This window comes from Elaeis guineensis, chromosome 15, assembly GCF_000442705.2.
Source record: "Elaeis guineensis isolate ETL-2024a chromosome 15, EG11, whole genome shotgun sequence".
Taxonomy (NCBI): domain Eukaryota; kingdom Viridiplantae; phylum Streptophyta; class Magnoliopsida; order Arecales; family Arecaceae; genus Elaeis; species Elaeis guineensis.
In genome coordinates this window covers 73464859-73536947 of record NC_026007.2, presented here as the reverse complement: position 1 = coordinate 73536947, position 72089 = coordinate 73464859, and the positions used below count along the sequence as shown (strand labels likewise).

At 35.7% G+C, this 72089-nt stretch overlaps 3 protein-coding genes and 1 non-coding gene across 4 annotated transcripts in view; 1 reads left to right on the top strand and 3 right to left on the bottom strand.

The window, feature by feature from the left end:
* The window catches only part of LOC105058732 (serine/threonine-protein kinase BLUS1), a 29044-nt gene extending 13523 nt beyond the window's left edge, over positions 1 to 15521 (bottom strand). The window contains 10 exon segments of the mRNA XM_073249143.1: positions 1881 to 1946; positions 2027 to 2197; positions 2318 to 2337; positions 2340 to 2385; positions 2478 to 2559; positions 2678 to 2722; positions 2897 to 3021; positions 11492 to 11746; positions 12747 to 12954; positions 13193 to 15521. Of these exon segments, the coding sequence (XP_073105244.1) occupies positions 1881 to 1946; positions 2027 to 2197; positions 2318 to 2337; positions 2340 to 2385; positions 2478 to 2559; positions 2678 to 2722; positions 2897 to 3021; positions 11492 to 11746; positions 12747 to 12914 (978 nt within the window). The 5' untranslated portion in view covers positions 12915 to 12954; positions 13193 to 15521.
* Positions 15522 to 20345: 4824 nt separating this feature from the next.
* On the bottom strand, positions 20346 to 44083 carry LOC105058730 (protein SLOW WALKER 2). Its single transcript, XM_010941750.4, is given in 17 exon segments — positions 20346 to 20911; positions 20914 to 21232; positions 22929 to 23166; positions 24198 to 24515; positions 24611 to 24693; positions 26193 to 26282; positions 27558 to 27701; positions 28429 to 28512; positions 29829 to 30023; positions 31874 to 31966; positions 33313 to 33384; positions 34236 to 34316; positions 34529 to 34597; positions 36416 to 36491; positions 37118 to 37237; positions 39975 to 40050; positions 43388 to 44083. Coding segments are annotated over 17 exon segments (3069 nt in total). The 5' UTR covers positions 44055 to 44083; the 3' UTR covers positions 20346 to 20567.
* Positions 44084 to 56514: 12431 nt separating this feature from the next.
* Positions 56515 to 57556, top strand: LOC105058729 (uncharacterized). The gene has a single exon (XR_012137243.1). It is a non-coding gene; the product is annotated as an uncharacterized protein (transcript).
* A 5061-nt stretch (positions 57557 to 62617) lies between these two features.
* On the bottom strand, positions 62618 to 68489 carry LOC105058728 (1-deoxy-D-xylulose 5-phosphate reductoisomerase, chloroplastic). The gene is made up of 12 exons (XM_073249605.1): positions 68243 to 68489; positions 67223 to 67401; positions 66733 to 66819; positions 66511 to 66636; positions 66369 to 66431; positions 65707 to 65856; positions 65454 to 65521; positions 64872 to 64983; positions 64673 to 64777; positions 64352 to 64473; positions 63616 to 63762; positions 62618 to 63020 (listed from the first exon to the last, which is right to left on the bottom strand). The coding sequence occupies exons 1-12, from the start codon at positions 68325 to 68327 to the stop codon at positions 62852 to 62854; spliced, it is 1413 nt and encodes a 470-aa protein (XP_073105706.1). The 5' UTR covers positions 68328 to 68489; the 3' UTR covers positions 62618 to 62851.
* Between the last annotated feature and the right edge of the window lie 3600 nt (positions 68490 to 72089).

The following is a 72089-nucleotide window of genomic DNA, read 5'->3' as shown; positions in this document are numbered from 1 at the left end:
GTTCAAGCCCAGCATGGAATGGCATGGAGGCAAACCGAACCATGCCACCGGCCAACCAGTCTGAGCCCCGGAGACGGCACAATGAACCTTGGATGTTAGTAAGTCTATTTAATGTGTGCTTGAGAGTAAATTATCGAATCTCATCTATGTAATGTTTATATCATCGCCGATGTGGCAATTTAACTTAAAAGACCCACATCATATAGAAGTTTAAGTCACAAGTCCTTAGCAAAGCAGGATTGAATTAAAAGAAAAAAAGGAAAATGGAGAGGAATGCATGGACAGACAACCCACCCTGTAGGGCATCTTTATAAGTCCGTGCAGCTCCTTTTTTCCATCTCTTGTTGGCATGTGCGTTGCTTCTCCATTCAAAAAGATGGTAGTGGATCGCAATGAGATAAAATAGGGTGGGCAGGATTCTAACCGATTTGAAAATCACCAAGCACCCACTTTAGGGATTTGTTCCTACAGCTCATGATCCAAACTGTTTGGCTTTTCAAGGCATGTACCTCTAGAGATTGCTATAATGAGTTCAATCAACTTGCCTTGAAATATAACTAAAAGTTTGACGACACCCTTTATGTTAACTCCTTGGAAAAGGAGTTAAAGATCCAAAATCAATGTTGGAGTATCCAAATTCAAGACCCAAGCAGTTGGACATGATTTGAACTGCCAAAAATGCTTAAAAATCCAAAAATTTATGTGTTTTGGTAGTCTCTTACCTAGTCATCAAGTAGGTGTCAGATTGGATATCCATGTTTTACTATTATCTAATAATCAAAACCTAGTAAATTTAAATCCATCCATGTTTAAGATGTGCAGATCATGATCCATAAATTGGATTTTCAATTTATGCACCCTATCATGTATTTCACCATACTCATGCAATTGATACCATTCATTTTTGCATTGACTTGATGCATAGCTTAGAAACCTATATGAATCTGGTTCCTAATTATATTCCGTAATGTGGACCATGCTCACTGGTTTGGATCGTCAATTTGCATGGCCTAAAATTGAATTTAAAATTGTTAACTCCTTTTACAACAAGTCAATGTAAAGTGTGGAGCCAATCCTGTAACTAGTTACTTAAATTATTTTGTTGTTTCCCAACTTAAATCTATACCTGAGGAACATTAACCAAAGCAATACAATATCAGCTATTACATTTACATTACAGGGAAGTACAGTGATGTATTCACATAGATGAGTTACTTTTGTAGGCCAGTCTGTGCAAATAATTAGTCTGCATCCTATGTACTTTTGAAATTGCTTTAGTTGCCCGCTCCCCCTTATCCAAGATATAGACTAGAGACTACACTTATGGTCAGCACTGTCACCTAGTCTATCCAAATACCTAGTACTCTATCTTGGTGCAATTAATCATATTCTGTAGCACCTAAGTGCTCTAGGATGAGAATTCTTTAGGGGAAGAAAGAAAAATGAACAATTTCGGAAGTTACAGGATTTTTTGACAGTAAAGAACAACCTAGCAATAATATGCTTCATTCAAAGTAATTTTTTGATTTAGAGAAACAACCAATTTTTTGCCACTTGATTTAGTTCAGAAGCTGAACATCAGACTCCCTAAAAAAGTTCCAAGATAGAAGAATTGAACCTGCTTCATAAGATAGAGAAACAAGTTCAAAGTCGCACATAATAACATGATACATTTAGACACATTTGACAGATAATATCTTTCACATGATCTTTAAAAGATATAAAGCAGCCAAAAGAATGTGCTATGCATATATTTGCAACCTATTAGCTGTATTTATCTCAACAATATCAAGGGACCCTAAGTAAGATGTTCTATGATTCTCATGTCTGGATGACTTAATTTCATAAAAAAATAAATGCAAGTGCATTTGGTTGTCTACCTGTGACAATTGTTCCTTATCAGCAGATACAGGCTTATTCTGTAGGAAAAAATTGGCCTCTTTTCCCTAGGGACCGGACAAGTTAGGCTTCCAAAAAAAAAAAAAGTATAGAAGCAGTTTCACCTTAAAAGAAATCAAATTTAAACCTTCAATGCCCTAAAACGATCACCAAGTGGAGACCGGTCATCAAGAATAGTCCGTGCAAGATATTCATTTGAATGAGCATGCTTGAAGAAAGGATGCTTCAAAAGCTTTTGTGAAGTGGGACGCTTCTTTGGATCCTTCACTAAGCAGGTAGCTACCATCTCTTTGAAGGACTACAAAGACAAAACACCTTCAAAACATTGTTCAAAAGATATTCTTTATCATAAAATTTTAACTTCCAAAACATTATTCAAGACTTGTTTTTTATCATAATTTTAATGAAGACAACAAACCTTTGAGAATCTTTTGTCCTTTCATAGTCAAGACCTGGAGGCACATTTTGTAAGGTCATAAGCAACACCTGCAATCATCAAATCGGATGCTTGTTGCATAAGATCAACGCATGACCCTAAAAGGATATGCCTTCTAAAGATTAATTTACAAAAAATGCACCTTCATTGGAGGATACTTGGAAAATGGAGCATGACCATGGGCAAGTTCTAGTGCAGTTATGCCAAACGACCAAATATCTGCTCTGTTTAGAATATGCAGAATGAACCAAAAAAAACAGAAAGAAATTGATTAAGGAACAATTCTTCAACATATTGCAGTTTCATAGCTTCTCATATCACTACCAGATAGTCACCACTCACTTAAAATCATATCCATGTAGCTGCTGCATTACTTCAGGAGCCATCCTGAGAAACATAAAAATAGGCAAGTTTCAACAAGTCAAACCGGTATTCATAACTCATCTGATTATACAAAAAATAGAAGCCAATGAAAGAATTATCAAGCCATTATTCCAAGTTCAAAATAGACAATCTGAAATGCAAAATCAGATTGCAAAATGTGTAAAAATGGAGAAGCACCAGCAAGGAGTCCCAACAAAGGTATTTCTTGACCGTTGCCTATCTCCAGTATCAAACATGCAAGCTGAGACCCCAAAGTCTGCTAGCTTAACAGCTCCATTAACATCAATTAAGATATTCCCAGCCTGAAAAAAACAGAACCAATATGGATATCTAAAACACTACCAGAAAAAGCAGGCCAAAATTAAATTTGGTGAAATAAAAATATTTCAAAGAGCATGAATATTCAGTTTAAAAATCCTACGACTATGATCATATAGATAGACGAGCATGCCAAGATAATTCATAGTGCTTGATCAAGTCTGTTTTCACCTTTTCATCCAACCTTTTGACCCGGTCAACATCTGGCAGTTAGACATACCACTAACCAGGTAGCTAGAGGGACCTGGGTAGATAATCCTTGTTAAATCAATGTTCAATAAAGAACCCAATTTCTAGGATAAACTCATTAGTATCACTTTAACATATATATAATCCTACTCTGGCACTAACAGAATTAGAGATGCTTATATGGGTTCAGGGAAAATTTGGCAGTCTCCACCATAAATAGCCTGAATGAAGATACAATATTAATATCTTACTGAAGAGCAATCTACAAGCCTAATCCCATCCTTTTGGATTCTGCTTTGTGAACCCTTTTTCACAATCTATCAAAAGAATTTACTGATGCCATCATGGTTGCTCAATTGCACAGTTTACCAAAGCTTACACTAAAATTGAGAGAATCTGAGAGCAACTCTTTGGTTATAGTTCCTAATGCCCATCTGCTTGAAAGCCAACAGATCACACAACCTTCATTAACAAACAAAGCTACAGTGGATTGATACAAATGCTTTGACAGTAAATTTCATAAATGAAGAACTGTTTCACATAGATGACAAAAGTTGATAACTAGTGACAAGAACAACTGCATTACAGCCAGCCATATATGTTAACTAGATGTGTGAAATGTCATCAGAAACCAAACCTGACACAAAGGATATTGTAAGCATATAAAAACAGATTAATATGCTTGTTGCAGGGGTATTCAAATACCACATTAAACATCTGGTCAAGTTAATTTGAAGTTTGACACTTCGAAGGTTGTCTCTCCTTGATCTATGTCAAAAGCATATCAAATTATCATGTAAAAAGAATGGAAAAGAACTCACAAGTCAAATATTACAGTCTTTGAACTAGCAGCAAATTAATATTTTCCAGAGATAAAGTTTCTTCAGCCTAACATGCTAATCTTAGTGAAGAATTTTAAGAACTCTTAACCCAACTGCAATTACAATCCTCTTGTAAACCTTACTCAGTTAATGGTTAACTTTCATACAACTTTCTTTGCCATCAGTGTTGTCAAAAGCACTAGGGGCTCCTAAGGCAACAAGATCTCTTATTGCTCGAGGTACTCGCCTGAGTAAAGAGGAGCGCCACTAATTTAAAAGAAAGTAGCTACTTTACGCCCAAAAAATAATAATAACAATAATAAAATCACAAAAAACATTATCTTACATCAAGAGGTTCATTCTAAAAATTAGTTCTACACATCACAATTAGTAACAAAGTCTCATGATATACGCCTATGCATTGCAATCAATGTAAAACTAAGAAAAATTGTTCCTGAAACAAAAGAACATCAGTCAAAGTAGAAGAGCTCCAATCTTCCTCAAGATACACTATATCACCATCTATGTTCTCATCTCCTCCACTAGATTTGTAGCCCTCAATCTCCTCTTCTGTTTCCTCTGAATCAGCTTCTTCCTCTTAACATTTACTATTCTAAAACTTGAAGCCTTTCCGCTTGCTTTTGATCTTGCTTGCTACCTAGTGTAAGTCCTCATATTTTCTCAAGCCCCAGATCCCTCTCCCACATCACCCCATGTCAAATTATCATCATCGAACACCAAATCATCTTCTACATCAGAAGTGTTGGCACCCATCTCTCCAATTAACAATTCATTACTATCATCAACGTCATTTAGAGAAACGGGATCAATGATATTTCGCATATCATGACGAGCCTTAAAAGCTTGATTGTGTTTGACATACACTAGATCATGCAATCTTTGATGCTCAAGCCTGTTTCTCTTCTTAGTGTGGATATGATACATGAGGTTAAGAATGAAATTAATATTTGAATATTTCTACTTGCTATACTAGTTACTAGATATTGAAATTTTTCTAGTTTGATAAATACAAGTCTTAAAATGTACTTACATGCTCAAACACGCACTAATTACATTCACAACCAGCTGCACTGCAAGTTGAACTCAAAATTATCACAGCTAATTGTTACAGATTTGGGGCTAAATTTCTAAATAAACTTCACCACTCAGCTGCAAACTTATAAGCAATTATCAATCACTTGCTTGTCTAATAGAAAGAATATTCAGATTTTAAAACAAAGCAAGTATATTATTACCTGGAGCTTTTGTGTTTCTTGATCTAACTGCCATAAGGATACCAAAGAGACCCTCACGTTTCTTATATAGTGATAATTCAGCTATAATTTTATCTTGCACATCCATACTTGAGATTAATCTTTATATACACTGGTACAACCTATTAGTAATTTCTTCATCATATTCAATAGCTGGATTACTATAAAAGAACTCTAGGTTTAAGAAGTGACCTACTGCATGCAATGGACGATGCAATTGACATTCCAATCTTTTGTCAATGATTGAAAATGTATCTTTATACTTCTCTTCATCGCCTTTGAAGGCTTTTTGGATGGCTTCCTTAGCTCTATCCATAGCTTCATATATGTATCCCATGGCTGGACTCTTCTCGTTGTCAACAAGTCGAAGAACTCTAACAAGAGGACCCATAACCATAAGGATGTAAACCACAAGATTCCAAAATGAAGGCATCAAAACAATCCCAGCTGCCATTTTTCCCTTTGCATCTCTAGTCCATTTACTTTTCACCCAATGCTTTGATGTGAACATGTTTCTAAAATTGTGCTTTTGCTTATGGACCCGTTGTAATGTGAGAAAAGTTGTTGCAAATGAAGAGACTCTGTACCTAACCAATTCTTTCTTGCTTGTAAATTGCCTTATTATATTCAAAGTACCAATGTGGTTGTAAATAAAGCCAAAAAGAAATATTGCTCTCTCTAGTGTCGTCTTGATTTGTGGAATCTTCCCAAGATCTTCCAACAAGAGATCTATGTAATAAACTACACATGGAGTCCATTACAAATGTGGTCTCTTTGCTTCTAGTAACTTGCCTAATGCCAAAAAAAAAAAAACTATAGCCACCATATGTTGCTGTAAATTAACATGAATAATCAAAATATAAAAGTAAAAAAAGAGTAATCATAAATTTTTAACCATTGGTACTCATCAGTTGCCACAAAGTTACTTCTATTGTCAGTTACTGCTTGAACAACATTTTTTTCTCCAATCCATTCCACAAAACTATCAAACTTAAATGTTTTGTCTCCAGTTTTCATAAAAGATGATGCATCAAGAGATTCCATGGACATTGTTTCTAATAGACAATTCACTAAGAAATTAATCAAGGATCTTGTCTTCTAATAGTCCATGAGTCAGACATAGTAGAACAACCATACTTTGCCCATCCATCCTTGTGACCCTTCAACAAATCATTTTAGTCTAACTCCATTTTAAGTAGTAGAACTCTCAATTCATGATAGAATGGGGGTTTCAAACTCGGACCATACCTCCCAATAGCTTTGACCATCCGCTTGAAGCTATCTAAACGGCATCATTGAACGCTATACCTGCTTGGTCAAAAAAAGGGCTATGTATTGAATTGTTCAAGCTCTTGCCTTCTTATCACATGCATCATTTATATTTGTTTACTTAAGTTTGCCTTCTTTTCTTGCTTGAACAACTTTCTCTGACTTTTGAATCATACATATATCCATGGAGGCCTTTTTTTTGCAAAGCCTTGATCTTCTTATTACTTCCTATTTCCGTTCCAATTTTGGGCCCGCTCTTTTACCACTGAAATTCAGTTCATGCACTTCATCTTCTTCATCAACATCATCTCCAATTCAAAAGTCATCATAATCAAGCAATGATCCAAAATATTCAATCTTTTGTGCTTTTCTCTCATCATATAACTCTCCAATTCTTTCTTAACTTCAGGAGGACATTTTTTGTATGCTACTACATTTTTGAACTTTCCTATTTGATGTTGTTTTGCTCGAGATATTCCACCTTTAACTGTTTTTTCACAAAATACATAAGTCACAGAATTGGGATCCTTTAGATCTTTCACATAGTTATATTTCCAACAAGATTCTTTGTTGTTATTGCTTGAAGGCATCTCTATTGCCATTCTTTTTCTGTCCTAAAAAAATGAATTCTAGAATATGTAATCTAAATCCTAAATTTAAAAAAAAAACACAACATAGAGCAACAAAATATGGACCAAAGATAGAGAATCACAAGCAAAAAAAAAAAAAAACAGCATCGACAGCCCAACAGCATAGTGAGAGTAGGAGACCAAAAAAAATAAAAAAATAGAAGGAAAAAGAGAAAGCATAGGTTCGCTGGCTGCTGCCTAGAGAAACAAAAGAAAAAATAGCCAACAACATGTACAAAAATATCCCTTAATCTATTTGTCACCCCTCTCTCTACATGCTATCGAGCTGTTTTTTTCTGTTTCTCTAGGCAGCAGCCAGCAAGCCTATACTTCCTCTCTCTCCTTTTATTTTTTTATTTTTATTTTTTGGTTTCCTACTCTCACTATGCTATTGGGCTGCCAATGCTGTACTTTTTTTTCTTGTGATTCTCTATTTTTGGTTCATATTTTGTTGCTCTATGCTGTATTTTTTTTTTTTAATTTAGAATTCAGATTACATATCTAGAATTCTTTTTTTTTTAGGACAAAGAAAAAGAATGGCAACAAAAAGGCCTTCAAGCAATAACAAAAAAGAACCTTGTTGGAAATATAACTATTTGAAAGATCCAAAGGATCCGAATTTTGTGACTTATGTATTTTGTGATAAAATAGTTAAAGGTAGAATATCTCGGACAAAATACAACATCAAGTGGGGAAGTTCAAAAATGCAGTAGCATGCAAAAAATGTCCTCCTAAAGTTAAGAAAGAATTAGAAAGTTATATGAATGAGTAAGCACAGAAGATTGAATCATTTGATCATTGCCTGATTATGATGACTTTGGAATAGGAGATGATGTTGATGAAGAAGATGAAGTGCATGAACTGAATTTCAGTGGTAAAAGAGTGGGTGGAAAAATTGAAATAGAAATGGAAAGTAATAAAAAGACCAAGGCTTCGCAAAAAAAAAAAAAAAAAAAGGCCCCATGGATATGTTTATGATTCAAAAGCCGGAAAAAGTTGTTCAAGCAAGAAAAGAAGGCAAACTTAAGTAAACAAATATAAATGATGCATGTGATAAAAAGGTGAAAGATCGAACAATTCAATATATAGCCCTTTTTCTTATCAAGCAGGTATAGCATTCAATGATGCCCGTTTAGATAGCTTCAAGTGGATGGTCGAAGCTATTGGGAGGTATGGTCTGAGTTTGAAACCCTCATACTATCATGAATTGAGAATTCCACTACTTAAAAAAGAATAAGACTAAAACGATTTGTTGAAGGGCCACAAGGATGTATGGGCAAAGCATGGTTGTTCTATTATATCTGACTCATGGACAAATGGACTGATAGAAGATAAAAGATTCTTGATTAATTTCTTAGTGAATTATCCATTAGAAACAATGTTTATGGAATCTCTCGATGCATCATTTTTTATGAAAACTGGAGACAAAACATTTGAGTTACTCGATAGCTTTGTGGAACAAATTGAAGAGAAAAATGTTGTTCAAACGGTAACTGACAATGGAAGTAATTTTGTGGCAATTGATGAGTATCTATAGTTAAAAATTTATCATTACTTTTTTTTTACTTTTATATTTTGATTATTCATATTAATTTATAGCAACATATGGTGACAATAGTATTTTTTTCCCTTTGGCATTAGGCAAGTTACCAGAAGCAAAGAGACCACATTTGTATTGGACTCCATGTGCAACTCATTACATAGATTTCTTGATGGAAGATATTGGGACGATTTCACAAATCAAGAGGACACTAAAGAGAGCAATATTTCTTATTGGCTTTATATACAACCACATTGGTACTTTGAATATGATAAGATAATTTACAAGCAAAAAAAAATTGGTTAGATATAGAGTCACTCCATTTGCAACAACTTTTTTCACATTACAACGGGTCCATAAGCAAAAGCACAATCTTAGAAACATGTTCACATCAAAATAATGGGTGAAAAGTAAATGGACTACAGATGCAAAGAGAAAAATGGCAGTTGGGATTGTTTTGATGCCTTCATTTTGGAACCTTATGCTTTACATCCTTAAGGTTATGGGCCCTATTGTTAGAGTTCTTCAACTTGTTGACAATGAGAAGAGGCTAGCCATGAGATACATATATGAACCTATGGATAGAGCTAAGGAAGCCATCCAATAGGCCTTCAATGGCAACGAAGAGAAGTATAAAGATACATTTTCAATCATTGACAAAAGATGGGAATGTCAATTACATCGTTCATTACATGCAGCAGGTCACTTCTTAAACTCAAAGTTCTTTTATGGCAATCCAACTATTGAATATGATGAAGAAATTACTAACAGGTTGTACCAGTGTATACAAAGATTAATCCCAAGTATCGATGTGCAAGATAAAATTATAGCTGAATTGTTGCTATATAAGAAACGTGAGGGTCTCTTTGGCATCCCTATGGCAGTTAGATCAAGAAACACAGAAGCTCCAGGTAATCATGTTCTTGTTTTGTTTTAAAATCTGAATATGCTTTCTATCAGACAAGTGATTGCTAATTGCTTATAAGTTTGCAGCTGAGTGATGAAGTTTATTTAGAAATTCAGCCCCAAATCAGCAACAATTAGCTGTGATAATTTTGAGTTCAACTTGCAGTGCAGCTAGTTGTGAACATAATTAGCGCGTGTTTGAGCATGTAAGTACATTTTAAGACTTGTATTTCTCAAACTAAAAAAATTTCAATATCTAGTAACTAGTATAGTAAGTAGAAATATTCAAATATTAATTTCATTCTTAACCTCATATATCATATCCACACTAAGAAGAGAAACAAGCTTGAGCATCAAAGATTGCATGATCTAGTATATGTCAAGCACAATCAAGCTTTTAAGGCTCATCATGATATGCGAAATATCATTGACCTCATTTCTCTAAATGACGTTGATGAGAGTAATGAATTGTTAATTGGAGAGATGGGTGCCAACACTTCAGATATAGAAGATGATTTGGTGTTCGATGATTATAATTTGACATGGGGTGATATGGGAGAGGCATCTGGGGTAGGAGAAAATATGAGGACTTGCACCAGGCAACAAGCAAGATCAAAAGCAAGCGGAAAGGCTTCAAGTTCTAGAATAGTAAATGTTGAAGAGGAAGAAGCTGATTCAGAGAAAACAGAAGAGGAGATTAAGAGCTACAAATCTAGTGATGGAGGAGATGAGAACGTAGATGATAATATAGTGGATCTTAATGAAGATTAGAGCTCTTCTACTTTGACTGATGTTCTTTTATTTCAAGAACAAATTTTCTTAGTTTTACATTGATTGCAATGCATAGGCGTATATCATAACACTTTGTTGCTAATTGTGATGCGTAGAACTAATTTTTAGAATGAACCTCTTGATTTAAGATAATATTTTTTGCGATTTCATTATTGTTTTTATTATTATTAGGGTGTAAAATAGCTACTTTCTTTTAAACTAGTAGTACTTTGCTTTCCTCGAACGAGCACCGAGCGCCTAGCACCTTGGGTGATTAGAGGTTCGGTCACCTTAAGAACGCCTAACGCTTTTGACGACACCGGTCCCAAATGTCGGGATGGGTGGGATGGTGGCGCATCCCATTTCATGAAAAAATCGAGATAATCCTATCTCACAGAAATTAAAACCTTAATTTGAACATCATAATACACTGAATGAACCAAAATCTTCTTTAGGGATTAGTTATTCTTTTGTTGTTCTAAATGATAAGGATCTAACCAAATATTCAAGTCCCAGCGGGGCGTCCCATGGGACATCGAGACGGGAAACCATCGCATGTATCAAGATAGGCTATCCCACTAACGTCCCAACATCCCAATCGAGATATCCTGGGACATCTCCCATCCCAAATATTGAAACAGGATAAGACATCGGCAAGTCTTGTTCCATTTGAAAGTCGGGACAGCCCCATCCCATGAGATTTAAAATTTTGGATCTAACTTCTCAGGCAAGAAATGATATCATACTAGGTCATGCTTGAAATTTTTAAGCACATGAACCGTACAAAAGAACTTACACTTCCAACAACCAAAGAATTGCATAACAAACAAAAGATAGACTCAAACTCCTCGATGGGAAAGGATTCACCCAGTATAATAAGGTGGACCAATTAAAATGCTGTTATTATTTTCCCCCCATCATTCCATGTGAATTATGTAAATAAATTAAGATGTAGAATCTGGAACAAAAAATGATGATCAATCTAACACTTTGGTCATTAAAGGATTAGCTAGAAAATCCGAAAGGCACCATTGATAAAAATTACAATCTGATACCTTCACATCTCTGTGGATATGCCCATGAGAATGGAGATAAATAAGAGCTTTAAGAACTTCACGTAAAAGGGTTGCAATAACTGGCTCCTCAAAACCTTCTGGATAAGCAGATTTCATTATATGAAGGGCAGATCCACCAGCCATGTATGGCATCACAACCCATAGGTTGTGATTTGCTGTGAAAGAGCAATGAGCACGTAGGACATTTGGATGATTGATCAAGCTCATGGTTTGTACTTCATGCCTTATTCCATCCTGTAAGAAGGAAACTAAAAACAAATAAACAAGCTCTAAGAGGAAAGCTGTAAAACACAGTCATCACAGACTCAAAAGAAAGATCTTCATTAAATACTATTATAAAAAGGAAGAACTTCATATTCAAAGCAATTAGAGCTGAGTTTATGGACAGCATGCCCTTTTACAAGATCCAAATGAACTTCTATGGCATGCCAAGTGCATATCAGCATATGTAATTAAAAAAATTCACCAAAGTACTCTTTTGTTTAAGCATGCAAAATAGGGGAGAAAACATTATAACCAAGAAGTTTGTCTCCATTGAAATGGAACATATAGATTATAGTTATATGAACCGGAGGGCTCCACAAATAATAATAGAAAGGTCAACCCATGAAAATGAAAATAACCCCAACTAGGTAAGGATTCTTAGTTATGGTTTTATTTTTAAGCTTAGTTGCCAGAATTTGCAAGCAAGTGTAAAAGTTCGTGAGGTACACAGAAGCAGATACTTTAGAAACACTTTCATAATGGAGCGCTTAGTATGCATGTGTGGGTTTGAGATTTGTGGAACATGCCCAATTGAGTGTGATGCCTTAGGTAGAACATTCTGGCTGCTAGAGACTTCTAAATAACTAGAAAATCTAAAACTACATGGAAAAACAATTGCAGTGAAAACATTGTCGCAACTTTAAGAGAGGATCCAAATTTATTGAAGAAATACAATGTGATGCAATTGAGAGTTACAGATATGGTTGCACTCATTATAGGACATTAGAAAAGCATAAAATTAAAAATTCATTATAATCATTGCATAAACAAGTGTGAAACACCACTAGTTAATTCAAAAACCAACTGCTAGGTCATTCTTAAGAAAGAAAGAGATAATGAAGAATGCAACAGTAAAAAGAAAAGCTTGGGCTAAGAAACATCATTACATAAATAAGTTTTGCACTCAAATTTTGTCAGGTAATAACAAAAAGCTGACATACCAAGTCTTAATAACAAAAAGCTAACATACCAGGTCATTATTGCACTTCTCAAGGTCAAGAACCTTGATAGCAACTGTTTCATTAAGCGGAATACAGAGAGCCCTGTATACAGTGGCACTGACACCTTCTCCAATTTCCTCGCACAACTTGTAATCTTTAGGATTAGCTGGAAATCTCTTCTCAAGTTCAAGTTCCATTTTTCATTCTTATAGAGCATTATTAACAACCTTCACACTCCTAAAATTTCCAGGAAGCACAAAGTGAGTTAACAAGTTTGAGGAAATTTAATATCAAGATGAAAACAACTCTAATTTGGTAATATCTCCCTTCCCACCAAGATGACATTCCAAAACAATTTGCCAAAGCACAAGGTGAATTTTATGACCAAATATTCACTTTAAAAGTACTACTACATATAATATCACTTCACATATAATATCACTTCTAAAATATTACTATAATGACTGAGAAGTACCAGTTTGGGCATGGCTGAGAATAACCATCACACGCCAAAAAGCTTAACTCAAGGAAGAAAAAGAACCATCTTGTAGTGGAAGCCATGTACCTCAACTACTCCTGCAATGAAATATGGAGAGCCACTACAACAAAACTAACCAAATTTATTTGCACCAAGCACTACAATGCTGAGGCAACTGACAAAATTATAACGAGTAACTGATGGCTTTCTCAGACAATAATCAAGTGAAGAACATCTAATTCTTTTGGAATTCAGAACTAAAATAAGATAGTTTTGGAAACAAATAATAGTCATGTCCCAACTGACTTTGCATCAAGAGCAAAGCACAGAAAGCATAACATCAAAAAGACTCAGAAAGCCTAAACAAACCAATTTTGTTGCTACTTTGTTAACATATTTTACTCTATGCCCAAAAAAAAATTCGAGATATGTATCAGAATGAGAACAAAGAAATTAAAAGCCATAAGTATGATTACAAACTCATAATATGGGCAACTAACCAAAAAGGATATATTGCATGTGATGTGACAACTATCACTATTGATTGGGCTTTAGATTCAAATCGTTCCAAGACCATCCAAGGTCTAAAAACCACACACCAAGCAATTACACAAATCCTTCTACACTAATATAGACACCAAATCAATTCCATTCATGATAAGGCCATTCATTCATACATATATATGATATGATATATAACATTATGCAATATGATATAATACAATATAACATAATATATAACTCCACAATTCCCTCTCCCATTATTCCCTCTATCACCAGAGACCGGTGCAAAGCAATCTCACATTGTTAGGAAGACTTAGATCTAGAGCCTGGATCTTAGAGTCTCTCTCTCTCTCTCTCTCTCTCTCTCACACACACACCACACACAAAAGCATCAAAGCCATCATGGGCATGAATAAACCTAGACCTAGGAATTGATAAGGAATTGATATTGAGTCAGGTCAGGTTTGTCCCAAGCTTGACATTTGCCAGGCTATGTCAGCATGCACAAATTAGTTCAGAGGCCAGGTCGGGCCAAGCAAAAGCCAAGCATGTCTAGCATTGATGCTAGGTCAGGACCCTGACTAAAACCGAAAATATGAATCATAAAGCTTGTGATCCAATCCTGAGCAAAAGACCCATTTTCATGCATGAGCAGATAACAACATAGCATGTTCTCTTGTTCAAGTTTCTTATTAGTTGGCAGGAAAAATATATTTATAGATAGCTCTAATAAACCTAAATAATCAATTTAAGCTTTTGGGCTTCCCATATAAGTAAAATTGGGAAAAGGAGATTTTTGACATGGAAACTTTAGGTCACAAGACCTTCATCTCTTCCAAGTTTTTGCAAAATAACAAGAAATAGATTGAGGAAGCAATATAAAAATTTAATGTGATTTACAGAAAATCAATTTAAATACATACAACTAGAGCTTCATTACCCATTCCAACTCTACGATAATGAATTGGGTTTTGTGATATCCCGTTGCTATCACAACAATCTATCTCAACCAGTTTCATCAAACATATCATGATTCAATGACTGAACCTATCGGGTTGAGTTAAATCATCGAAATGGCATCGACTCTTCAAATAGACCTATCAATGTATTTGCTTAGCTTCCTGCATACAAGCAATAGAAACAGGAATCCTCTTATCTGGACACCCTATATCACAAACAATGCTAAGGTTTGAGATCGGTATGACCTTCTTTGAATATCCAAATGCACCACAATCATAACATTTGCCATGGATGAGCTTATCATTTCCAACAACCAATCAACTATTTATATCTGCTTAGCCACATTTTGATCAAGTCAACTGGAGTAATTGTCATGCCCCTTTGTCTTGAAACCAATTCTTTCAAACCTATCCACTGATGTCACAACAACTTCCATTTTAGATATTCTCTTGACTAATTAAATTCATTCATAAGGCCTCCTTAATGTTTTTATCCACTAAGTTACATTTGACTTCTTTCTCATTTTTCTAATTTGCTTCCTTGAATTAAACATTCTCTAAAATTGCTTGCCAGTTCATATATCCAGTCAAGATCATCAGTTTTGGCATGCAGTTAACTTCATTGCAGCTAGAGGTGATTCAAAATTCTGAAGGCTTAATTCTCTTGAGCATTTTCAGTAACTACACTAGCTTGCTTATGTCAGCATCTCATTTTTTAGCATATCTGTACAATATGCCAGGGAAGAAGAAGAGAAATTGTAAGATCAATTTCATTGCAGGCCTCACGGAGGCTTGAAATTGGTTTTTATTTGTGCCAAATACAAGAGCAATTCATCTAGAGGAACCCAGTTGGATATTTTTCCCTGCAACAAGTGAACAAATATCATTCTATCACATTAACAATTTTCTTAGTCAATGCATAATAATAAATGCAAATTGACAAACTCGACGAATGGAAGCCAACTACAAGTTCTGATTGTTCTATGATGTTCCAATCAGCTGGACATCAAAAGCTTATACCAGAAATAGCATTCTCAAGTACCCAAGATGGCACATCATACTAAGAAAATTAATAGTAGAATGACATCAATGTTTTATCAAAGAACACAGTGCTCTATAGTCAGCAGTAAGCCTCATTAATGAATTAAGACTTTAGCCAACATTAGGGTTCAACAGCAAATTCATGGGATCACTAGAAACGGTAGTTTGTGGTTATTTAAAGATGGGAGGCTAAGTTGGTAAAAAATAATGCATGTCCACAGAATTAGCTCCAATAGGTAGTCTGAATGCAGAATGAGATGTCTAATATATTAGCTCAAGGTGAGTTTGGCAAATTAATCATTGGCAAGTCCATGTTACTACCAAGTGAAATTTTAAGGGCATTGTAATATTAAGCTGTCCCTTTATCTCTTTCCATAAAGTGGTGAGCATTTAACTCATAATGACGGCATTTTGTAAGCAAAGTCCCAGGTGCTGGTAATCCAAGATCTCCTAAAACAAAGAGAAGGGGTACCTATGGTTAATAGGAACAAGAGGAGAAAAGGATCACCTTTCTCTACTTTTGTCCACTACAAATGGTGACGCTCAGGATAGTGCACTGATGGGGTTCCCTCATGAGTGTGGGTAAACGGGATGCCTTCCCCCAAGTTGAGCAAGAGGATTTTGCATCATGCACCCAATAAGATCATATCCATGTGAACCCCTTATTTTAATATGAATTTCCTCTACATATGACCACCCATGAACATAGACCATGAACTTTTTTACTTTTTTTGATATGGTGGTTATTCACTGTACTCGGGTTTAAACCTGGGACTTGCCACTTCGAGAGATGAGTGTCAACTAACTGAGTTACCAGCTCTTGGCTCTTCTTTTCTATTACTTGATTTGCTTGTTTCATTTGGCTCTATGGGCTTTGCATACGTTACCACAACTAAAATACTCAGCCTTTGAGTTGTTTGGTCTGTGTTGGATGAAAATTATGCCAGTGAACTTGGCAGAAAAAGATGGTTTCACTCCACCTCATCCGATTTATAGCGCTAATCTTATTAGTTTGACAAAAATAACATTCAAGAAACAGCCAAAAGTTCCCTTTGTTTGGCTCTCTATAATATCTTCAATCCAATTACCAATAAACGAAACTGGATGATCAATTAGCAAGACCAAAGACAACCAAGACGACCAAGTCTAAAAGAATCTCCTCAAAAGTTCTAAGTTTCCAAAAATCTAGGTTACAGTCCGATGATAATTCTAACTATCATCTCATTTTCACGAATAACGACTCCACTGAAACAAGAAATCAAGAAAATCCTGCCTTAAACAGCACAAAAAATGTAAAGTTTTCCAGGTAAAGCTTTTCTAAAAAAATCAAAGTACCGTATTAAATCAACAAAGAACACTAAACAAAAACCTATCCACGAACGAAAAAGAAAAGAAAAAAAAGGGTACCCCAACCCGATGAGCACCTGAGAAGACGATGCGGCAAGATTAGGGTTTCTTCCGAGACCAAACCAAGGGCGCCTCCGGTCGCAACCCGAAACGGAAGCGAACGACGACGACAACCGAGAGGACAACAGAAAAGAAGTGAATCCAGCGACAGGTTGGCACAAATAAGGAAGGTCCGCCGGGCAGTCGTCTCAGAGGGAAGCCATCGCCGCCTTCGCCATGGATCTCGGCTCCCCCTTCTTCGCCTACGTCGCCATGGGCAAGCAAAGACGGTCGCAAGCTCTCTTGCTCTTCCCTCCCTCTCTCTCCGCGATCGCCCCGTGGCCCCTCTCCCCTCGCCTGTCGTCCTTTTTCGGCCCCCTTTTCGCCTAATTTTCCATCGTCGAGAAATGGATTTTTTTAAAGAGAGAGGGGGTGGGCCACGAGACGATTTGCATATGAAATAAGTGGATGGGGAGAATTTTTTTTGTTATATGAAAATGGAAATTTTGTTAATCAATTATGAATGTAATATATATATATATAGAAGGAGAGTAATGCATAGTAATAAATAAAATGAATGAATCAAAACTTTCAATCCACCTAGATATATTGAATTTTCTCCTTGATCGAAAAGGTATCAATACTATATTGTTACCCTCCATTATTGTCTAGAGTAACAATTCCATTGTAATTATTGCTATTATATTCTAAAATTTCTAATTAAAAGCTTCTATTCCAAATTCAAGAACTAGATTGAGCAATAATTGATGTTATTTTGCTTGTTAAATGGAACATGCAAGGCTGGGGCTGTTGGCTGGGTCAAAGTAAAGGTATAAACCCATTCTTTAAATGAAGCAAGGGGTGTTTGCTTGGTTTTTATTATTGCAGATGAGAGGAGTATGTGCCCATTTGCTTAGGCATTGAGCACCTGATGTGAAGCAATATATTTCTCAAAAAATAAAAATCAAGAACATAACTTGCAACTCTTAATTTCTAGCTAGGCTGCATAACCAATATCATTTAGCTTTTGAAAAAGACTGGTCGGATGGTACATCACATATAAATTTATCCATAATCAGTATCACATCATCACCATAGAAAATAGACTTGATTATGGATGGCAAAATGAAGTGAAATGTATGTGAGCTAGTTTTACATCAGAATATTTTTGATGAGTTGAAATATTTTTTAATAAAAATTTTAGCGCAATCTTCCTTTGAAAAGAAGAGATAGTACATTTGTGGCATGTCCTATAATAAGAAAAAGAAAAAAGATTTTTAACATGATAGCAAGACTTATGTTTTAGGGAGCCATTTTTGTTGAGAATGTTGGAGGGATTCAATTGGGCATAAAGATTTGCTTTCGCTCCCCTTCCTTTCGCATGAATATGGATCAAGTTTAGCCACAAAAGACTGAACAAGGAACAATAGTCATAGAGAGCAAACAAAACATTGACATGTACCCAATGTAAGAAGGTAAAAGATAAGTGGTTGGTAAAAAATAGAAAAATGTTTGATGTTCTAAATCAGCCAGTTAATTTATAGCATTCTAGTACACCCCAACAAGACAAAACTGATGAAAAAATTTGGAGCCATGCCAACCAACACCGATAGCTCCTAGTCCTCCTCCACCTCCTCTCTCCCCTCAACACTGGTTATCAAAGCTTTATTATAATTCTTTATCCCAAAAAAAAGCTTTATTATAACACATGTTAATAATATTTTTATCATGATTAATTAGCTTCCGGTGAAAAATGAAGTCTGACATAATGGTCAAAGTCTTAATTTTAGGATGCCAATCTTCCCTATTTACACCATACAAATGTTAAATAGCTAATCAGTTATTTTGTTTTAAAATGTTTCTTTTTCAACTTTCTTTAGACATTCATCCTCTAAATAAGCTTAACTCCAATACTAACCATGAATTTTAGATGAGAACTTTAACCACAAGTTGAAAAATATAAGTGTGAGCATGAAGTGTCGTTTTGAGCTTGATAGTAAGTTTCCAAACAAAAGTTGGTATCAAGTATGTATCATACATTTCTAAGATACGTATAGGTGCGAGCTACAATGTTTTTATTTTTCAATATATGAGATTTACTAAACATGAAAAAAAATAAAATATGTATCTGTGAACATGGAGTGTGTATCAGGCTTGTTAACATGACTCATAGGTGAGGTAGTTTACACTGTGTGCCATCTAGTTATAATATGTGTATGGTATAGAACTATATCATATTTTTTTTTTTTAATTAATAAATTTTAAAGTATCATGCAGGATGTCAAAGCATTTATTATGAAAATTCAATATTTTCTTTTCCCTTAATTAAAACACCAAGTTTTGAGGGGGAAAAACTGTTTATTAGTGAGATAGGGTGTATTAGTCATATGTGATTTTAATATGAAAATACTATTTTATGATACTTGCCCTTAGAAAAAAATGAGGTTTAGCATCATTATATGAAATTAATCAAATGATTCAGAAAAAGGTCAAAAAAAAAAAAAAGGATGAATATGCATATTATAAATCTCGATAAAAGCGGCACCCATGCAGTTTCCTGTTTCCACATATTTTTTAGGGAAAAAGTCAAAACTATCAATAAAAAGATTAAAAGATTTCATCTTTCAATATTTCTTGAAGAATAGAAGTGGGGAAAAAACTCATATCAGTTCTTGCATAAAAGTAGCTGGTAGACTGTAAAAGCTACAGAGGTTTCTCTAATCCTTCTCCTTTTTGCATCTCTACAGATTTTTCTGTTCACCACGGTTTTATTAAAAAAAGAGAGAAAAAATTTGGAAATACTCATATATCAATTTTCCGAAAAAGAGGAAGATATGCTCAAACCAGAATTTGAATGGAAGTTGATGGATGGCCTGTGCAAACAAAGATTTTTCAGTCTTTTCCCCTTTTTCCCCCTAAGCAGAAGGTTTGTGCTCCTAATATTTGGATATCAGTGTTTTGCCCGTTCCCCTTTTCCCCACAGGCTAGATTATGAAAGAGAGGTGTTCATCCATAATAGCCTCAGCGCATTCTGTTTTTTACCCCTTCCAGCTCGGACTCCGCATACGCATTGGGACACCACCCACCATTTTTCTTAATAAATTATCTCAAATCATGAAGAGTTTCGGAATCCTGCTGCAACTTTTCAGCAAATGTTTGAGGGAGAGCCCAGGTGCAGAAAATCTAACACACATGCACACAACTTCAAGAAACGACAATGATACTGAGTCCCAAGACAGTTACACATTCACCCGCACACATAAACAATCTATAACCAGGATTAGATTGCTGATATCTCAATTTCACGATGAAGACAAGAATATGTTTATTTTTATCCCTCAGAAAATCTGATTCAGAAAATAGGAATGGCAAAACCTACCATTCAATTTGTAATAACTAAGGATACAAAATTTTTTTAAGGCCTGTGTCCTCCATATGCAAAATACACATTACAGGGGGAAAATACAATGGGGAAAGTTCTTTCAACTGGATGTCTTCTTCTTCTTTCTCTTATGTGATCTAGAAATTTTTGTTGTGTCCATGTTGTCGTTCAGCAGATGTTCGTACTCCTCTACATTTGCAAATGGTGATCGTCGATTCTTCCCATCAAACTTCCTTTTCTTTCCCTTCTTTGTCTTAGCAGCCTGACTGGATTCATCTTCATCACTCTCACCACCAATAACATCATCATCAACATCAACATCACCATCTTCTTCAGCAATACCATCCATGATATCAAGACTATCATTATCACCATCATCACTAGCACTACCTTCATCACGTTTTCTCGCAGCAAGATTGGGAGGTAAACCAGCCTCTGCATCACTCCATCTCCAAGTAAGTCATCATCATCCTCATCAGCAACTCTGTCGAGATCATCATAGTCATATTCTCCATCAGCTTCCTCCAATGGGTGATGCCCGGACCCCAGCATGTTATCAATCTTCTCTTCCTCACTCTCGTCACTTGCATCCAGAAAGTCCTCTGCATCTTCATCATCTTGTGAGGCCTTCTTCTTTGCCTTCGGTTTCTTTGACGAGCTTGTTTTGTTCATGTAGAATCTATGGAAGACAACATCTTCCGGAGGCACTTCATCCTCTGCCAACTGTAGTATCTCATCACCAATTAGATGATGGTTCAGGTCAAGCTGCAGATAAAGAAAGCCAGATCAGTTTGATGGAGACCAATGTGACCATAAAAAATTGGAAAAGACATGATCTATTTTTCACAAGAAACAGGGCATAGAATGACAAAAATCAAATTTCATGTCATGGTAAATAAGATACGGTTTGCTCAAGATCATAATGTAAATGTATCTACACATGTACATATGCCCATGTACATATGTACAATCATATGCATGTCAATATTTACAACATATATGTACAGATAGATCAGGAAAAATAGAAGCAAGTGATATGACAAATGAGAACCCAGAAATATGAAGTCAGAAGTTAAAGTACCGCATCTGTGGAAGTGGGAGAAAGAGATTATAAAAAAAAGGTGAGGCTGCATGTCCCACCTGGATACAGGGAAGGAGTTGATGCAGGAGGAATCAAAAAAGCAAATTCTAAAACATATAATAAGAAAGATTTCATAACCAAGCGATTAGATGCCAAAAAGGGGTGGAGCTTGTCTTTGACAAATACTCAAATAGTAGCCTGTTTAAAAAATAATTCAGGGAGTAAAAAGGGAGTCCATATCTTGAACGTAGATTATAGATTTTATATCCCTTATTTTGTATGTGGATGCCTGCCCTCAACATCTATCAGACATGATTTCATAGAACTTGAAAGATTTTATAACCAAGTTATCATGAAGCTAGACAAGGTGTGAAGCCTGTCCCTTTGACAAATACTCCCATATGAGCCAATTTAAAAAATGACTGAGGGAAAAAAAGAGGTATATTTTAAAGGTATACTGTGATTTTATATCCCTCATTTTGTATGTACATGTCTGCACTCAACATCCATCAAACATGCATCACACACACTTAATACTAGCATGATAAACGAGAAAGCAAAATATGAATTAGAATAATTAATTAAATAAATTAAAGGCTGCAGAATAAAATTCAGAAGTAGTGTTGATGCAGAGAAATGGAAATGTTACCAGCATTACTGATAATAACGCATCATACAGATAAAGCATGTCCAATGACAACTGTACAAAATATTCTTGCAGAAGTTTGCAAAAGAAATAGAGGCCAATTTTGTATTTAGAAAAACAGATCGGTATTTTCAAGGAAGAAAAAGAAATCCCATAAATTCAAAAAAAAAAAACATCAGTGAATAAAAAAGTTTTAGAAAAAATTGATTGTAGCAAGCAAGCCATGATAACAAAAGCTGAACATGTTTCTATACTTAATGACTAGATAGTGTCAAGACCATGCCATGAAGACAACTAGACAATGTTTGACAGTTTGCATGAGTAGAGATAGAGCACTTGGACGCCTGAATGAAATACCATAAAATATCCCACGTTGTTTGAGGAAAAATGCACTTGGAATGGTATATATGACAGGGCCCACCATTGGTTATGGAATGGAGTCAGCCACATGTATAAACAGTACCTCATATGTCAAAAAAGGTAATTTCCAATATACCAAAATTCTAGGGACACCAACATACAGGACACAATATGGATAAGGTAGGCCATTCAGACATCTCTAAAATTAGTATCCTAACTGTATAATTGACCAGGCAAGCCCAATAAACTATGCAAAAATGCGATTACAAGGTCATGAGATCAACCAAGATATAGCACCAAGTGCAGTCATTTATGAAGTACAATGAGGATCGCACCTCCAGTAGCAAGGAAAATTGTGTGGTTAAGAGACAAACCTTTCTTGCAGGTGCAATTTGAGAACCGCCATGCCATGTACCTTCTGCTCTCCGGTTTGGCTTTGGTTTCTTCTCCATGAACTTATCAAGAAAGGCACCAAGCGATAAGTCATTTATTGGATCACCATTATAAACAATGTTGGCTCCTGATAATAGCGTTCGAGCCATGGTCGCTGCTGATGGGTGCGCATGCGCAGCCAATACTGTCAACTCCCACCAACTTGCTCGGTCCGCATTGCTATTAAAACAAGATAAACACACTCAAACCGTATCCATGATCCAATTACTTAAAGTAGGATGCAGTTGATTATATTTAATACCCCTTATACAAAAATATCCACAAGCAGTACCTATATTGTGACAAGATTAAGAGACACATCTTCTTCATGGAGAGAAAGATAGAATATGACACAAAATGCAAGAAACTAAAGAGAAATTAAAAATGATATTACCAGATGGTGGTAATGGAACTAGGTTACAAAATCCCTAGTATGCCAGAAAAATTGACAATCCATAGCATCACTCTACACAACCTAGAACACATTGGACCAAAAAGAAAAAAATTGCAATCATTTCCCCCAACCGAAAAAAAAAAACATTGATTCATTTAGCAGAATGATCGCAACACCCACATCATTTACAAGCACACAAGTGCACTCTCCATCATGTACACATGCTTATAAACTACCATAAAGAGCACATGCAGAAATTCACACTACAGATTGTGAATTAAAGAAATTTCATATCCCATAAGTCTGCTTTTCTATTTGTTCTTTTACCCTAGATGTATTACATAATTTGATTTTATTTTGTTGGCAAGAGTCTAAAATTCAGACAAACTTCTACAGATGACTGAATGGCCAAGACCAAGATCCAAGATACAAATGACCAAGTACCATGACATGCTCTAGTTTGGATAATAAGAATCAATTTTAAAAGAAGAGTACAAACAATTTTCATTGGAATCACTTTTGAATATGTGCTGCAAAATAGTACCACCAAGACAAGAGGACTAGAAAGTAGAAGCTGATCTGAGACCACCCAAATCCACAATCATTGTAATTTATATACACAAGGTTGGATTTTTCTCCAACAAAATCAAATTGGACACATAACTAGTCACATTTTTCTACCTGCATGGACAGTAGGCAACTGACATCATTTAAAGCTTAGAGTTTGATAGCATGTCCGACATGGGAGAAATCAACAGTATTGAATGATGTATTTCAGACAATAAAAGCAGATACTTTGAGAGGTTGAAACTAATACCAGTAGGAGGGTTCCCTGTGACGTGGATCGTAACCTACAGGTAGTTTTGACCTCATATGAGATGTTTGAACTTCTTCTTTACTTCCATCACTTACAGTTTTAATTCTTGAACCATCACTAAAACCATCTTTGACTTCAGAGTCATAATCCTCCTTATAGTTTGAATTCTGCAATTTTTTACCAGCTTCTGAAGCATTGGAACAGCCTGAATTTGCTGAATTTCCAGGTGGTGTCATAGCTAAATCCTCTGTGCCTTCTATGATGTCCTCGAAGTGCTCAAGATCATCATCAACAGACTCATTTTGCAGCACCATAGTCCTGCAAATTGGCAAAGCAGATGTCGTACCATCTTTTATAACCCCAAGACCCTAAGGGTAATATACAATAGCCAATGGTGTAAAGAAAAAACATACCACAATGGTGGCTTTGCTTTAAGAACCTCAGATAGTATAAATAGGCATCCACATGCATATTGAGGGGGCCGCTGAAGAGATACCTGTCCAAATAACAAAACTAAGGTGGTAAAGATTGACATGGTAGAGGGTCCTCAAAAGCTAAATAAAAGTAAAGCAATGCCTTCCCTCACCAAGTTAAATATGTCAGATCATTTTCAAGTATATAGAAAACAATGCCCATGTGTGAAGCATCATTGAAACCAACAGATTTAAAATAGGATTTGCATCAGTCTTCAGGCAGTTCAATTTGCCGAACAATAACCATTATCATCAAGACTTGTCAAAACTATTTGGAATAAACAAGTTCATGAGCAATGATATAACACTGCGTATGGTGAACCAGAACACATTCTCAACTTCATACATGTAAACCAAAAAAAAAAAAATCCCTGGTCTCATAAAGAACACATTGAATTAGGCAGATGACCAAATAATCAGTTTTCTCACCATAGAGAAACACCAAGTCATTGTTTAATTTAGGCAAATTAAAGTATGAGAACTAACTCAGCAGCTCAGCTGCTTATATAGGAAGTGCTTCACTGCCACAAGAAGCATGAGTGGAAATGGCCAAGGAGATGCTGGAATTTTGTCAACAACAGCAGCCACGCTGCCCCAGTGTTTAGTTTTCTGTAGCCAGAGAAATATCATTCTTTGAATCCCTGCAAACTAACAGTGGACTGTAGCAGGTTATATTAAGGGAAAGATGACTGAAGTTCCTTAGAATCTCAAACATCAGAAAAGGCGACTAATTTCAAGGATGTTTCCACAAGACTTCCTAAGCAAACTCCAAACAGAAATGGCCTAGGTTGAAATTAGTCACCGAATCCAGTGATATCAATTAGCAGTTTTCCACTATGATTTGTTTGAAATTTATTGTTATTCCATGGAATCTAACATTTGATGCCATATGCAGATTGCCAGGGCAACACTGATAAATGAGCATATATATTCAACTTAAATCAAAACTTTTAAATGTCACTGGTGTAACTGTTGAGGTGCTACCTAGAAGTTGAAACTATTAAAAGTCACGGATGTGAGAATCAGTTCAAGAATTGCATATTATTCTCATTTCCACAAAGACAGAAATTTAAGCATAGAAAATGAAATAAGAATATGCATCGTTATTGTCAAAACAACCTTGGCCAGAATTGAGAATACAACCTTAAGTTAAACATAAATGTTCCCGAAGTTTAACCATATGGAATCAACAAATCATAAGTCATTTAATGCTGTAAATGTAACCCACAAACCAACACAGAAGCTATAAACTGCATAATTCTATTTGAAGCAGGCTTTTTTCAGATCCGGCCTTGTCAGTTACTAGAACACCAAAAACAGAGAGGTTGACCAGCATGATACAGAAGCATGTGTCAATTAAGTCACTAGTTCAACTATTCAAATAAATAAGCAGTTTTGACAATTGCACAAAAATGAGCAGACTAGAAGAGTCAACTCCCAGAAACATCTCAAGAGAAGAAGCCCATGAAAATAATGGGAAAAAACTCCCATATATATGAGAGAGACAAGTTTCATCACCAACCTGTAGGAGGCGCTTTGAAAAGGCAGCTACCCGCTTCAAGTTTATATCATTTTTCATTGCTTTGACCAGTAATCCAAGAAACATTTCTGGCTGAAACATCAAAGAAACATTGTTGATATATTAAAGAAACTTAGCAAAGACACTGCAGATTGTCAAGAGAACATATTCAAGCAAATGGATGATAATCTAAAATAAATGTTTTAATGACAAAAGGACCTTAAAGAACAAAGCAGGAGGTTTTTAAAACTGCTTCTTCAATTGATGCTAGCGAATGCTGCCAAGGTATCCAGATGGAAAGCCGGTGGCATGCAAGCTGATCACCATGTTTCATATAGGTCCTCAAAACAAGGCACAACAGATTTAAGAAACTAGTTGTGCATTGTGTATAAACATGTGTGTCAGCATGCATCCATGTGGCAAATAAGCACAAGAATCCAGAACGTTGAAACATTGGATAAGCCATTAGCAGCTACTCATTGATCACTATGCTGTTGCTAATTTCTTAGTTACCCCTAACCATCTACAAATCAGCCTTCAATTTCTGAGTTTCAATGACGTTCCAATATTTCTAAAAATGAGTGAAAAAGATAAATTTACTAATGAGTGAAAAAAAATTACAAGGGGCATCCCAACAATTTGCAACAACCCCCTTCCACTCAAGAGAATATGCTAACTCATTGGCCACATGTGAATTACAAAGACATATATTAGCTAGTAAAACTCATGATTATTTGATTGGTCTTTATTCTTTAAGAAATGAGAATTATCAAAAACATAAGGCAATCCACTGAGGTGCAATTTTTATGAGTCTTTACAAGAGAATAATTGGAGAATATGAAGAGCTTCTCTAGATGTCTTTTTCTTCTTTTTTTTTGGTTGGGGGTGGCCGGGGGTGGGGGGGGGGGGGGCAAATATAATGCGGCATGGAGTTCCAGCGCACGAGCTTATATTCAACACTGGAATGAAGAATAGTGTCACAATTTGTTACAAGAGGCAGTGCCTGTGAAGGACAGGTTTTGACATGCCTGTTTAAGCGTTATGACCTGGATGTCCAAACTGCAAGAGGTTACAAAACTTGGTTTCCACCAGAAGAATTCTCGAAGTGTATAAAAAATGGTATGAAAATTTAAATAAGCAAGACATTTTGCTGATTATGTAACTAGATTTATTCTGTTCATAGATTGAATTTTAATTGTTTTAAAAATTGCAGTTTATGAGTTGTGAACATTCAGGATCCCTAAATGTAGGCACCAGAACTAAACAGCATAAGCCCATTCATCCAGTGAATGAGCTATAGAGCAATGATTACAATGGAAATTTCAAATACACAAGCATGAAGCAGGCAGCACGCAAAATGCAGATTACCTTAGATGAAGTCACGGCAGCAGGAGTCAGAAGCTTTGAATACAAAGCACGATAAAAACGGTCGCTTGCAATCTGATTCTTGGAAGTGATCTGATACAGAAGCATTAATGCCTGAACCGCAATATTGAAATTTTCAGAATGGACCTGGATTCAAAAGGATAAAGTTGCATGAGCTTTCCAGAATACCAATCTTATTTTCAAGAATGAAATTCCAACATTACTAATGTTTAGACCTGTTCAACTGTTGGGTCAGGTTGGGTTTGGGCCACCTGAGGTCTGATATCAAGACCAAAATCTCAGGCCCAAAACAACCCCATCCTGGTCTTGAACCTGAAAACATGAGCATAAGCTCAGCCCAATTGGAAATGAGGGTGCCTGTGCCCAACCAGACCAGCCTGCCAGGAGGTGGGAATAGATAGAGAGGGTGAGGTGGTGGTGGCGGCATTCATTTTCGCAGAGATGGGAGGCGGGGAAGATGGTGGTGATTGTTTCTGGAGAGAGAGCGAGAGGGAGGGTGAGAGAGAGAGGGGGGACGAGAGAAATGGGCTGGTGCAGGTTGGGGAAGGGGAGTGGTGACCACTGGATGATGGCGGGGCAGGGGAGAGTGATTAGAATTCTCCCATCCCTTCCGTTTTCTTTTCTTTTTTCCAATTTCAAACTTTGAATATTTGATAATATGCATAACATTATATATTATACAAATTGGCTGCGTTGGGCTGAGTTGGGAAATGTCAATCCCGTAAAATTTCAGGCCTGGGCTCAGGCCATCAGACCGAAACGCTCAACCCGGGCATGATAAAAATCGGGCCAGGCCAGGGTGGGTTTATTCTGCACAAGCCTACAAATGTTGATGTCCAGCTCATTAACTCACCAATCTGAAAAGTATTGGGGTTTGAACGTCAACAATATCATCAGCTTCGTCACTTGAAACAAAAGGAAATGCTCTGTTAACTCCCTGCAAAAAATGGGGTGTCAACAATAGATGTCTAATTAAGATTAAAAATACTGAATATCCATCCTAACAAATTATTTTCAAACATGAATGGAGATCTAGTTTTCAGGAGAAATTTAATCAGAAATCATCAAATACAATCACTTCCAGATTTGACATTTTGCTTTTGCCTGATGGCAACAAAAACAACATGCATGATTGCCATCTTGTACGACCCAAAGAAAGGTTGCACGATTGCACTTCATAGATTTAGGAAGAGTGGAAGAGTTATCTAGAAGTAACATATACCAACAAGATGTCCTTAACACAGACTCCATATTTATTTATTTTTTAAAGAAGGTAATCTTTTTTTGTTTTGGTTACTTAATACCATACTTATACCTTGGCATTTTTCTTTTTAGTGATCATTTTTGCAGGGAACGATAAGGAAAAAAAAAAATCCACATTGAATTCATAAAAACTAATCACGAAATCTTTTAGAAAACTTAGGTCTCAATCAATCTATAGATGCACAAGTTACACAGCTGATTCTCTTAAATACATTTCAGTAGATCATGGATTCAATAACCAGTAGAGCAGGATGGTACCTACAATACCATGCTGCTCCATCATGAAATTGGCGCCAGTATGTATGCCAAGACATCACTACATCATAGGATAGGGATTTACCAATTATCCTGACCGGTACCAACCGGTAACAAGGCCAAATACAAAGTCCATCTTGATCAGAACGGCAACTTATTTTTTAATATATAAACATACGAATAGGACGAACAGGCCATCCTGATTGGTATGAACCAATGCCAAGGCCGGTTCAGTCAGTACCAAGCCTATCCCATTTGGTAGGACAATTTTTTTAAAACAAAAAAGATGGAGGGGCATGTTGGCTGACAGAGTTAGAAGTGTAAAAGGCAAATCGATAAATCATGTACAAAATTATACTAGAAACAGAATCTATCTGACTCAATAATAAAAAGGAAACAGGCTAAAATTATTCAACCACAAAATTATGGAAATCTAGACTCTGTATCCATCAAACTAGCTCGAAGCTTGGACCATGCATGGTAGAGATCAGAGAACAAAATTTAATACTTGTGCTACAATGCTAGAGACAATGAACTCCCATAGTGGATTATGCTACAGCTTCAATTCATGTCCATATTGCACATCAAAAAAAATAAGAATGACTTTATATCCATGCTACATATCAAGGGCCCCCCAAAAATTCCAAAAAAAAAAAATCCTTAAATCGCTATCACCCTTGATGCTGTTATTTCAATCCTTGCAGTACATATTAATGGATATATTGACATACTTACAGTTAGGAGTGCAGATAAAAGCCGAGAATCCATCTCAACATTAGATCCCGAAGAAGGTTCCTTTTTGCCATTTTGAAGAGAGCTTGTTATTTTTCCTTTATCTTTTTTGCCCTTTTCCTTTCCATCCATGCTTTTCTTATTATTTTTGGCCCTTTTACTCATCTTTTCACCATCATTAGCCTCTGAAATCAGTACCTGAAATAGCAAGTGCAAGGCACTAAGAATAATTCTTGAAAAAATTAAAATGGATGCACAATTTAAGCAGGTCCGTGTGCTCAACGTGTTATATAACAAGTATCTTTTCTAGAACGATGGAATGGAGAAGGCAACAAATCACATCCATAAAAGGAACCCAATCAAACTACTTAAACACACAACAAACCCAAAGGCAAACTGTCTCAGACTAATATTTGAACTGTACCACCATTTAATGTTTGAGTGCTTGTCCCCTTGCAGAGCACTATTTAGAAATATTGTAATAGCACCAGAGTAATTCATTTGCTAGACTCAAACAGTTTGCTTACTGTCCTAATGACATAACAATAGAGATAGACTGATAGGTTTCCCCAAGAAGTGATAGCATCTCAACTAGAACAATACATGAGCTGAAATGGATACCTTTGACGTTGCCTCTGCTTTTTATGAAAATTTCAGGTACCAGTATAGAAGATAAACTTCTGAACATGATTAAAAATTAGCAAAACGGCATTAATAATGCACATTTAAGTGTGTAATGGAAGAGAAATGGGGTGCAGATGGAATATGTCAGGTATCATTCTGAATTGAAAGACTAATTCTACAAAAAAGAGATTCAAGTCACATCAGATTTTAATATGTAACTCATGTTGTACCCAAATTATTGAAACTTTGTTGGTTAATATAGTTGTTAGTGCATCTAGTTTTTGTTTGCATCCATCATTGCCATTTGCCAGACCAAGATTGCGACCTAGGGCTGCATTTGGTTGTGAGTTAAAGGAGGGTTAAATGGGAAAAAGATCCCTTCAACCCATTTATTCAACCTTAACCTGACAAACACTCTTCAGCCCATTTATTTGACTTCAACCTGACAAACATTTAAAAAGCAACCAATTTATTCTGAGGGCGAAACAGACATTTTGCAAAGTTTTTAAAACGACCTTTCCACCCAACATAGAGTAAACTGTTCCACCCTATAGCGCGGAGTAGTTTATTCTGGAGTAAAGAGGGTTAGGGTAAGTTAACACACTAATTCTGGGTTAACTTATTCCAATCAAATGCAGCCTAAGTGGGTTAAATAATGGTTCTAGCACTAAGACTAAACCAAACCTAGTGGTCCATGTTTGGGCATAGCTTGAGTCTAGAATATCATTTAGGTCAAGTCAAAAAGATCCAGGTGTAATAATCCCACTTGCACGAGCATGTGAGGCTTCTTCAGATGCATATTTAGCTGTCAGGAGCACTCATCTTGTCCTTGTTCAGGCATCATGGAAAAACATGTTATGAGCAATGATAAACAATTTGTAAGTGTTCCTTTAATTGCTTTTCTTTCATTTCTGGCTCTAATTGTTGCTTGCTTTTTCCATTGCATATGTTGTCAAACTTCCAGCATTGACCGTCAGTTCATCATGGTTCCTGTCAAAACAACAGCCATGAAGAGTATTCACAGGAGTTGTTCTTCTAATTGGACTTTGTTTATTACAAAAAAGGTAAAGAAAAACACTTGATACTTCTCTGAAGGAAAGCAGCTCTGACTGTGATAATAAAGCTGGCCATCAGACTAATGAGATAGAACCATAAAGAGAGATTAAGAGATAAATATGATCATGATATCTAGAAACGGAGGTTAACCAAAAATGATGGTTCCCCCATAATACATGTATTCTCACCTTTATTCACAGAATTAAGAACAGAAAATCAACAAAAATTAGCAAGATAATGACTAGCATGTTACAGAGCTGTATCTTGCCTTAAAAAGAAGCATTTAGTTATTGAAGATGGCAAAGCATCATGATGAGATGAGTTTTGATCCAAAAGCACATCTCATAATAAAGAAGCTTGAACTGTACCTTAAAGAGCGCGAAATATACATCAACTAAACGTTTTGCTATTCTAGGTCCATCTCCTTTTTTACTAAGAAGAATCTGGCTCAAAAAATTAACCTGGAGAAGAATACGTAATTATTACCATGAGAAGGCTCAATATAACAAGAGGTATTCTCTTTTAAGAAATAAAAAAGGCATGAATATGAAAGAGGCAATCAGCAAAAATATATGATTATTCATGCACTTCAACTGATGAATAAAAATGATTTATCTAAGGCAGAAAGAATAAGTGCTGGGTGAAGTCAAGATCAGCATCAGAATATGATATTGAACAATGTTAGATGCCCAATTTGTGCTCAAAAGTTTGTTCATTAATCTAAACACATGTATGCTTTATTTACTTCCCTCACAGGAAAGTGCTATCCATATTAGCATCTATATTTCCTATTTTTCTTAACAATATACTGTTAACAATATGATGGGCACCATCCAGAACAAATCTCTGCCAACAACAATTGCTCCTACAGAGTTAAAAATGCCATGCACCAGTAGCACTTCTACAGCAGGATCACTATCACCACTCCCACACCTACCAGCAGTTCTCAAGCCGTGCGATGAAAATTAGTTAGTACAGAGAGCAAATCTTCTAAGAAAAATATCATATTTCAGAAGTAACTATAGGATGAACAGCAAGGAAAAAAATCAGCCATTAGAACTATCATTGTCCCCCTGAAACTTGCAGGGAAGGACTGCAGATTCCTAGAGAAGCTAGCTTACATCTAATTTTTATACCTCCAACATAACCATCATCTTAACCATCAATGTAATAAAATTTTAGTCAAGGTTCACCACCTAGGTACTGGACTGTGTACTAGTACCATTCTATTATAGTGCTGATATACGGTTCGGTATGGTAGAGTATGGTATGGTAGTGTCGATATGGGGGTGGTATGCTGTACCAATACGGTATGGTATGCCCCATATCGGGTGGTATAGGATGGTACAGCAAACCTTGATTCTAGCCATTGAAGTGATTAAGTCAAAGCCACAACTACCAGAACCACTTTTACCAACATGAATTTATCCACAGTGCCCCAGGACACATTATGTCTGGTCTCACGATTCTTATTACCAATCGTTTCTATCAGATGTTGCATGCAACATGAAGTCTTAGATATTCTTGCACCAAGTCCTGGTCATAATATGCTTTCTGAATATTATTGCACTTTAGCAGAGTAAGAAAAATAACAGTAAATTGTACTTGTATTCCTTTCAAAAGCTTTGAATCTAAAATCTTTGTATCATATAGCAGTATCAAAAGGTAAGTATGTGAACTGTGAAAACACAAGTTCAACAGAGCAAGTTAGAAGCCAACAACCCAAAAACAGAAAAGGAAGAGAACTAGTAGACAGTTTAAAGTGTGTTATTTTATAACCAAAAATGTGCAAATGATGGAAACATACCGCTTGATATTTTGCGCGCATTCCAATATGCGGTCTAAAGATAAACGAATCCACCTCATCAATAACCACTGCCTGAAAAGTACAAACAAAATAGAAATATGACACTGACTGGAAAACTAAACAATGAAGCAAGAAATACATCATAAATTATACATGCAAATACAACCATGTATCTGTAAATATGTATGATCAAAATCACTAATAGTAATACCATTTTTCCTTTCCCAATGGGGTCTTTTTTGGTGTGCTTTTTCTCTTTCCTTTTTTTTTATCTTAGTACTTTCCCAATATCTGATTTAATATTTTTCTTTTCTTGTTGATATCTTCATTACTTAAAGAACAGAAGTCATGCAGATTAAAGGATTAAATGTATGTATGACTTATATACAGAAACTCATGAAAAGAAAAATTGGCAATCAAGCTAAAGATATGCATCTTCAAATCTTTTTGCCATTATGTCCTCAAATCTCTCGTCAATAAAAATAAATCGAGAACATTAAAAAAAAAAACATCAGAAAAGGAATCCATATTTTTTTGCCTGTCAGGACCATTATCAGCATGCTGGCCTGATTGGGTATGAAATCAAGACAGACCAATACTGAAAAATATAATTAATATTAATAAAATAATTTTGCATATACTGATTCCTCATCTACTGACATTTGCAGCTTCTAAATCTCAACATACTGACGAATGGAATCGATGTCCATCAGTCAAGCTTAAGCGGTACTTAGTTCCTGCAATATGGCTCAAGGGATCCAATACACTCTCATAACTAAATGTCAAAGCTAGTCTGGGTACCTGACCAACTGTAACGAAATAGGATTAGGCCAGTTTTGAATCTAATCAATAGAAAAGAGGGGGAAGGCAACTATAAACTGTGTTTAACTTTTGTTACAGGGGACAGGGAAAAGGTGATTTACCTTCATATTAGGATGTGCAGATAAGAGGCAAGACAAGTGATAGGCAGCATTAGATGCCGCTTTCCTCTCTGGATCACCAAGCTGCATGGAGCCAATAATGGATCAATGTTTTGTATTAAATTTTCAGTTAAAATTCATTATTGACAGGATTTCTTTTCTTGTCCCCACAATGAAGAAATGATAAGAACTTTTTACAAGAGAAATATAAAAAGAAAAGCACTCACAATGCTTGAAATTAATTTTTTTTTTTGAAAAAAAAAAAGCATAATAGGCTGTAGGTAGAGAAATGTTACTTTATTGACAAGAGCAGTGAGCAACCTGCGCTCTTGTTCTGATTTACTCTTCAAAAGGGTGTAAACCGTCTGCAAAGAAAAGCAACATAAATGTGATAAATTATTTACTTTTGTTAAAGAGATATGCTTTCCCATACAAACATGTGGTGCTCCGGACATACCCCTCAAGTAATCACCATTAAAGAACACAACAGGACATCTTTAGGTATACAAAAAAAAGGAGAATTTTTTGCAGATTTTGGTCCCTGAAATATCCCTTGTGGTATTTTAATCCTTGAAATCTTGCAACTTATTGTTTACATATCCCTCAAGTTAACTAGATGACAACAGAATATTCTACTTTATTCGCCTAGCAGTGTTAATTTCATATCTTCTGGGCATTTTAGCTTCTAATTCTCAAACTTAACCAACCCCTTAACATGTTCCCCTCCACTGTTGGTCCCCTAGCACCCAAATCCTGAAAAAGAAGGCAAAGTGCGTGAGAAAATGCCCACTCCCGAGCCTCACATGTACAAACACAGAATTTTTGCAAAGTTTTTTATATATATATAAACATGAGCAAATCAGGAATTACAATGAAAATATGGTAGATTTCAGGGACCAATATGTAAAGAAAACCCTAATAAATGTCAATAATCACCCACACACCAGAATGTTTGTAAATAGTGGTAATGACAACCAACATAAAAAGAAAACACTTCCTTAGCAAACATATCTTATTATCTACGCCAAATAAGGAAACACACTTGTCCTCCAAAAAGACCAAAATATAGCACCATGACATGCTCAAGTAATTTTAAAAGCATGCATTAGTAACATACTAAACATGATTTCTTATCCTTCTAAGTAAGCTAATGACTATTTATCCAAGTAATTCGGCATAAAAGGATCTCAATATGCTATCGCCAGCCCACTAATCCTCACCAAAAAAAAGCTGCAGAAATTCAATAAAAAATAATTTTCCACTTGCACATCTCCCAATTTTGCAAAGACTCTCTTGACACAATGAATGTGTATATACTTGAGATGGCTATTAAGAGGACTAGAAAACAAATGGTAAGCCAAACAGAAAGCAATTTTTTTAATAAAACAATCTAATCTTATCCATACGCACAAATATATAGACCCTATGTTAGTTGTAAATAAATGTACATTAGTATAAAAAGAAGATAAAAAATAAAAAGATGGCAAATTCATCACTGAACAAAAATGTGGTGCTTTAAAACAAATCATGTAACATTATGCTACTCCAGCAAGTCGTCAGGCATTTGCAATATATATGCAGTTTGAAGTTACATGGCACTAGGTTGTACCAGTAACATACCAGCATGGTTTGAACCACGATATGCCCCCATAATGGTTTGCTGATACAAGGTGGTATAGCACAGCATGTACGGTAGTACATTAGCTCGGTACACCTTGAAATTGTGCACCACTTACCACCTAGGTATAAGGCGGTTTGTACAATGATGTTATCAGTTTTTCTAAACTAAAGATAGTTCAATCTTCATTTTAGTTAATAAAATTTGATATGCAATTGATTACTCAGGAGAGACCTTGATCAATAAATATTTTAAGAAATCAAATCTTCACAACAAAAATGATACCAGACTTGTATAAAAGTTGCAAGTGATATTCAGAAACTTTAGCACCCCATAGTTTTTTTCGAAAGCAATATATGTTAGCCGACAAACAAGGCCACGAAGCATAATTTTGAAAAAGAAACATGCAAGTAACAAGTTAAACAGCACAATACATCCTTGCAGTATAGTACTGAAATGTATGCAGAAAAGGACTCACCCAAATCAAACATAAGATGTACAGCATACTTGCCACCATGTAGATAGGGATTTGAAAGGAGAGAGGATTAATGGATTATGTACCAACCTTCATTGCTTTGTCTTTGAGATTAGGTAACATATCCTTCAGTGCTTCCTCGAGTGCAATAACAAATCGTTCATATCTATAATGAAAATGTTTGAACATAATAAAGATCACATAGAATAAAATAAAAGAAATATATAAAATTTTGGCTCCTAATGTAGACTTCAAATAAGTCACGAATTATATGTTGTTAACTGATTCTTCCAAGTCAATGGTTAAGTATGGTCATTTAGAGTTATCTAATTTAATCAGTTCCAATCTCCATGACATCCACACAAATATTTAATCCTCTTTCTCCAATGCTTGCATCAAGGTATATTTAAATTTATATTCCATAGGAGGTCAGATGAAAAATATCACAAATTTCAGCTGATGAATTTTTTTCTTTTTCCTTGGTTCTCCATCAAACATTGCAGTTTAAACTTGAGGGACGATGGATGAAGGGTCATAGATTGGGAGAAGGTCTAAGAGATCATGAATAATGGTATTGAAGATATTTGAAGATGCTAAATATAAGTATATAACAGAGCCTTGCATTCAACAAAAAGGGATGACAAAAATGGTTCCATGATAAACATGCATAATTATATTCAGTAACATTTAAGATCTAAAGTAGAACATTAAGCAACATCAAGTATAAGTTGAAACATATGGTGAAAGTTAGCCTTCTTTAGATTTTGAGAATTTGTTCTAATAAGAACGCACCTTTGCTTCAAGCATTCCTCCCAATACCAAAACAGTAAAAGAGAGAAACCATCTTTTGTTTCAGGCAAATTATCCAGGGGATGTTGGAAAAGGCTTTTCAACTTACGATCTGGCAGTAACCTGAAAGATAAACATTGAATAAGATATCAGTAAATATATTTGCTACTTTTGAAGGCTAAACCCATTATACAGCAGCAAAGAAAAGAAAGCAATTAAAAGTAGTTTGAATCTCATGATGATCGACAATCTTTGAGCAAAGCACACCAACTGTAGCTAACACATAAAATTTGATCTTGTTGGTGTGCCAACATTGTGAGGGTACATTAACACCAAAAAAAAAAAAACTCTAAGTTTCATGTTTTTTTGCACTTGGTAAAAACACCATTTGAATCATCAGATGTCCTCTTACAGAAATGACAATAAATCAAGTTACTTATATCTGATGGAAAGGGAAGCAAAAGAAGTCCATGTGCCATCTTGGCATAAAGCCACTTCATCTTCCAATCCATTCATACAATTTAAATATCATCTAATATTTGCAATATCACATGAAGAACTTGTTTATCCTGTTAAGAAGCAATGTGCAATAAATTATCTTTTCTAACTTTTCAACAACTCAATCCCAACTGTCAGGTCCACTTATCTTCACTTCTAAATCCTCTTGGAAATTACCAAATAATGTCCAGCATAAAATACAACAAAAGCTTTAACCATGCAGGATGATTAACTGCAAACGCCAAAGAGAACCATGGAAACAGTCTCATCTTATCTCATTTAGGAATATTGACAAGTTGAGTTCAAGAATTGCTATATGGCCATCTAACAACACAGCTCATGCATCTTACAAGCACTGAAACTGTAAGAAAAGCTAGTAAACTTCTTTTCCACCACTCTCATTCTAAGTGACAAATTACAGTGATCTACATCTTTAGGAAACTGCATTTCATCTTCCATCAACTAAGTACGATGCAATCCAAACTTCCATTTAATCCGCTTCCTTCTCACAGCCTCTTTCAGGCTCAATTTCTTGCCAATGTCTGAAATAACAACAAAATTTCCATTGATGCAAACACATTTCCATACAATAAAGCTAACATTAGTATGTGCATAAAGTTAAACACCAACTCTTCAAGCAGAACCACCACGAAATATTCCTTGAAACTCATTCCTAAATCCGACCAATGACTTATCCACATGAATCTTGCTTTTTTTTTGGTAAATCATAATGCTGCCCCACTTCTCCTCCCCACCCTCTTTGCCAACCTGGATGCACACCCTTTTTCTCATTATGCATGCCAAGTGGAATATCCTGCTAAAATTTGAAAAACAATGGAAGTTGTTTCCAAACATTCATATCCTTACATGCAAATAACCTAAATTAGTCTTCACTGGTTATTTGTCATGGAATTCCGTACCGGCTCAAACCGATCGGTACACCCCATATCGAGCCGGACAGATGGGGAACCAAGATGGTTTGGCCAAGGAAAACGATACACCAGAGGAGGGAGAGGGAAAGAGAGGAAGAGAGAGAGGAGGAGAGGGAGAGAGAGCACGATGCTGTCGGAGGCCCGTGGTGGTCTGCTGTGACCGTCGGAGGGCCGCAGAAGCCTCCGCGGTTCGGTGTCGCCCGATAGAGCTTTTAAACGAGCGAGAAAGAGAAAAAGAAGCGACCATACCGAAGGGAGGAGCGGACGGTGGAGGAGCTGCTAAAGGGCGCCAGGTGGCCGTCGAACGACAGAAAACATGTGGATGGAGCTGCAACTGTAGAACATGGGCAATCGACCCTATTCACTTATCGACTTTTTTTAAAAAGGTCGATTGATAGTAAAGCCAGCAATCGGTTTGCCAGTTTCACTTTTTAAGAATTTTTAAAAAATAAATAAATAAAAATAGTGAAGTCAGCAATAGATTTGTCGGCTTCACTTAAATGAAGCCGGCAAATCCATTAGCTGCTTCACCGTAATCCATATTTAAAAAAAAAAAACTATAAAACAGGGACAATCAACCCTATTTCATGCCCACGGTGCCGCAGGCATCGAGTGCACTGTCCGGCAACCTCTTCGATGGCTTTCCCTCCCTCCTTTTTCTTCCCCCCTCTCTCTATCTCTCTCTCTTTCTCTCTTTTCCTCCTTTCGGTTTAATTCTTTTGCTCTATCACGATTCATGCCAGTCCGATCCAATACAAACCCATACTGGCCCGTGCTGCCCGTCGGCCAACCGGCACAGGTTCCGGTACTGAGTCCACGAACCTTGGTTGTTTCACATACCTTCTCACTAATTTTCCCTAGTCTTTCAAAGAGCTACTGAATCTCCTCTTTTTAGATATCTTATAAAGGGCCCAAGGCTAAAATCACAGAGTTCGCATCTAATAGCATATCTCTTGATATCCTGATCTCCACTTTCTTTTCTTTTCCTTTTTTATTTTCAGAAGGAAGTGGGGGATTTTGTACATCATAACATCATTATACGATAACATGCAAGATGTGTTAATGCCTACTACCATGATGAAAACAAATAAGAAGAAAAGTGCAAGAAAGTAAAGAAGCACTGCTCACCACAAGATCACATATAGACCAATGATGCTGAAAAATAATTTAATTGATAGAAGCAAGCACTAACACGATCACCATAAAATATTCATAATCAGCAAAAATTATTTGATATATTTAAGGATACAGCATGAGCTGTGACAGTCCTAACTAGAGTAGAGGTTGTTGTATCTAAACAACATTCAAGATTTTCATGTATTGGGCAGCAAGAAATATTATAAGTTAAAAAAAAAAAAAAGGTAGGATAAGATGCATCCTACTAAAAATGAAATTTTTTGACAAGCTCTACAAAAGGATATGCTGCAGACCTCAACAGGAACAACTCCTTTAGTGCTTCGAAGCCAGTAAATGCATAGCGTTTCCCTACCTTCGATGTCACCATAGCTGCATTAAACAGAACAGTCCCTTAACTTAATTATCTATTATGAAAAGATTAAAAATGAACGAAATAACAAAATGAAATGGAATGAACCCAAAAAATTGATCATGCAACACTCTTGATTATGATATGTTGTTAAAATTGCTCATTTTAGATCATAATATTGCACAATTACCATGGCATTGCTGCTGTTACTAGTCCAAATAAATGAAAATGGGCCTGAACAATATGAGTATATGACTTTAGGCTCACTTAAGAAAATATACAAACGTCAGTTACTGACCATTAAAATAGTAGGCTTCTTGGTTGTGCAACCGGAAGCTGTTGACATGGAAATTATTATCAATATAGATGAGGAAAACACATGGTTCAGTTAAAGCAGTTTGCCTGCCTCATCTTTCTTGTTCTTTTCCTCTCCTGTCTTCACCTTGGTTATCTAGTTATCCTCCCTGTTGCTTTGATTCTTTTGAGCTATCTTATTCCTTTGTTATTTACCTTCCTTTCTTTTTCTATTATCTACAGATCTATCAGAGCATTGACTTTAGGCCATTACTCAGTTTTGATCATCTCACAAGTGTGTGGTTGCCATGAAGCTTTTTAAGATCTAATGATTTTAGGAACAATTGTGCAATCACCCCCTCAAAAAAAAAAAAGAGAGAACTGTGCAGACTTTTAGTCTCATCAATTATAGAGGCAGAAAAATCAATTTCCAAGTTCAGCTAGCCACAGTGCCAGATCCAATGGGGCTGAAGGGGCCACAGACCCCCCAAAGTTCGCCAATTTCTCTAAGCATGGTTCCTGAAATATATGATGCCCAACACCCCAAATTCCAGGTGCGGCCCCACCAGCCTGTATGTGGCCACTAATCTGATTTGGCCTATATAGTTTATAGATTATATGATATTTATGCATGACAAAGACAATGGATGGTGGATCAGGACCCTATATCTATTAGTATATGTTTGAATTAGCATAAGATTAGTTGGTTAGGATTGTTTTATTCTATCAAAATTCTAATTAAGGAAGCTAGGAAATCTACTAAAGAAAGTACGAGAAAAAAATTATATCAAAAAGCAAGATTACGAAGATCCATGGCTTTTTTTTTCTCTCCTGCATCTCTCTCTTACTCATTATTTTCCTTTTACCCATTATTTCTTTCATTTTGTTTCGTAACCATGAGTCCCTTCTCTTGGTTTAGACATATAAAAATCTTATCATCATTTATTGTAGTCCCTGTTTCTTTTTCAGTTCCCCTGTTGCCATGCCATTTTGGTGATGTATAACATCGCATAAAACAATTAATGTAAATATATAAGTAAATATTGTTTGATGCCATTTATAATGCCATTATACAACTATATTAATCAACATAATTTGGTAGTGTGAACCATTTAAGAATTTAAACACAGAAATCATATCTAAAGAAAAATGTCTCAAAAACCATTATCCTTATTATAATCCCTATTTCTTTGATATGCCATTTACAAATGTCTTTATACATTAATAGCTTAATATAACCATCACTTTAAATGTTTCTCTTTAATTTCAATAATGATCCATATTGAAACTATAGTGACTTGTGATAGCATTCTTCTTCCTTTTTATATTTGGCCACCCAATGTGATGACCCTAGTTCCACCCTTGGCTAACCAGCAATATTTTGTTGCAATAGCTTGTCGAACCTGTCAAGATTACACCAATTAAAAGATCATTGCAGAATAGTTCATCGACATGTGAACCTTTATCAACAAGCAGTAAGAATTACTCTAAACAAAAAAGTGATGAAACAAAAGCAAAATATATAGAAGCTTGTCTATTTTTGAGAAGATATAATTTGATAGTTTCCTACAGCGATCTAAACAAATGCCATAACCATCAAACCTTCCCCAAATTATATGACTGCGTTTACGTGTCCTCATTCAGCAACACATCCTGTTAACCACTACTTCTAGTATTAGTACAACCTTTCTAAACTTCACTCACAAATTCCATCCATGTTATCTTAGGCCTTGCCTTTTCTTTCGAAATCCTTTGACAAAGATTCAAGTACCCTACTTGTCAAACCTCCTTAATCTCTATTTCACATGCCAATATCATCTCAACCAATTCTCTATTGCTTCATTCATATTTAAGAAATGCCAATAGCTCCTCTAATATACACTTTGATTGCTCCTAACCTTACCAGACATCTATCTCAATATTTTCATTTATGTTACATTAATCTTGTTTTCTTGGATCCTTTTTGTTGCTCAACATTCATGGACATACAACATAGCAAGCAATGTTGTTACTCTATAATTTTCCTTAATTCATTAGACATGCATCATTCTCATCACATCGAAAGAAACCTTCCACTTCATTCACCGAATTGTAACCCAATTTTATATATTGCTTCACTTATCCACTCATTCTTTTGAATGATGAATCGTTCCATCACTCTATGGTATTCCTTGTCCAAGTCCTCTTGACTTTGGCCTGGCCTTCATTCTATTTTTGTTAAAATTAATTTGGTATACAGTGCCTTTTTATGCTTTTTAGGCTCTTGTGCTCTTCAAACATTTCACCATAAACTTATTTGGCATTTAGACATGTCCTCTTCTCAAGAATCAACACCACAAATCCTGAAAATAGCACAAAATCCTTCCAGCATCAATTATCAGTTCGATGATGAAATTCTACTTGAGTCATGACAAGCAACACTATCAATCCCATTGGTCAAATGGATTCTTACAACCTCATGCCTCTGCCTTTTTTGGGCCATAACTTTCATTCCAGACTCTGATTCAAGTGATGCTAATATTTGGAAATTATACTTCCCAATTTTCCAAGGGCATAAACACCGCAGTTGGACTAAGCATGAGTATAATTTGGTGATCACTCTTTGACATGTTGCCTTCCCTGGTCCAAGACTATTGCTTTCAAACAAAAGTTTCTCACTCCAATTTGCAACATTTTAGCACTATGGCCCTGAGCTTACCCTGGACTTTCAAAGACCTCCAAAACATTAAATTATAATAATAAAAACTTCCACTACTCCAAAATATAAAAAATTATAGACATTTTGAAGGTCAAACCTTGATTTCATCTTCATCTCTTGTGGAGTATCTTAGTCAATAAAGAAATAAGAGGAGATAGATATATGGTAGACTCCCTGAGAAACATTAGATACATGTTCCAGTAGATTTTAGATGTAATAGTTCACTGGGTTATATTTGGGAAGACTCTTTTGAGGCCATTAAAATATAAATTCAGGTTTCTTCACGGAACTGGATAAAACAATATAAAGAAATCCCCCGTTTTCTGGATGCTTTGCGAAAAAGAATCAAATGAAAGAGCACTCACATAGCAGCGCATCGAGTGACCTCAAGTTCGCGATTGGATTGTCCTCGACCAAGCACGTGAATGCCGAGACTTTATCTGCCGATGTCCCCGACCTCGCCGTCACTTCAAGAAGCCTCATATCTCCGCTCTTCCTCCTCGATGAATCATAGTCCCGCGTGTACTGCCGCAGCAACCTCTCCGCGATCTCCTTCTTCTTCGCAACGAGCCTCTTCAGCTCCTCAATCCCCAAAGCCGGGACCTTTTTCCTCCCCTCCGGCCCCAGGATTTTCCCCTCCAGATCATCGGCATCATCGTACCAGTGCCCCGACAGCAAGCTCGCCTTCATCAACGGCAAATTAGGGAGGTTCTTGTCATCTTTAGCGTTCTCAAACGGATCGATTTGCAAAGGATGGGGCTTGGGCTTGGGTTTGGGCTTGGAATCGGAGTCATCCTTCTTGTTCTTCTTCTCGCCGCCATCGATCTTTTCGGTAGCGGAGGGTTTGGGATCTCGGCTTTTGGGAGGTTTGAAGGAACCAGTTTTCCGGAAGTCGGAGTCGTCGAAGCCGGAGGCGGAGGCGGAGGCGGAGGCGGATGGGGCGAGGCCGAGGGAGGAGGCGAAGGAGGCGACGTCGGATTTGAGGAGCTCGAGATCTTCAGAGGCTCGATGGGCCTTCTTCGGCTTCGACATAGGCACTGTTTCTCCTCTCCGGTGCCGCTGTTAACACAGACGATAAAGGGGAGGGGTTTCTTCCTTTTCGTAGAAAATGGGCAGGGCCTTCAGAAGAATGACGTTAGGGTTTTAGCGGCTTCGTGGGTTTTGACAACTGGTAGGATACCGCAAAATTTACCATATGCGCATCCGAACCCGTTTAAAATCTTGACCCGTCCCAAACCCGATTAGGAAATTGAAAATTTTGCAGCCAAAGAAGTATCCTTTGCAATCAAAATTCCAACGGATCTCCGAAAAAGAGCACGAAGAGAAAGAAAAAAGGAACGAAAAAGAAGGAAAGAAAAAAATGTCGGAAATATTTTATTTTTTATTTTTTTTCCTATTTTTTTTAGTTTTCATTGATTTCTTCTTTATTTTTTCATGATTTTTTCTCAGCTTTTTGCGTCCTCATCAGTCTCAATCGAGGGTGGTTCAATCCACTCCTGGTTGATTTAAATCGAAAAGTGATAAGAACTCGTTGAGCCAGATGTGAATCAAATTCTGTATTTGGATTTGGGTCTGACTAATACAAATCCATAAGGTTGAGATCATGTGCTTAATGTTGTGAAGGAAAGTTTTAAGTAAGAATAAAAATGCTTTTGAGAATCAGTTACAAAAAAAGTTGTTTAGTTCAACTAAGTATCAATGCTAATTCCTACTAAAAATGCAAATCCCTCATATTATATAGTGACATGAACATGTTTCCATGTATATGTAACCGTCTCCAAATAACATTAGTCAATCAGGGATCTAAGTTTGGATATGGATGATTCTAGATCCATTCTTATGCACTCTATTTTGATCGAAAGATTGGGAGAGAAAAAGGAGAAAGAGTTTGATATCTTGTTGGATTATGAGATGTGAGTGAGTGTTGGAATCTACTAGTTTGATAGCTAAATCTACCTTCGGTTATTGTAATATGAATACAGTAGTATATAATTTTGGGATGATTAGTAGCAACTAGCCAAATAAGATACTAAAATGATGCGATAAACTTGATAGATCAATATCGAAAAGCAGCCTAACCTAATCAACTTTATTTCATGAGGGATGGTGAAATAAAATTAATCGCTAAAATTCTTTCTTCTTTCGTTATTTATCCTACTGAGCCTCATAACATCAATCAAAGAAGGAGGTGATATTAATGATATAGGCACTGTTTGGATGTTGATTGTATGATGATCAGGGCAGGTTAGCTGTTTAACTAGTCAAACAAAAGTCTAAAATAGTGTGTTGAATTTAATCAATCAATACCTCAAAAAGTAACTTAATGACTCATAAAATAAAATTAAACACTAAGCTCTCTATTTTCTCTCACCACTTTTTCCATGACTTACCCTACCAACTCATAGGATATAAAAATAGAATAGTTATAGCCCATGATTCTCTGTTTAGAGAGAGATAAGTCTTAATCATTTACCTCCTGATCAACCATGCGACATCTAAATAAGTCTTAACCAACTTACCCCGAGTTATTTTGTCAATTTTTAAATGCAGCCAAGTTTCGCTCCACTACAGGCACCAATCTTAGATTTGGCTCTTTAATTTTTTTTCTTCAATCTTTTTTTTTTCTGTTTATAAGAGCAATATTTCTCCATGTTTCATTTTTCCCCTCTATTCACTAGCAACGCACATGCATCGTAGAAAAGGAAAGAATATATTCTCCTAATTTTTTTTAATTTTCTTGAAAGTGAAGAGATTGAGAGAAGACAGAAATTCATCTTTCTTTATCTTCTCTGTTTTTTTGTGTATGTGTCCAAATATCTTTCATTTCTCTTCTCTTCCCATCTTTTCCTTATTCTATTTTTCAAACAATTAATGGCTCATTTCTAAGAATCTAAAACTTCTGTTTCTAGATTGTCAGGAGAATATTATTACCATGTAGTCTATTGCATGGTTACAAATTCATAGGTTAATTTTCCTGCAGAGATTATTTTTTGCAAATTAATCATGACGGTCCTAAATTCTAGAATCAGTCTATACTTTGATAGATTTTACATATTAATTTTTTGAATTTTATTATTTGCATTTACAAGAACTACAAATTACTTCTCTGTTAGATTCTCTGCCAGAAATTATAGTTCATGTTATAATCTGACCTTCATTGAAATATTTTCTAGCATTTCAAAATTTGTGAAATATTATTTTCTTTTGTTGAAACCTATCTTAGATTGCAAAAAAGAAAATGAAAAATAATTGTTCATTTTTTTGTTAGAAAACTACCGCAGAAAACTGTTTTCTGGATTCTCTTTCCTCTTTTTGTTTTTTTTTCCTGCTAGAAATCTGTTTTACATAAATCTATATCTAATTTCTTGATTCCAAAAATCAATCTCTATTTTCTTATGCAAGAACAATATGTAGGCTATTTCTATTTTCTGAAAGCCTGAAACAGAAAATTTGGTCCATTCCTTCCTTTAATTTTCTAAAGTTGAAAACTGTTTCTATTTACCTGTTTTCTAAAATCTTTTTGCTGAAAATAGAAAACTAATATGTTTTGATAAAGAATAAAGAGAACTGGGTTAATAAAAATGGGAGGAGATTGACTTGGGGGATGAATTTTTTGCCGGAAGCATTGTAAAGCTCAGAACTAACCATCAGTCAAAAAACTATAAAAATGATGGAATCTATGGCTGTATAGGATTCTACTGAAAATAGATTCTACCAGTTTATTGGGTGAGATGGGGGAACCTTTCCTAGAGATAGTATGATTGAGCTGAGTGTCTATCTCATCAGGCTAAATGCGCACCTTTCTCGCCCCACACATTTGGTTGGCAGGGTGCTTAAAGGTATGTGGGCCGATAATTCAAATCTATTTATGCTGTCATGCTTATCATGGAATTGTTGGAGTTGATAGTTTCAGTGATGAAATTCAAAACCAGATAGATTCTACTGAAAATAGATTCATTTCAGTGATAAAAATGATGGAATCTATGGCTGTATAGGATTCTACTGAAAATAGATTCTACCAATTTATTGGGTGAGATGGGGAACCTTTCCTAGAGATAGTATGATTGAGCTGAGTGTCTATCTCATCAGGCTAAATGCGCACCTTTCTCGCCCACACATTTGGTTGGCAGGGTGCTTAAAGGTATGTAGGCCGATAATTCAAATCTATTTCTGCTGTCATGCTTATCATGGAATTGTTGGAGTTGATGGTTTCAGTGATGAAATTCAAAACCAGATAAACATACTTGTTGAAATATTTTGTTATTGCTTTTAGTTATAGATATTTGTTTCCATAATATAGCATTAGAGATAGATGAGTTTCTACTAATTATTTTGCAAAACCAGAAACTAAGCTATCTAACAACTGAACTTATAACTATAATACAACAGAACTTTTATTATCCAACAGAAATAAAAACCTGAGCTCACTAGTCCATAATTTCTCATAATGGAATCTTAGAGTTTTATCTTAGCTAGAAAGATTTTTTGATTTTATTTTTATGTTATCATTAAAAAAAGATTTTATTTTTATGTTGATTCACTGGTATAATACATACACCATTTGTTTGAAACCTTTCATTATCTCTTTCAAAAATTGGATTAGTTCTTTCTTTAAACTATGAGATCAGGTTGATACCTTTCTCCTATTAAAAGTTATAGCCTCTTTTGAAGATCTAAATAGTGTCAAACGCGAGAAATTAGACGGATTGTGTTTTAGGACGTGGGAAAATCAAGTGAGGTACTGGGTCACCACTGAGCTTTGAAGATCTAAATAGTGTCAAATCCGAGAAATTAGTGAAGTACTGTGTTTTGACAATTGCAGGTACCAGATTCTTAGTGATGATTTTTATTACGGGACAAAAAGTGCCAACGAACTCTGAGATGCCTTGAAAGCTGAGTATGGCCTAGATGATGCGGGCCTAGATAGGTTTGGAATCAATAGTTATGTAATAGTAGATGGTAAACTAAGAGTAAATAGATTCATCAGTATTAAGAATTTCTCAACTCTGTGTTTGATTGGCATCGTAAGAAAGAGGATTAATAGGTGGCTTTCATTCACCATTTGGTTCAAAAAAATTTAAGAAAGATTGATAGAAAGAAAGGATTGCCAATGCATCTTAGTCCACTAATTTGTATCCTTCCAAAATTGGAGGATGCAAAAAAACATGAATGAAGTATGTGGAGAGGTGGATTTCTATATTGTCAATATTACCTTTCATTAATTTTTAACAAAATTATAACATTTTTTTTATTTTTTTATTTATTATATATATATATTATCTATACTATTAATTGCATACTATTAAATTTTATTGCTAATTATTTTATTTTGATACATAATTTTCATAATTATAAGTAAATAATCAAAATTCTCCTATTTTTCTAGTTATATTTACTATTTTTAGCTAACTATTTATATAAAATTAATTAAATATTTAAATTAAATTATAAAATAATTAAGTATTTATTTAATTTATATATAAATAAATAAATAAATCCATATATAATTAGTTTATAAAATCAGTTATTAAATTAAATTAAATTAAAATTAAATATTTATATAATATTTATATAATTATTAATTATAAACTTCAAAAGTTTATATGTTAATCTATTTCTTTAGCATAAATAAATATTATAAATTAATAATAATAATATTTTTTTATCAAATAATAATTGATGAACACTTAATTTAAGTCACTAGAAATATTAAATATTATGGTGATTGATATTATATTATTATAATTTGATGTTCTCTAGTGTATTTTGCAGGTAATTAGAAGTTTGAGTTCATATGATTCAAATTGGACTCAAATCGGATCAGAATTGAGAGAATCAGGCAACCAGCTCCTATTCAAGTATGAACACGACTTAAAGATCAAGGGTCAAGAAGCAACCTCTCCAATCAAAAGTCCAGATTAAAAAATAAATGGAACCAAATATGAACATAACTTAAATATCAAGGACTCAAATTAAAAGATCGCTCTTTATGTAGATCTAGTGTGAACGTAACTTATTGATCAATGGAGGAGAAGCAATATGAAGATCTAAAAATCCTTATTCATGCTTCTACCTCTCTTTTCATAAAATCTTAGCCTCCACTCTATAAATACACACCCCCTTATCTTCCAAAGGGACATCAGCCCTCTTGGGGGTTCTTCATCTTCTTCTCTATCTCTTCCTCGTTCTCTCCTCCATCAAAGCTATTCCTTTTCTCTTTTCCCATCAAGTCAACGCCTAAGTTTCTCTCCAAAGTGCTGTCCTCATCTCTCTTTCTCCCTTTTTCATAAGTCTAGGAGAGGTACTAACCCTAGCACGACATCATATTCTTCCATAGATCCATTCTCCACATCCTAAGAAGTCTAAGGGAGTCTTAACCCTAGCACATTTTTCATCAAATCTAGGAGATATCCTAATCCTAATACTGCTATCCTTTTCATATTCTCATATCATCTTCTATCTATCTTTCTTTATTGAAATTTCTAAATCAAGCCTTTCAGTCATCCTGCCGCTGTCTGCACGGAGGAAGACGAAAGATTCAAAGAAGTGCATCCATCATCGGGCGTAGTGAGAAGTTCAACTTAGTTTAATTATCTTGTATCATACTTTTATTTTTTTTCATTATGTATGTTTCTTTATTTGATCAATGAAAAATATTTTTATTGCAATCTCTATGTTTCATTCTTAATTTTTTGCAATCTATTATTCTTTTCATTTGTATTTTCGAAATAATCGATCTAAGATCTCTATAAATACGATTCTAACTCATCCTATCTATATAATAGTAAGTATGATTAATTTTGGTGTACTACGATATGCATCAAATTTTGATACCATTATCGGAGATCTTCGCGTGATTGTTTTGAAAAAAATCAAAAAAATAATCAAAAAATATTTACTACTTTGTTTTTCCAGTTGATTATTTTCTTCTTTTGCATTCTTATTTTTCATATTTTATTTTGCTGATTAGTAATTTATTTATTTTTATTAATTAATTATTTTAATTATTTAATTATTTTTTAAAAATTTCTATCTTATATTGCTTTTTATATATGGTAGATTTACTGTTTCTAGCTAGATTACTTTATTTGCATGTATAGAAAAAATTTTATTTTTTATGGCCTACTGATTTACTATATTCTATGACTTAGAATAATTTACTACTTTATATAATCAGTGATTTTATATTTTCTCAGTAGATTAGACTTCTTTTCTTTTATTTAGATTACGTAGTTACCTTTTATTCTTAACTGTGAGATTACCTTATTTGCATAATTAAGTAGTTATTTTATTTATTACTGCTCATTATTCCTAGTGATTTACTACTTTTCATAGCTTAGAATAATTTATTATCCTAAAAGTAGATTTGATTTGTTGCTTTATTTATAGATTATTTACTTACTTTTTAATCTTAGCATTTTTTACTTTCCATTTAGTTAGATTCACTAGATCTTCTCATATTAATTAATCTAATTTAAAACTTATCTCTTTTTTTTTTACTTAAAAATAACATAAAATAAAAAGAATACAATGACACCACATAATACTTGACTAATATAAATAAACTAATTAAATTTTAAAAGCTACTTAACATATTTGGATACTTTTTTTTTGCATTGCATATTTTATAAAATATTTTAAGGGTATTTAATCTAATTAAATAAGATAAGGTGGTGATTTGATCATCCTTCCTTGATCCACAAATCACAATCCTGCATTTGCATGAACCTAAGTCTCTAATTTAAAATTAATTAGATGTTGGTATCTAAGACTCTCGAGTTCAATAGGACAAAGAATCCTAAGAGTTAGACTGGATTAAAGTTGGTTAGTTTAATTGGTATCTAAAAAAGTGATTTAGAGATTACGTTCGAAGGAAGGTGGTTCATTAATTGATTATGTTACTGATCTGACCAACTTAGTTAGTGTCTAAGAAAATAACAGGAGGACCCCCACCAATCTTACATTTATCTGGCCAGTTGAGTGGCTAGTCTTTTACTTAGAGTGCTCGAAGGCGATTTTGACAGTTAGGAGCTATCTAGATCTAGGATAATCTTAGAATAGAGTTGACTGGATTGCATCATTTATTTAAAAAATCAAAAAAATAATTAAAAATAATATTTTCATCAATCGTCTCTACGTCTAGGATTCTCTTAGGATTCTTATCTTTAGAATTTCTCTATTTCTCCATCTTCTCTTCTTCTTCTCTCATTTTTTATTAAAAAAAAATCAGAAGGGGATTGTTCTGATCTGGACCTCTTGATTATATATTAAAATAATCAGAATAATTCGATAAATTAGATCGATGCTAGAAATATGAATTTCTACAGTAGAGAGGATGAGCTGTCTTATAGATTAGATTGCCTACTGGCTATTAGATAAACTCTCTCTGTATCTTTTCTTCCGGCACAATAAGTTGAATGCCTAATCGTGCACCAATTTTTTGAGTTTAGGTATGAGCAAGTTCATCAATATCAAACCCAAATAGCCTATGAACCGAAAAATAACCCATTCTTTAACGACTACAATCCAAGTTGAAAGATTCAACCAAATTTTTCATGAAAACTATAGCCAGTGGTTACTTTGGTAATACAATGATCTACATTTGTAGAAGCACCCTATTACGATATACTCTATTCGCAATATCAATCTTCTCCAGCTATCTATAGCCCATCATTTGAAGAGAAAGTTTTACAAGCACTATATAGGATTGAAAGCACCAATCAGCTCCTTCACTCCTCTATGCAATTCTTAGCCGAAATAAAAATTCAAGTCGATCAATCAGTAATTGCAATTAGTAGGGAGGAGGAAAAAAATCTGCTTAGTCAGTCTAAGAGTAATCTAAAGGGACAATATCTGGCTAAAAATTTTAATGTCTCTATAATTTTTTCTGAACAATCGATTATGACTCTCGGGAACGAACTAGTTATAGAACAATCCTGCACAACCAAAATGATCAGTACAGATAATTCGACTAAGATAAAAATATCTAGAGAGAAATTCAAATAGTGGGATGAACCAATTCTATCATCACCTTACCTACTTATGGTCTCATTTCTAAGTGTCCTAGAATCATCCATTCTTTGTAACGGAAAAGGAGGACAAATTGATAAAATTAAATTAATTGAGATTTTCCAAGGATCACAAATGAATAACATAATAGGGAAAGTTATGCCTACAATTCTCCTTCAGGATTCCTTAGATCCCTGTTTAGTTCACTTTGAGATGGATGATTTTGATGTTGATGGTATATCACAAAAATAAATGATCTAGTTGATACGTTCTATCCTAAAACCATCATATTTTGGATTGAAAAATATGAACCATCATCTAACCTTCAATAGCTCTCTTATTAGAATCACTTCTGCTCTAGAACTGAAGCCACTTCTTGACTCACCCACTGACATCCTTCTAGTGATCCCTAATTAAAAAGTCCAACTTGCAGGTATTCTAAAAGCACATAAAGAAGCTGTTGGATGGAATATCTCTGAAATGAGGGATAATAATATTGAGATTTTTATGATTGATTTCTCTATTTTTGACACTACTTTCGAGGATTGTCTCCAAAATTCTTCTATGATGCTAAAATGATGTATGGAGATAGATTTAATGTTAATTTGAAAAAAATATCATGCTATAGATGGAAAGAGATGATGCCAAAATATATCATATCCGAGACAGAGATTAGAGTAGATTAGGTTATAATTGAAAAAACTCTTAAACTACTAACCCTAATATGGTTCAACAAACACAATTCCTTCCTGGTCATCAAACAAATTATGAGAATATTGTTAGTCCTTGGTATTGCGTGCTTATCCAATATATTCTATTGGTCTAAACTAATCATTGTAGAGCATTCATGAATATTTTTCGACTATGATGATAAGACTTTCTGATTGATCTTGTTCTTTTGAAACTTTGAGGGACATACCTAAGTTGGTTATAGATGGGACTCCCTCATAGCGTCTGGTTTAAGACGTTAAACTTAATGCTTGTTGGAAGGTAACCCAGCTTATGCAATATTTTTATTTTTTATTTTTTATAGAAATCTCTAAAAAGATAATTAGCTAAGTTGAAACTCTATAGTGGAGTGGATGAGTGATGCTGCTAGCCAAATTAGGGAGGGAGCTATGTTCATGCCAGTTGGAGTCAAGAATACACCACACCCAACAATGAAGGATATCTCAATAATAAATGCACATATCAAACTTAGATGGATCCTTTCTTGTTATATTTTATTATGATTCTCTTCTTTCATTGAGGACAATAAAAATTAAGTTGGAGAGGAAGAAAATTAATTTAATTGAGTCATCAAGTATGATCAGAAATAATTAGCTTTGTGTATCTAAATTTTATCTCGATTTGAAGTTAATCAGACATCTTAATCAATGAGTGATTAACGATCTAGATAATTGTAGAGACACTAAGAGATAAATTATTAAAAAAATCTAATGAATAGTAAGACTTAGACTAGACCAAATTTTAGAGTATTTTCAGAACCCTCTTCCCACCATCTCAATGAATAATCTGTTTCATGGGGGTATGGATGGAAAGGTCGAGGAATGCAACAATCCCTTTTTTATTGTAAAAAAAAGAAGATGAAAAAAAATGATTTAGCATTGTCTCTTGAGTAACCGGACTCCTTTGCCTAAGTAAACATTGTAGTTTACATCAATAGGTGGGGATGCTAAAAGACTGTTATAGAGTCTGTCTCATCTTGTAACTTTTTTTGGACTCGAGTCAGTAAGTCTGAAGGATGATTTACATCTAATACCTTAAAGCCAACTGATTTGGGAGTCACTGGCTGAAAGCTTGCTATAAAGTTCTGCTAGAAAGCTCAAAAGGCTAAGATATTGCACTAGACTCTTCTTGAAAAAAAAAAGAGAAAAAAATTTTAAAAAATAAGAACTAAACTGTAAGAAGATAATAAATTCTGCTCACATCAAGTTAGAGGACTTAAAGAATATAGTGGAGAGTTGATGAAAGAAGATCTCTAAAATTTCTATGGCTAATATTCACCATTAATTGGGTTGAATTAGTAATCCAATGAACTACCTCTTTAATAGTTCAGTCGGGTATCCATTACAGTTAGAAATACCTAAGATAACTTTTAATTCAAAGATAATTTGATGCACAATGCTAATATATCTATTTTACTCGAGGACGAGTAAAGTTCAAATTGAAAAGTGTGATGAATACTTAATTTCAGTCATTAAAGATATTAAATATTATGATAATTTATATTATATTATTAAAATTTGATACTCTTTAGTCTATTTGATAAGTAATTAAGAGTTTGAATTTATACGATTTAAATTGGACTCAAATCAGATCAGAATTGAGTGAACCAGACAACCAGTTCCTATTCAAGTGTGAATGCGACTTAAAGATCAAAGGTCAAAAAGCAACCTCTCCAATCAAAAGCCTAGATTAAAAGATAAATAGAATCAAGAATGAACATGACTTAAATATCAAGGACTCAAATTAAAAGATCACTCTTCATGAAGATCTCGTGTGAACGTGACTTATTGATCAACGGAGGAGAAGTAATATGAAGATCTAAGGATCCTTATTCATGCTTCCATCTTTTTTCTCATAAAACTTTAGCCTCCACTCTATAAATACACACCCCCTTCTCTTCTAAAGGGACATCAGTCCCTTATGGGATTCTTCATCTTCTTTTCTCTCTTTTCCTCCTCTCCTCCATCAAAGCTCTTCTCTTTCTCTCTTCCCATCAAGCCGATGCTTTAGTTTCTCTCCAAACTGCTACCTCCATCTCTCTTTCTCTCTTCTCCATAAGTCTAGAGGAGATACTAACCCTAGCACAATACCATATTATTCCATAGATTCATTCTCCACATTCTAAGAAGTCTAGGAAAAATCCTAACCTTAGCACGCCTTCCATCAAATCTAGAAGAAGTTCTAATCCTAGTGCTGTTATCCTTTTTATATTTTCATACCCTCTTCTATCTACCTTTCTTTCTTAAAGTTTATAGACTAAGTCTTCCAGCCATCCTGCCGCTAGCTGCAAGAAGGAAGACAAAGGATTCAAGGAGGTGCATTCACCATCGGGCATAGTGAGAAGTTTAACTTGATTTAGTTGTCTTGTATTATATTTTTATTTTTTTATTATATATGCTTCTTTATTTGATCAATAAAAAATATTTTTTATTGCAATCTTCATATTTTATTCTTAGTTTCTTGTAATCTATTATTCTTTTCATTTGTATTTTCGAAATAATCGCCTAAGTCTCTGTAGATACGATCCCGACTCATCCTATTTATATAGTAGTGAGTAGGATTAATTTTGATATACTACGATATGTATCAATAATTTTATAAAAAAATCATATAAATATTATAAATTCTATAGGTGGCAATTTATAATCCGACTTGTTAATCCAACCTGTGGACATCCTTTTTAAACATGTTTGAATTCTAAACAGATCAATTCATCTAGACCTGTTCGTTAAATAGTTTAGGTTCATATTAGACATTTAATCCGTTTAACTCATTTGGACCTATTTAATAATTAGATTGGATATGACCTTACCCATTTAATCTGTTTAAAATATGCCTAATTTATTTATAACTTATTTAATCCGACATGTTTAATATGTTTAATCTACTAATCTGTTTAACTTGATTTGATTTATTCAATAGATGGGTTGTAAGCATCAGAATGGATTATCTATTTATATTGAATTTGGATTAATAATTTTTTGATCCAATTGGCATCCGACCGACTTGATTGGCATCTCTAAATTCCATCATTCATTTTATTCCTCCTACACCAAACAAAAAAAAGAATCATCCCGATCCATTTTTCTGTATTTCATTAAATACATGAAATGATAGATAAAAAATCCAAACCAGCCTCCCACTTCCCATTTTTCCTTCTCTATCTATCCTTTGGACCAAATAAAGGTATGACAGCCGAGACCAGCTAGGATATCAAACTTTATAGATAGATTCCCGCCTTGATGGTCCAATTATGTCAATAAACCTTACTAAAGCTGACTAAAGCTTTTAATTCAATTAAGACCAAACAGCATTGTTGGTTTGCATCTAAACCAAATAATAATTCGAGGCCATGGCAAATTATCTTTCAGTTGGTAATTCGGTGGTCATAAATTCTAGTTACCCCACTTACTATGTTAAAAATGTACATAAATTTTTGTCCCCAACTAAAAATCGGGAATAACCGGACGGCGGATCTGCCGCCCACATAAAAATCTTGGATCTAACGTCAGCGCAGACTCGAGAGACCCGTCCTTTTTTTTTTTGGGGGGGGGGGTGGTTTTAAAAGAGAAGCCCGTCGTTTTCTTGGACCTAGACATTACCGCATGTGCGAGATCGCGCCGGGTGAACGCGGTTTTAAAAATACTTTCCCTCCAGGGAAAGCAATGCAACGCGGTCACCCGGTCAACCAACCAGGCCTCACGCGGCTCCCCCTTGCTCTATAAAACCAACGCCGTCCTCTCTCTCTCTGTACCCAACTCCCTCCCTCCTTCCCTCCCCAAGAATAATATAGCAGTAGAAAGATATATTCTAGAGAGAAAGCGATGGCGGAACACCCTGAGAAGAAGCCCTATCTCACGCTGTCCCCCGGCTTCGGTGGGACGGAGGAGGAGATCACCGCCGTCCATCAGGAGTCCCTTCATCAGATCTCCGCCGCCACTCACCTGCCCGAACCACCGGTGGCGGAAGCGCCGGAGGAGGAGGAAGACGGAGACGATGACTCCAGCGGCAATTTCGAGTTCGCCTTCGCGGCGAGGGACCCGGAGGCGGAGCCTTCAATCACTGCCGATGAGATCTTCTGCAACGGCCGCATCCTCCCCTCTTACCCTGTCTTCGACCGTAACCTCCTCCTCTCGCCGGCGGCGGAGATGGAACGGAGCTCCTCGTCGTCTGCTTCGTCTGAGGCGGAGGCGGTGGTGGGGGAGTACTGCGTGTGGTCTCGGGCGTCGGCGGAGCAGTGCAAGAAGAGCGCCTCCATGGGGTCGACAGCCCAGCGGGGGCGGCTTCGCGACCTGATGGCGGGGCGGAGCTACAGCGATGGGAAGGAGAAGTTTGTCTTCCTAGCGGCGGATGATAAAACTCGTAACCCTAACCCTAACCCTCAGGCGCAGGCGGCGGTGGCGACGAAGAAAGGGGAGAAAAGGGGGCTCGGGCGACGGAGTTGGATCTGGTCACCGCCCACCGGCTGTTTTACGGGAAGGGAAACGAGGAGAAGGTGAAGGGCGGGCGGCGGTCATTCTTACCGTACCGGCAGGAGCTGTTCGGTTTGTTCACCAACGCGAACGGCCTCAGCCGGTCACGTCATCCCTTCCAAAGATAAAATCTTCCATTTTTTATTTTTTTAATTTTATCTTTCTTTTTTAAGAAAATAAGTTTTACCATTTCATTTGATCATCATTATCCAATGTAGAAATGCGCCGCGGTTGGGCTGCTTTTTTGAATTTGTAAAGCTCTGGTGGTCTCAACAAAAATGTTAAAAAAAAGATCAAAACTTTGTCCTCCAGTTATAATTAAAATGGCAATGATATTGGTATTTTGTTGCGTTTATACTTGGATTCCGACAACTATATTGTTATTTAGACATTAGACATGGTGCACATGTGGAAATATGGAAAATTTATGTTAGCCAATGGGAAAGAGGGTTCCCATTGAGGAGTTCTTTATGTGCGTTCTTTCCCATGGTCACGGGTCACCTACATAGAAAAAGCCATGTATTGCGGGGTAGTTGGTTCTCTTATTGATGGAATATGGTGACATCTTTTCCGTGTGTTGCTCTTCTTGTGAAGTACTTCGAACTTGAATTATTGTTAGTTTTTTATATCTAAGCACTTAAAAAAAAAAAAGTTCTGAGCCAAAGAAGAATTGAAGGATCAAGATGAAAAGGACTCGTGGTGATAATAAAGATATCTGGACTCTGTGAATAAAGATGAAAGCAGTCAGAGGAAGTAACGTAATTGAGAGTGTAACTTCCAATGTTATGCAATTGACATCATTGAGTTATGAAATATTACTAATATATTAGGATATAAGCTACACGCATTCTAGATGAAAGAAAGGGTATAGTAGTAGTATTGCTTGGAGAGGCTTCTAAGCATGTATTTGAAGCTTCAACCAAAACCCCGAAAATTCCAAAGATGAGAAACTTCATGAAGGCCTTCAAAAACCTGTCCCATGGCGATGGAGGATCACTCACACGTCGTGCACCAGTTCTCTATCATTTTTTTTTTTGTATATATATATATATAAATGCTGAGAAGAGGATATAGATTATTTCAATCTGACTTATATGATCTCCTCTGGTTTTTTAATCTTTTCTTCTCTATTTAAGACGAGTTTATTATCTAGTATACACAGAGATCTTCTTCCAACGTTCACATATTTCTCGATGTCTTTTTTTTTTTTTTCGCAGGAAACATTTCTTCATGCTTCAAATTTATTTTTTCCAAACATATTCTCTTGCAATAATTGTATCATGATAAAAAAAAAATCAATGATTGTTCAATCGGTTCTGTTGTAGTGTCATCTATTACTCTATCACCTCTGGGTTCATACACATGCGTTCTATGAATGCACTTTCAACTTCACGGAAAAAACTCAGCTAATATCCATGTACATGTACCACCCTAACTATATAATAAATAACTAACTCGGGGGAAGAGCCTTTCATCTCCAATAGCCATGCTTCTGGGTTAATGATCCTATTGATCTTTTATATTTGGCAATGGCTGATGCCAACGGTTGCATATTTCAGCGGTTTACTGTTTTTTCTTCTTCTTCTTTGTTTTTTTTTTCCGGCAACCACTCCTTATTGAAACCATTTAAGCAAGAATGGGTCAGAAAATTACATTCCTATGGGCAATTGTGTTCGAGCATCATCCTAGACACGCTTGTTCTAGATGTTTTGGAAAGGCGGCAGCAATTATTGATGATAGCTTAATGACAAAGTCTGCAGTTAGTTGGAGGTGAAGACTTGTTCCCTTCTTGTTATCCAATTCAACCATTTTGTACCATCACAAACATCTTTGACCTGGCAGGTTTATACTTTCTGTTGTGTTTTCATTTCAAAGATCTTGAGCGAGAGCATGTCCAAATGGTCAAACTACCAACCCATTAATTTTTTTGGAATTTGTTTTTTATGATGTTTTTCTTACCATTTCTTTCTGACCCTCAGCAAGTAGCCCGATTAAGAATATGTGAGTTGACCCAAAATCCATGTACCAAGTCAAGCTGCGGCGACTATTAAAAGCCAACAACAACCTGTCCATTTATTAGATAGTGACATAGGGCCCCGAATCTTCTGGTTTGGATATTGTCTACGTCATTTGTGTTGGTATCCCCAGGCAAACAAAAGGGCTGGTGGCCTATCGTCGACCAGGTCAGTTCTCCAGACTTGGCAACGAAATTACAAGTGCCAAGGGACGCTCACAAGGACGAGCATTTTGAGCATGACTTTTTTTGTTAAGGCTGAAAAAAGCCAATGCAACGTGATTCTTAATGGCCTTTTGTGAATGAGATATTAGTGCTGATATGTAGTTGAAAACTCAGAAAGTTCTGAGATCTCATGCAGACATATCTAAGCCTCTTTTACGTGAGCCAAAATGGCCTCCAAGAGGCCTCTCAGACCGGGAAAACATAATTAGGTCAAGGGCCATGGGGTGGATAACTCCAGTATGAGCAAGCTCAGGTTTATAATTACATCAGCATGCAGCGTTGACAACGGACACCAACCCCCCTTGGGTCCACTTGAACAGAATGCAAGATACGGTAGGTCCGCTTGTATCCACAGTGACCACAAAACCAAAGTTTGATCAGTGAGAAATCTGACAAAGAAGAATTTGGACATGTTACACCACTCTCGTCCTTTTTTTTTTTTTTTTTTTTTGTTTTTCCGTTTACTTCATTGCTTAAAATTTATGGCGGGTTTGAAGATGGGAGCGAACCGTAGGATCTTTGGATGCCAGGTGTAAAATAACTGTTTTTATTCGTATACACCATTTGGATGGTTGAACCCTTGGATCGTGGGATGGTAGGAAGAGAGTTTGTTTGGATGATTAGACTGAAAATCCTATAATTGACGGAATAGATCAGTATAACTAGCAGAATCATAGGGTTAAAGTTAAATCAGACCTATATTCATAAATACCAAACAGTGGTTTTGAAGTCAGCAGGCTCAAATCTCATATGAAGAAAGAAAATGACTCAGGTCAATCAATTTCGTTCTCAGCTCTCTTCAATAGTATAGTTATTATTGGGTGATATAACCTGACCTCCAAAGAGACTCTATTAGGTTGCATTTGGCTAGATAGAAAGCCCAAGGATAGCTATCTCTAACCTCAGCTATCCCTCAAATTCTTTTATTCTCGGATCATGAATACACAATTGTTCGATTGGTAGCTTGCAGGGATAACTGAAAAGGTGAGAAAAAGCGGAGAAAGTAAGAGAGAGAAGGAACAGCTCCTTCACTTTTTGCTGGAAAAAATATTTACCTTTCCCAGCAATAATTTTAACCCAGGATAATGGATAAGTGGCTTCGACCAGAGCAATCTTATCCCCTCCAAAAACTAAAGCTATTTGATGGGCTTGCAGGATAAGCCACCCCCATTCAGGATATCCAGTAACCAAAAAGGCTCTAAATAAATGATGATCAGTTATTTGTTTATGATCACCTAGTATGTAGGGGCCTATATAGAGTAAGACTGAAAGGTTTTTTTTGGATGAAAGGAAAGTAGGAGGATGAACCTACCATTCACCTGAAATAACTTGAGTAAGACTGAAAGGTAGCATTCAAACATCAGTCATGAATATGTATTTCACTAATGTTTTATAAATAACTTGCAACGATGTTATGATCATATGTCGATCTTTAATTTCTCAACCCAATTGTAGATAACAGATCATCCTAATTTTCACCATCTGTGAAGTCAGATAAAAGGATTGTATGGTTTGTTTATTTTTAAAATATAAGTTAATAGCTATGCCATGATAAGATTTGAAAGCTCGATTCCAATATCTCTTACTTCTTGTTCACAAGTCACATGCAACTTTGTATCAGCAAGTTGTAATTTCGTCTAGAGACCTTTTCACACATAGAAAAGGCAGGTTCGTATGCCAAAAGCCACTAAAACATGGTAAGATACCAATCAAAGTTTACTCATTAGCCTATTTCTTATTTTCATTGTTACAGCTTTGGTTTGTCTCAACAGATATTAAAGTTCTTCTTGGTTTGTCTCAACAGATATTAAAGTTCTTCTTGTAGAAGATTTTGGCATTCCAATAGGTCGTCAGGCCCAGGCGCAACTCGCTGAGGAGAGCAAGCCCCACCCAAGTTTGTAAATTTCTCTAGCCCTGCCCAGAAATTATCAGGCTTCTCACGCTGGCCCGTTCAGGCCTGGAGCCTAAAATCCCAGTCGGCTCCCTTTTTTTCATTCTGGATCAGGTTGCCATGGCCAATCAACAGCCCTCGATAGGTTGCACCATAGTTTTCAAAACCGTTTCGACCGGACGGTTTAGGATATGCTGAATCAGACCAATGGAGAATCAAAACAGTTTCGATAGGAAAAATAGTATTCAGACCGATGGAGAATCAAAATAATTTCGATAAAAAAAATGATACATACTGATGTCGGAAAAAAAAAAGAGAGAAAAATAGATAAAAAGAGAGAGAGAGAGAGAGGAGGAGAGAGAGAGGCCATTGGAGGCCGATTATAATCGCTGGAAATCTGCAGAAACCTCTACAACTCGGTTCGTTCGATAGAACTGCCATAATGAGTGAAAAAAAAAGATACCGCTAGAGACGAGAGGATAAAACTATGGAGGGACTGCTAGAGGTCTTTGAATGGCTGTCCGTGGCTACCAGGCAGCGGAAACAGCGCAGGTAGAGCACGATCATGGAACAGGGGCAACCGTCTCTGTTCACCCGTCAGTTTTTTTTTTAAAAAATTTTTTTTTTTAAAAAAAAAATTAAAAATAGTAAAATCGACAATCGATTTGCTGACTTCACTATTTCAATATTTTTTTAAAAAAATTGAGAAACAATGAAGCCGACAAATCTTATTGTCTGAACTTTTTTGAAAAAACCTCTGAAATAGGAAACTTGAAAAAAAAAACCCCTATTTCACACCGCGGAGCCAGAGATAGTATTTATGCCATCCGACGGCCACTCCGTCAGACCCCCTTCACTCCTATTCTTTCCTCCCCTCTTTCTCTTCTCTCTTTTCTTCTCTCTTTTCTCCTGCAACGGGCGCGGAGTTGCAGTTGGCACTACGGCCTTTTGAAGGCCCATGCAGCCCTTAGGTGGCTATCAACAGTATCTCTGCCACCTCAACCTCTTTTCCCCCCCCTCCTCTCTCTTTCTATTCCTCTCTTTTTTTTCTCTTTCTCTTATTTCTCCTCCTCAATTCATCCCTTCCTTCCTTTGTTGGTTCGCACCGGTCCAGTCCGGTATGGAGCCGTGTCGGACTGTGCCGCCTGTCGGCCGAAACAACCACTAGCACTGATATTCAAAACCTTGGTTACCCAATGAGAATGTGAAGAAACAAGAAAATGCATACAAAGCAACAGATCAATCTTGTTCTTCCTTCTTTAGTTGCTCTTTTATGATCGCATTGAACTTTTTTCCATTGATTTTTTTTTTCCCGATTGAACTTTGTTGATGCATATAAAGATTGAGATATATAAGTTCCCCATGCATCTTTTCTTGTTGAAACACATGCTGGGTGCTTTCATGTATTTTGGCAATGAAATTAACACCCAGAGAACTAGTTGAGAGGTGTCCTGTTTCCCACAGCATTCTCGCTGATGAGCCAGACTACTCACACAGGAACAGGACTTAAGCCGGATGATGGTTGCAAACTGGCTGCAAACTTTCGAGCCCATGAGTCATAATGGATGATCTCTTCAAGGGAAGGGTTGACGACTAGGTCATTCCGATGCGCATCGCATGTAAGCTCCACAACCTTGAAAATGTCCAGATAGCCGATTCTGAAACACATGCAAATATCATAAGATATATCTAAGGAAAGCGATTATCTCATATATTGACAGAAGCAAAAGGTAAGAGAATGATTGTTCCCTTGGTTGACAAATCACTGACAAAATTTTGTGAAATGCAAAGCAAAACAAAGAAATAAAAAGATTAGAGATGAAAAGCTGTATAAAAAATTTCCTTCTTTTAAAACCATTTAAATGAGAACCCCTGATGTCAATCTCTTTACTGATTGTCAAGTTGTTAAACAATGGTGCAACTTCCCAAATGTTTACAACATTGAAGGAAAGTTGCATCATCATTATCTAATTCTGATACAAAAATTTATACAGGAAGGAGAGGCAGCAACAGATGTTCCACTCAATTTTTTAAATTTTGATTGGAAGGCTTGGGAATCTGGCGTATGTGCTCCATTGTTCAGAGCAAAAAACTGATCAAAAACACATTGTGGAGCATTTTATGAGGTTCCAGAAGTGCACAATCATGTGAAAGTTATTATTAACTTTGACAATATGAAAAATGGCTGTTGAAGTATGAAAAAAAATCACCAAGATAATAATGGGCCCTACAGAAAAGGAGAAAAGTGCATACCGCTCGTTGATGAACATCTCCACTGCCTTCTCATTGGCAGCACTAAGAACACCAGTCATGGTACCCCCAGCTCGCCCAGCTGCAAAGGCAAGATCCATGGATGGGTATTTCACATTATCAGGAGCCTTAAATGTCAACGAACCTAGCCTGCACCATCCATTTAAACAAGGTTTATTATGGTTACTACTCAGAAGATGATCACATTCGATATTTTTCATTCATGTTGTTGCCTACATGATATTATCTGTAATATAAAATCCATTTTTTGAACCAAATATACTTCAATAGCAATTTCTAACCCATGATTATGCTACCAAATTTGGACTTCATTGTATAAATAAGAACAGCCGAAATATTTTGATATGTAGCAACAAAATGATCCTTTTCTTCAATTATAAGATTTCAGTGAATTTTCACTCATTATAAAGATCAATTATATCTGCTAGATTACCCAAATAATAAGCCAACATGCTGCTAAAATGATTCAGTATATTTTATCTACCCAAACAACATCTGCCTGTCATTCTTCTCATTTAATTAAGATGATGCCAAAGGCATACAAGACGTGTACTTGGGTGCTATAAAGTAGAAAAAACATGCCTCCATCACTTATATTAAGGTCATTATAATATTTATTTATAGAATATATTACATGTGCATTATAATACACAATTGTAAGGTCAGAAAACTAAACTTTGCATGCAGAACATAATAATTAGGAAAAGAAGTTCCATACTTGCAAAGATCAAGTCGAGGCCATGTAATTTCAGAGCAATAAATTCTCTGCGGCCAAGACATTGTATAAAGGATTGGTAGGCGCATGTCAGGCCACCCCAACTGAGCCAAAACAGATGAATCCTGTGAAAACAACATAAAATAATTTAGGAATTCTTAATGTCTAGGCTGGAACTAGAGTGTCTCCAAATAAAAAATTCAAACTCCAAACACTTTCAAAACACTTTCTAATGAAACAATAAATGCAACTTTGGTCCTGTTAAACATCACTTAAAGAATATTGCAGAGCAAGTCATAGCAATGAGAGTTAAAAGAGATTTACCTGTGTCTCAACCATAGAGTGAATGATTGACTGTGGATGAATCACAATCTCAATATTATCATAATCAGCCCCAAATAGATAGTGTGCTTCAATAACTTCCAACCCCTGTATGATAAAGAACTTGCTGATAGCTGCAGGCCTTGAATAACTAGAGAATAGACATCTGTTGCATCTCACAAAGTCATCGAGAACATAATACCTTGTTGAAAAGGGTAGCAGAATCCACAGTGATCTTTTTCCCCATATTCCAGTTTGGATGTTTCAAAGCATCCACAACTTTCACCTCTTTCAACTTTTCAACTGGCAAATCCCTATCATAAACACTATGTAAAAATGTTGCTCTAAATTCCTGGCTGTAAAATGAAGGGTACAGGAAGATAACTGCAGAGACAATGATTTGTTCATAACATGAAAGAGATAATCATACTACAACAAAAGGGACACATTTTATGTAGCTTTGTTCTTTAGGAGGCATAGCTTGTTTGGTAGTAAAAGGCAGCCAGATCAAGAAATTATGCTTCAAAAGGTAATTAAGTGTTCAAAAAATTCAAGTTAGTTTAATCTGTTTCACCAATCAAGCTTTCTCTTCTCTTTTTTTGCCTCGGTGGAACAATAATGATTAATAGCTCCATAATAAATTTAATCAATAATTTACTGGATAGTCCTGAGCTGTTGAGAACTCTAGCCTTTTGACAAATTATGCAACAAAAATTTCATCTTCCTTATTACTCTCCATATCAAGATGTAACTAAGATAGATAAACCGTAGATCTTGCATGCACCTGAAGGCTCCTCCGGATGCAGTCAAAATTATGCGGCGAAGTGCACCCTCTGGTAAACCTTGAATACACTGGAGAAAATGAACATTCCCTAATCATCATTCTTCATTCAGCAACTTGCGGCATTAACATTTGTCTATGAGCATGCAGTCAGGTAAAAAGACAGCATACAGAGAATATTTTAATTTCAGAACAAGAAAGGAACAGCTATCTGGAATGTGCCTACGTAAGTTCCATCAGCAACAAACCAAGATACCTGGAATATGGCAGAATGTTCTGAATCAGCGGGCAGTATTTTCACTTTATGCTTGTGTGCAAGAGGAAGCACAAAAGGACCACCTGCAATAAGAGTCTCTTTGTTTGCCAAGGCTATATCGATTCCAGCCTCAATTGCAGCTACAGTGGGCTGACAACAAAACAAGAAAAAGGGCAGATTTCATTGTACATGGATGTTTATCTATTATCATCAAGATCTTCAGCAACCAAAACTATCTCGACCATCCCAAGGTCAGATCTGAACAAATGACCTGAAACAGTAAATCTAATGAGACAAGTCACACAACACTATTTTTTTACCATTTTCACAGCATATTAGGCAACTATAGTTACCAAATTAGCAGCAATAAACCATACTTTCAGAAAGGCCTTCACTGACAGACCCCCATGATGAACATCTTCTATAATTTCTAGGTCAACACTACCATCCAGCAAGCAAATATCAGGGTATTGCTGCATTATTTATGCCAAAATCTTGCCCCATAGAACCCTTTCATATACAATTGTATAAGTTGCTTTTCGATAAATTGGCCAAGAGAAAACCTAAACTAAGAGTAGAGTCACATACAGTTTACAGTCTTATTGAAGCAATAATATAAAAGACAAACTATCAGCAAATAAGCAGAAAGCTTCAGCCTTTACCTTTAAGCCTGCACATCCTACTATTCCCGTGACTACTGTGACAGCATCTGGATGGCGAGCAACCTGAAAATCAGATCCAAAAATGTTACTTGATAAAATCATGCCATTACAACAACTGGACGGATACAGAACAGTGGCTGACCTCTATAACACCTTGCTCCCCAGGAATAATTTCAGGTTTGTGTTCAGCATCAGCCAAAGCTTCTTTTAGTTCCCCAATCAATGACTCATTTCTTACAGCAACCAGTTGAGGTTTGAACGTTTTAACCTGCTCAAGAAATAGAAAAAAAGAGAGAATATTAAAACTCGCCAAACTATAATTGTTTGTTGCCATCTTCAGCAACTTATGAAACTTTAAACATACCTGATCAGCCAAGAGCGTCACATTAGAGCCAGCAGCAAGTGCAACAACCCTAAACTTATCTGGATTTTCAGCCACTATGTCCAATGTCTGAAAACATAGAGTAATAGAAAATCAGAAGAAAATGCATAACAAAATGCAAAAAAATTGATTCTAATTTGAGCAAGATGCAAAGAAAAATCATTAAGGTCTTAATCGCAGACATCCTATTGGTTTGATGGCTTTGAGGTTTGGCGATTACCAATGGCAAATGCCACTAGGACTTGATCCCAAAAAACTTCATGCACTGGAATGAGAACTAAACATAGAGCATCACTATTTGTCCAAGGAAAAAAAGGTCTCAAGTTGGCGTACTAGCACTTCATGCAAATTTTTAGACATTCATTTGGGTGAACATGCCCGAATATAATCCTCTCAAAAGAGAGCACGGATGTGAGAGAAAGTAATGCACGATTAGTAAAAATATGCTGCACCAGTGTTGAATGGTGTATACCTGAGTTCCTATCGAACCAGTAGATCCAACAATTGAGATAGGCTTTGGACCATCCCATGACTTGCGTCCTGATTCTGCAACAGCTCGGCCAGGCCAAGCTGGTGGCGGCGCCTGCTGCATCGAGCAACATGTTCTCCTTGATGAACCAATACGCCTCCTCATTTTCAAAGGAAATCCCGCTGAAAATTCATCATGGTAGAGAATTTAACTCCAAGATCACTATAAAAGACAATTCTATACTCAAATCTCATAAGACAACCCACTAAATCCCCAAATTTCTATTGGAAGTATTTAAGAAACAATAACACTCTTGTGCAAGCCTCCATATGATCATTAAAAGAAGAAATCGTCAGTTTTTAAACTTAAATGGTTAAAATTAGATCAGTTCCTTTTAGCCAATAAAGACAATAACAATTGATTTTCTTTTTTCTTTTTAACAACAAGACCGAACCGAGATAGCGAAAAATACTGATATGAAGAACTTCTCCAAGGAGCTAATCATTGTAAGTTCCATCAGTCACTCAAAACCATCAGATTTCAGGTGGATCAATATATCCGTCTTGACTGATCATGAACAACCGACAAATTTTCTTAGAAAAGATACAAACTTTACACTCAAGATCTAACATCCTTCCAAATTAACCAGAAGAATCCAAAATATCTCTAATATTTACGCTGCCCACCAAGAAATTAAACAGACTAATGAAATTGAATAGAAAAAACGCATAACAAACCATTATTCGGCAAAAAGAATCAGAAAAACCGCAAGAAAACACCACACAGTCTCACCTGATCTAATCCTAAACTATAGAAGGCTAAAAAAAAAAAAAAACAAAAGTCCAGTCTACAAGTCTCCCGCTACTGCGGAGCCTGGGGAGACTCGGATGTACGGAGACGCTGTCCGCGACACCAAGGTCACAGTAAAGCAACCTTACCGCCCACTAATCCCATACCATGACAAGGTATGGAAATGCAACAAAATCCGCTCTCTTCAGAAGGAAAGGACCCTAAAAATCTCACCTTTGAGCTGTTGGAAAGTTCCTCTGCTCGAATCCAGGAAGGAAATCCCTCCAGTCTCTGTCGGTAACGGAAGCTTCAGCGCCATCACGACCTTCCTCCTCAATTACCCGAAGCGAGCGAGAGCCTAGAGAGATGGGGGCTATATATTTCCTTCTAAGCGAAATGGCAATGAGAGGCGGTTTATAACATGGGCGGGGGGAGCAATAGATTGAAGGCAGAATCCGGGAATCTCATGGATTGGGGGATGGATCTGATTATTAGATGGACCATCAAATAATCGCTCGCCACGTTACTTTCCGTATTTAAATAATTCAAGATCAAGGGAGGGTGCCCCTTATCCACCGTACATGTGTCCCGGATTTGGACTGTTCCACCGGGCCTGTTGCTCCGCTGGCGTCACATACCGGATTAGTCCCGGGCGGGCAACCGTATAAATAGTTAATTATTAAATGTTCATTATTATTGGAATGGAATATTATAGTTAACAATTAAAATTGGCGTGTATTAAAAGAACAAGTATTGATGGGATGTGACATTGTTAATTGCCACAGACAATGCTGGTGTCACATTGCACGCAAAATGATGTTCACGTGGAACACCAGAGTTTTTTTTAAAGTTGATTAGGAGAGCACCATCCAATAGTAGGGGATCAAGAAGGGTTTTGTTTCAATTTACTCAAAGATCAACAGTTGGAATGTGATTTGTCTCGTGTGATCATTCAGTTTCCATGAGATGCCTGAGCGGGGAAGGGACAGTTTAGCACTCTTCTGCTTGTCTGCATGACTTGAGTGCCTTGGTGCACTGGACTCCCATCACTGTATGTACGATGATTCACGTAGGGATATGTTTAGTCCTTCAGCTATATAAAATAGATCTCAGATATTCATATATCTTCTGATCTTCATCATAAACTAATTGTAATATTTGTAATTAATTTTATGAAATTTAAATCTTTAATCCACCTAGGACGTCAGAATTTAAATAGAAATATATAAATAATATCTTTCAACTAGATTTTTTTGCATAAAATCTTGGAGTAAGACCTGAAAAGGATTAGATATCCCACAGCTTTAGTTCTACGTATACAGATGATATTTTTATATTTCAAACTCATCTTCTTAATCACAATGAAGCAACTTTATCATTATACCAAAATTTTTATTTTATCTTATATATTTACATATTAATTTTAATTGAATTAATTTTTTTAATTTAATAGATATATGTGATATATTGAAAGAAAGACATAGATATCGTAGTCATGTAAGATTGTAAGATGTATTGATAGCTGTCATTTTCATTTCATAAATTTATTCTCAATTGTAACCGATGCACTCTTTCTATTTCTCTTATTTACAAATAAACACGCTAAAATTTATTTTATCATCTCCCAAAATTAGAATGTATTTATATTTAAAAAAGGATAAATCTCCAAAATCACAAACTCAAGATAATTTGTGCCATAATAGTAAAGATGAATCTCTTTCTCTCTCTCTATGTGCATGTGTGTGTGTGTGTATTAATTTTGATGAAAACACATAAATAGAAGGCAATTTGCCTTTTAGATTATCCAGGCTCCAGCAGTAATGCTATACAACTTGCTGCTAAGGGGCAAAGAAAATATAATAATCAATTAAGTCTTACTCTATTATGCTACTAAGAGATTTTCATGAATGTGATAATGTATATATAGCACTTTTTTAAAGGTGTCTAACTTACCAAGTTGGCAAAGTTTTTGGTAATTGTGTATTAAATGACTTAAAACCTAATTATGCTTTCGCTAGGATTAGAAGGGCAAGGAATATTTGTGGGGGCACCTGTTGTTAATTCTTATTTTCATACCTCTATTTTCTGTTCATTTTGCGATTCTGGCCTAGCTCTGGTGTATGAACTTTAAGATCACAGACTAACAAAATGTTTTTTAGGGTGGAAGGTGGAGACATCATGAAAAAGTTAGCCATAATTTTTGTTATATGCTCTGAATTTTTTTTCATTAGTATTAAATGCATCAATTTTTCCGTAAGAAATTTGATGATTTCAAATGGCCAATCAACATGAGTTCACAAAGCTATATGCCTTTGATCATCCCACTAGTATTCATAATGACAATTATAATCAAATATCGCATTATTTGCATCAATACCTTTAAACACCCTTAAACATACCTCTCCTTTCTCCAGGACACTACTTGGACAATGAGTTCTTGGAATGCCAATCCTTCATTTCCACATGCAATTTACATCATCACATGCCAAGAGTCAAACTCTGAAGTTTGATTTTCTACATTGTGCAATTTTCTCATTGATGGTCGTTCATTTAAGTTGGACCTGCTAAGCTTGGCAAAACTTTTACCATTCCTCCATTGACTGTTGGGATGTGCCTGAAAATACTGTGATGCCTCACTCAAATCTCCCATAAGTTCTCATAATGCTAATAAGAAATATTCTGATTTATTCATCCCCTGGTAATTCACACAACACTTCGTAAATTGCACCACTCCCCTCCTGCTACAGGGAAAAATTAAGCAATTAGCAGAGATATTAGCAAGCCCCCTTGGTTCAGCTCCGTAACTAAAATTGGCTGGCCGAAAACAAAGCCTGAGAAGATCCTAACTCCAACTAATTTAACAAACACACCCATCAAATAAGAGTATTACCTACCACTTACTACTATCACCCCCATCCACTACTACTATTATTGTAACTACGACTACTGCTACTGGTAGTGCTACTATTATTACCAATGAGAGAGAGAAGATGATGATGATGTTGTTGTTGTTGTATTGAATGTGGTTGAACTTGTGGATATGTTTCGTATGTGGAATGGAGGTGGAAGATACAACAAAAATAGAAAATCCATTCTATTGTCATAGGAAATTGTCAAGAGCATCCATCGTTAAACACTACAGCTGATTTATTTGAACAAACAACACCAAAAGACTAAGGGTAGCGTTACATGGTGCACGTGATTTTTGCACCTGGTAGAGATCGTCTCCGGTCAGTGCTTAAAATGTTCCAAGTTGGACGCCGCCTCGCGGTCTTCATGCTTGTCGCTTGGACTATCTTTCAAGCCGCACGTCACACTACTCGCTTATTATCATAGTCAGCAATTATTTAAGTATTAAAAATATGACGGTTGTCTTCTTGAGATAAATAATAGCTGCTATAATCAATTTAAGTGAAAGGACATCATAGAAGGATAATAAGTTGTCTAAAACCTTGATGCCTTGCCCATTGTCGTCGATATTCGGCCTTGTGGGCCATTAGCAAGTGAAAAATTATACTATACACTATATGCATCATATGGTGAAACATTATGTCAATCACATCTGTTTATTTTTATCACGATACGCTAAAATGAAAGTTGGATGAATGAAATTCATCAAAACAAATGATTATGATTGATGCGATGCATTGCTAGATGGTATATATGGTGTAGAATATAATTTTTTTAATAAATATGAAAAAAAATGATATCCTAATTCACAATTCAATGGAAGGGTACGATCTAATAAAGTTGTACCAATAGATCAGTTAAAATTGATATTTTTTTTTTAAAAAATAGATATATTATATTAAGTTAAATATGAATAAATATATTTTTGAGAATTAGATAATAAAACATTTAGAAATTCGAGGCAAGAAACTGGATGAAATATACTTCAAAGTTTTAGTTATTTCCAAAGAAAATGCCAATGATGATTGACCAACCGAACTATTCCAATGGCAGTGATATCTTTCCGAGATGCCAGCAGAAAATCCCGTTGAAGACTATTCTATCAAAGAAATATTCTATCAAAGAAAATACGTGGATGCCAACATGATATCAAGACTATTCTCCTTTGGAA

What these genes read in the sequence shown, in the direction of transcription:
- LOC105058728 (XM_073249605.1), bottom strand. Translation starts at nt 68,327, where the DNA reads ATGGCGCTGAAGCTTCCGTTACCGACAGAGACTGGAGGGATTTCCTTC. An exon ending in GCATCCGGAGGAGCCTTCAG is followed by an intron (nt 64,984 to 65,453) that starts GTGCATGCAAGA and finishes TGTTTATGATAG; the next exon opens with GGATTTGCCAGTTGAAAAGT. An exon ending in ACTCTATGGTTGAGACACAG is followed by an intron (nt 64,474 to 64,672) that starts GTAAATCTCTTT and finishes TTGTTTTCACAG; the next exon opens with GATTCATCTGTTTTGGCTCA.